At 54.6% G+C, this 53,773-nt stretch overlaps 2 protein-coding genes across 5 annotated transcripts; both read right to left on the reverse strand.

The window, feature by feature from the left end:
- Positions 1-8,018: 8,018 nt before the first annotated feature.
- On the reverse strand, positions 8,019-12,550 carry XXYLT1 (xyloside xylosyltransferase 1). The gene is made up of 4 exons (XM_035133864.3): positions 12,065-12,550; positions 11,671-11,818; positions 10,883-11,015; positions 8,019-9,887 (listed from the first exon to the last, which is right to left on the reverse strand). The coding sequence occupies exons 1-4, from the start codon at positions 12,533-12,535 to the stop codon at positions 9,491-9,493; spliced, it is 1,149 nt and encodes a 382-aa protein (XP_034989755.3). The 5' UTR covers positions 12,536-12,550; the 3' UTR covers positions 8,019-9,490.
- A 3,815-nt stretch (positions 12,551-16,365) lies between these two features.
- On the reverse strand, positions 16,366-47,316 carry ACAP2 (ArfGAP with coiled-coil, ankyrin repeat and PH domains 2). 4 transcript variants are annotated; one of them, XM_035133265.3, is made up of 24 exons: positions 47,196-47,316; positions 39,959-40,016; positions 39,171-39,290; positions 38,678-38,731; positions 36,349-36,407; positions 35,536-35,719; positions 34,800-34,844; positions 34,485-34,580; positions 33,992-34,066; positions 32,366-32,478; positions 30,527-30,547; positions 28,105-28,156; positions 27,292-27,392; positions 26,255-26,360; positions 25,684-25,889; positions 25,505-25,574; positions 24,589-24,683; positions 23,531-23,745; positions 21,802-21,882; positions 21,047-21,243; positions 20,840-20,949; positions 19,619-19,729; positions 19,200-19,261; positions 16,366-16,567 (listed from the first exon to the last, which is right to left on the reverse strand). In XM_035133265.3, exons 1-24 carry the CDS (start codon positions 47,246-47,248, stop codon positions 16,464-16,466), a joined length of 2,388 nt encoding a protein of 795 aa, XP_034989156.2. In that variant the 5' UTR covers positions 47,249-47,316; the 3' UTR covers positions 16,366-16,463. The 4 variants fall into 4 exon arrangements, with proteins under 4 accessions (XP_034989156.2, XP_034989157.2, XP_034989158.2 ...); XM_035133266.3 differs by lacking the exon at positions 30,527-30,547; XM_035133267.3 differs by lacking the exon at positions 21,802-21,882.
- Positions 47,317-53,773: the final 6,457 nt, after the last annotated feature.

A 53,773-nucleotide genomic window follows, 5' to 3' on the forward strand; every position in this document is an offset into this window, starting at 1 on the left:
TCACTTTCCTCTTCCTTAGAAAAGGACACTATTTCTTCTCTCTCTCTCTCTCTCTCTCTCTCTCTCTCTCTCTCTCTCTCTCTCTCTCTCTCTCTCTCTCTCTCGTTTTAAGCATGTTGTTGCTTAGCTTTTGAATGTTTGTGACATGAAAAAGAAGCATTGACTATAGACTGAAAGAGACGTCAAATGTGGAAAGATGTCGGCCAAACAGATTTTGGAATTGCTTGCTGTGGGTTTTTGCTCTCTGCCAGAGGACATTTCTTTCCCTCGGGATTGACATTCTCACAGGTGTGGGAACCTGTGGCATTCCAGGTGCTGCTGAACTACAGTTCCCAGCCTCCCTCCTGGTCATCCTTCCTAGGGGCTGAGGGGAGATTTAATGGTGCAACATTTGAGAGCCAAAGGGCCCCCGCTCTGCAAGGGAGTGTTGTCTCCAACCTCCGCCATAGCAGCTCCATAGAAATGAATGGACATGGCTAACCAGGGTTATTAATGTCAGTGGGTCTACTCACAAGTAGATCTTAGTTGGCTACAACCTTGAAATTGCAGCATAGCCAACAAAGACTCTTGTGGCACCTCAAAGACGGACAAAAGTCAGCGGTTGCTTGAGACCTTTTAATTGTTTTTAAATGGTTTTTATTTTATTTTGAATGGCATGGCTTTATCATGGAGGTGCCTGCCACTCTTTGAGAGGAAGCACAGAAGAGACATTCATAGAATCGTAGAGTTGGAAGAGACCACAAAGGCCATCCAGTCCAACCCCCTGCCAAGCAGGAAACACCATCAAAGCATTCTTGACATATGCCTGTCAAGCCTCTGCTCAAAGACCTCCAAAGAAGGAGACTCCACCACACTCCTTGGTAGCAAATTCCACTGCCGAACAGCTCTTACTGTCAGGAAGTTCTTCCTAATGTTTAGGTGGAATCTTCTTTCTTGGAGTTTGAATCCATTGCTCCGTGTCCGCTTCCCTGGAGCAGCAGAAAACAATCTTTCTCACTCCTCTATATGACATCCTTTTATATATTTGAACAGACGGGATATATTCAGAGCAGACGGGAACAGAGGGAGGTGTGGTCGACTGGTCTCTGCAACAAACAATTTGCCAGGTGGAGACGGAAGTGTAAACAGGGAAAGCAGGTAGAAAGTAATAATTAAGTAATTAATAATGACTATTCAGAAAATGTTGTTTGTTGATAAAACAGAGGTCCCAGCATTGCTAGGCCTAATGAACACATTTTTTTAGAGAGAGGGAGAGTTTTAATTCTATCACTGTTTATTTTTTTAAATAATTGTTTTCTCTTCTTTGTCTGTAAGCCACCTTGAGTTCCACCAGGAAAAAAGGCAGGATATAAAGATATATAAATATAAATAATATAAATATAAAAATGCATTAGGCCAATTCAGTCCCTAAGTGAGAGCGCTGAGCTTCTTGATGAATTATAATTCATAGCTTTCCCATTGTCTTCATTCCTTCATTTATGACCAGACACTTTAAGGCCAGCTATTCATTCATTTGTATTATAGCACTCAAAAGCATTTAATATAAACCGCTTAATATTTCAAAACTCATTAATATGTTAAAACAAAAATACAACCTTAACTCGATGAAACAGCAGTACAGTATAAGAAGACACGAAAGCAAATCAGTCAGGAATTCAGAGTTGCAGAGTCTCAACAGAGGCTGGAAATCTCTCACAGGCAGAAGAAATCTATGAGAAGAAGAAGAGTTTGGATTTGATATCACACCTTAAGTTTATTACTACCCTAAGGAGTCTCAAAGCAGCTAACATTCTCCTTTCCCTTCCTCCCCCAAAACAAACACTCTGTGAGGTGGGTGGGGTTGAGAGACTTCAGAGAAGTGTGACTAGCCCAAGGTCACCCAGCAGCTGCATGTGGAGGAGCCGAGACGCGAACCCGGTTCCCCAGATTACGAGTCTACCGTCTACCACTCTTAACCACTACACCACACTGGTGTAATTTGTTATCCGACAGCTGGGGGTTGAGGGGACTTATTTCTTCCAAGGCAAACCAGAAAAAAGTAGTAACGCTATTGGTGGGGATGGTGAAATGAACCATTGCTTCTTCCAGTTGTTCATTTGTGGAGGGGGGTGGGGGGGGAGTGAAGTGAGCCCTGCGGCATCCTTCGTGATTTAGGTAACGCAATAGTTCTTGCCTCATTCCATGATCCAGGGATTGTCTGTTTTAATAAAACTTTATTAAAGGGGTCAGCTAGAAGCTGAACAAATTGATTTTGGAACTTATATAAAACTCAGGAGGGCAGCCGTCCCTCCATGCCCGTCCCTCCCCCGCCATGCTTTGCCTGTTATCTTGTTATTTTCCAACCTTTCCTTAAGCAACTTTGACCTCCTTTGTTCCTCTCAAATGGGCAGAAGAAGAGGGCAGTTGGTAGAGTTAGTTTGCAGAAAGTGAGGAGAGGAAAGGGGGCTCCTTTCTCCGCCTGCGAGGTTCTGGTGTGCTCTGAATTGACTTAGCAGCCATGTGCATTTCATAGATTGTTCACCTCCTTTACCAGCTTCCTGAGGGTGCTGGACCCTCCTTCAGATGGCCATCCATCAGGGATTCTTCAGCTGATTCCTGCATTGCAGGGGGTTGGACTAGATGGCCCTTGGGGGTCCTAACTCTACAATTCTGTGATCCCATGACGACAGCTCCACCCCACCCCACCCTACCCCCTGCAAATGAGCACCTTTTCTGAAGGACCACATTGCCTGGGGAAAGAATTTCGGCCAGGGCTGGCAGCCGAAAGCAAACTCATTGTCAAGCAGAGAACTCCACCACAAAGAACCTTTCCTAAAAATAAACCTGCCCCTTGGGTGAGATTTGGAGGCTGCAATTTAGATGGGAACATAGCAATCTAGCTGTGCACACCCCTTGCCCTTCAGGCTGAGCAGTGAGCCATTGAGATCTCAGGGAAGGACTATTGTCCTTCTGGAAAGAGCAAAGTGTCATGGCTTTCTCCAAGGCAGCTGCCCTTGGCATTGGGCTCTAGCAGGCGGGTGGGGGTGGGGAGTCTCCTCCCAGGCCCCTTTGCCCCCCCCCACCTGTCTCCACTCATACATCTCATCCACCCATATCAGGACTGCCTTAATCGGGGCTCCTTTGCAGGCATAGGCAGGATATAAATGGAATAAATTATAATAATCGGCATTTTTGCCTGATGTTTTGTCTATGGTGATTTTGGGTGCTTTTTGTTGTTTTCAATCTGTTTATTTTGTATTGCAATGTTTTTGTCCTGCAGGTCATCTCAAGACTATCTGCAGATTTCCTTTGAAAAATAGAATGGTGTGAAAATGTGTGCTTAAGAGCAGCAGAGGAACAGGGACAGGGATTGTGGCATTGCAGGGGGTTGGACTGGATGGCCCTTGGGGGTCCCCTTCCAACAATTCCAGGATTGCATGACTGGCAGCCTTTCTTCAGGGCTTCAGACTCAGGAGACTCTCCTGGCTGTTCCTGGGAATGTGTCAGGGATTGAACCTGGGACCTTCTGCATGCCAAGCAGGTGCTCTGCCCCTGAGCTCTTTTGCTCACCCTCCCAGGCATGCCATGGGCAGCTGGAATCACCAGGGAGCCCTCCGGGACCAGGAGGAGCCGAGCCTTTAGTGTCACTGGCCCAGTCCTGTGGAACTCCCTGCTACAGGAGAGTCAGCAGGTGCCTTCTGTGTCCACTTGCTGAAAAAATCTCTCTTCTGCCAGGCCTATGCAGGAGAGAAGAATGCATCCTTCCACGGTGGCTACTTGATGTCTGCTTTCAATTCTTTGGCTTTTCGTGATTTTATTGTATAGTTTTATGCTTTTATATTGTGTTTATTTCTATGGCACAGCGGCATATAAATAGTTTTGAAAATAAATCAAATAAGTAAGTACCATGGACAGCATCCAGAGCTCAGCGGCTGCCTGCCAAGTGCGGGGGGGGGGGTTTCTCCCTGACCAGGGGGATAAAATAAGGGGGCACGGCAGAGCTCAGTTTCAGAGAGCCCTCGGGCCTCAACACGCAGCAAGGACAGGATCCCGATCTGCCGCAAGCCCGCGCGCCCCTTCGCTGCTGAGTTTCCCAATAGAGTCTATTGCTGCCCTTTGCCACCTGAAGCGCCTTTGGTGCGAATGCGGCGGGCGGGGTGGCCATTTCAAAGATCAACCTGCGAAACACGCTCTTCCTCCGAGTGGCATCTGGAAAGAGGGCGCAGCAGCCCACGATGCCCCCCGGAAGAAAGCGAGTCTTGAGCTTGCGGCTCCTCGGAGGGGCTGCTGCTCCCTCTCGTTCCTCTCGTGGGGTCGCGCCGCGGGGAGGGGACTTGCAAAGGCGGCCACGAGGAAGCGGAGCAGGAGGCTCCGCGCGAACAGGCTTTGCAACCTGCCAGGCCAGAGCAGAGCAGCTGCCTTTGCGGCACATCCAATTCTAGAGGGGGGGGGGGGCTCGGATGCCGCCAGTCAGAGCAGGAGGCGAGCAGCAGCTGCTCAAGCAAAGCTATTTTGAGCGCAGCGGGAAATGTCAAGTGCCAGGCTCCCCGGGTGGCACCCTGGGGAGCGACGTCAGCGGGGACTGGCGGGGGGGGGCTCTGCCCTTTTGGGGAGGGTTGCGAGGGGAGCGAAAGCAAAACGCCTCCCACCCCCCACCCACCCACCCCTTGGCTGCTGTGGGCAGCAGAGGCGGCCGGAGCTTCCTTTTCAGCCGGCAGATTTCTCCTGGGCAGGATGAGGCTCACAGAGAGGGATGCAAGGGCCGAGGCAGGCAGAGAAATAGGGGCCTCCTGGCACCAACCCCCAGCCTGGCTCAGAGGGCTCTTGGGGTCCCGGTGTGTGTCGGAGCCGTGAAAGCAGCAGGCATCCTGCACGCCGCCAGGGGCAGCTGGGGAAAACTGTCCATCTCGTGCCCAGCTCCCTGGTGTCCAGTTCTGGTCTCCTCGCCTCAAAAAGGAGGTGGCAGGGTTGGAAAACGTTCCGAGAAGGGCAGTCCGAGGGATCAAGGGGTTGGAGCGACTCCCTTCGCGGCCGTAGCGCTCGGGGCTTTTTCGCTGAGAGAGAAAAGCGAGTGAGAAGAGGCAGGCAGGGGAGAGGGGAAGAGCATTTCTCCTGCCCTGGAGAAAGCGGGTGGAGAAAAGATTTGCTCTCGCTCTCTTGCAGCACCTTGAAACCGAGACCCGTTGCTGCGACAAACGGGGGAACGAAGGGGCTTCTCCGTCCTATGCCTTGAACCTGGAGCGGGGGGCTGCCACTCCGCTCAGTTGCCTGACTGGAGATTCAGGGGTGACAAGAGATTCACAGGGCGAGGCGGGCTGAGAAGCCTCCCCACACCACCCAGCCTTGCCCCCTGCGCTCGCTCTCTCTCTCGCTCGCTCTCTCTCCTCCTCCTCCTCCTCCTCCTCCCTGCCCCATACATTGATTATGGGACCGACGTGGGTTCTGCAGAGGCTGAGCCACGGGGGCAGCGCCAGAATTTGCACCTTGCCAAGGGGGGCCGGAACCCCACAGGGACCTGCGGATCTGCACTGGGGGGGGGGAGGCAATTGCGCCCTCCACTTCCCCATAATGTGGGGCAGAGCCAGACCAGTTCTCTCTCTCCCCATCTCGCAAGGCTTTCGTGGGACTCAGCTCCATCCCCCGCGACTTCCTGCCGACCTGGAACCTGCAGGAAGAGGAAAGGAGGCAGGCGGCTCTGACTGGCGGCTCTGCGGGACCTGGCCTCTCTCCAGAAGCGCCCGGGCTAAAAATATCGCGCAACTGCAAGCCGGGGGAGGGGTGGGTGACTGACAGACAGACAGACGCGCCTTCCTGGGCGAGCTGTCACTGCAGGACGGTGCCTTGGCTCCAGCAGCGCAAGAGGCGCAAGGGGCTGTGCGTGACTCAGTCCCAGCCAAGCACCCAGGGGAAAGACCCCTCTGGATCCTTGGCACAGCCTCCCGCGGGTACCTGCCAGTCAATTTCCACAACAGAAGCATCTGGCTGGGAATTGGGACCTGGCGGGGCAGGGAATTGGGACCTGAAGCACGGGACCGCTCCGTGCCTCAGTCTAGCCGCTTGTTCAGTCCTCCCAGTTCAGGGCTGGTCGTCTCCGGGGTCCTCTGCTGCTCCGTGGTAGAGAAACGGGTCAAGGGCTTCCCATCTTCTCTGCTATAGTCCAGAAGCTGCCCTGTTCCCGGGGCCACGGCTGTCCTGGTAAAGTGAGGTGGGCTGGATTCGAACTCCCAATCTCCCCGACCATGAGGCTAGGCTGGCAGCTGGGAGCCAGGAGGGCACCAGGGAGGGGAGGACTCAGTCCCAGGGGGTGTGGAGCTGAAACGCCCCCCCCCCAGACACACACACACCAGAAGGGGAGCGGAAGTGGTTCCTTCTCCTCTTGCCACCGGTGCAGAATAGCGTCCGGATCCTGCACCCCAAAAATATTTTATGTAGGAACCCCTTTGCTGCTGGGGTAACCAACACGGCACCCTGCAGAGGTTGCTGGGCACCAGCGCCAGCCAGCAGGACCAATGGTCAGGCACGAGGGGCGAGACCTGGAGGGCCATAACGAAGCATCTTCTCACGGAGCAAGGAAGGGGCTCCTGGAAGACCCGCGTCCTCACGCAGCACGTCTGGCGAGCCGCTCTCTCGCCCGCTTCCCAGCCTCATCAGCTTGCTTGCCATGGATGCTTTAGTGGAGAATCCTGAATGGCAGGGGATTCCCTCCCCTTCGACGATTCTGTGACCTTGTTTCGCCGTCATTTGGTCCCAAAAGCAGGCAGAGCGGAGATGGGCGGCCCCGAGGAAGGCTCTCCACAGCTCCCCGCCACGAGCGTTTTGTGTTTGGCCCCCAACTCGGTCACTCCTGTTCGACACCCAGAGGCCGCTTTTGCACCAGCCCAACGCCAGCTGATGGGGGATCCTGTTCCAAGGCTGCAGCCGGCCAGGACGGAGCAGGCCCGCCCGCCCGCTGCTTCGAGTATTGCGTATCGAGGTGCCAATTGCTTTCCACGACGCTGCCGAGACAGCAGCCTTACAGGGGCGCCTAAAAAAGGAGAATTTGCCTCCTTGGTTGAGAACGGGAGCAGCGCCCTCTGGAGGATGTTCTGAGTAGGGCAATGCAAAGGACCCAGGATGGAGAGACTCCCCTAGACCCAGGACAGGCATAGGCAAACTTGGCCCTCCAGATGTTTTGGGACTACAGTTCCCATCACCCCTGACCACTGATCCTGTTAGCTAGGGATCATGAGAGTTGTAGTCCCAAAACATCTGGAGGGCCGAGTTTGCCTATGCCTGACCCAGAGGAAAGGGTCCGGCTTCAGCTTGGGGGCTTTTTAGGATTAGAGAAAAGGAGAGGAAGAGGCAATGGGAAAGGATGTGAAATGATGCCTGGCATAGAGAAAGCAGAGGGAGAAAAGTTTCCTCCTCTCTTATGACACCAAAATCCATCGACATCCAAATGAAGTGGAAGTTGTTTTCGATTGCTTTTAATGCTGTTAACCTGCTCAGGGACATTTGGGTGAAGGGCAGGCAATAGCTAAATAAGTAAATAACAGCTGAATCCTGGAAGATTTGGGACAGATAAAAGGAAGCCCACCTTTGCAGAGTTGAACTGTGGAACTCACATCCCCAGGAAGCCATGATCCATGGCCACCAACCTAGATGGCTTTAAAAGAGGATCAGAAAAAAATATTGGAGGAGGAGGTGAAGCAGAGAAGGGCTGTCGGTGGCTCCTAGCCAGGATGGCTCTGCTTCCAAATACACAGACGGGGGCACCAATGCTTCTCCCTGCCAGTTGCTGGAAACCACAGAAAAACTTTTCTTCACCTACTTTCTCTATGCCAGGCAACCTGTGTCATGCTTCTATCATGTCTCCTTTACTCACCTTTTCTCTAAAGAGTCCCAAATTTTTCAACCTTTCCTCCTGGGGACAGGGGATGGTCACTCCACCCCTTGGTCATTTCTGTTGCCTTTCTCTGAACTTTTCCCTGCTCTACGATATCCTTTTTGAGGTGTGGCGACCAGAACTGGACACAGGATTCCAAATGCAGACACACCACTGATTTGTAAATAGCACTATGTCCGTAGCTTTATTTTCAATTCCTTCCCTGATGATCCCTAGCGTGGCATTTGCCTTTTTCATGGCTGTCGCACATGGGTCCAAAATCTCTTTTGCTCTCTGTGCTACAACCCAGAGGACCCACTCCTGGTCTTCACCACCAGTTCAGGCCCCACAAGTGTGGATGTGAAATCAACATTTTCTGTGGGAACCCAAAACACCATACACTCGTTTCCCACAGAAAATTGCACTTGCCACGTTGCAGCCCCTTCACTACGCTTGGAGAGATCCTTTTGGAGCTCTTCACAATCTCTTTTTGTTGAACCCCCCTGAACAATTTAGTGTCGCCAGCAAACTTGCCCCCCTCCCTGCTCACCCCTGGCTCTGTGTGTTCCTAAACTTGGGTCTCCAGCTGTTTTCAGACTACCATTCCCATCACCCCTGACCACTGGTCCTGCTAGCTGTGGATGATGGGAGTTGTAGTCCAAAAACAGCTGGAAACCCGAGTTTGGGAAACACTGGTCTAGATCCTTAAGCTTAAGAAGCACAGGCCCCAATTCTGTTCCTTGGGGGACTTCGCTTTCTACTTCTCTCCATTTGGACAGCTTTCCATTCCTCATCAAAAAGAGGCCTGGAAGCCACATGAGGCGGCAGCCAGGTCTGACTTCCAGCAAGCCATTTCGTTTCCCTGCTGCAGACCCCTCTCCCCCCCAGCCCGCTTTCCCCAGAGGTGAGAGACATGCTGGGCCTGTTGGAATGCATTTTATTCTGCCCCTGCAGAAGGGACAAGAGACTCCTGGCACCCTAACCCTAACCCTAACCCTCTCCTTCGCCCTCCAGGTCTCTCCCCCTGCCCCACTGCCTGGCGGCAGAAGAGCCACACCATCCCCCCAGGACAAGGCCTCTCAGCCCCACAGTTTCCCCTTGGCCCAAAGGGCAGCAGGGCCTTTCCCCCACAGCCCCAAAGGATGTTGGTGAGGACGGCCAGGGCAGAGGGCTGAGCACTCTAGTGGAACTGGGGGCCAATGGATCTCTGCAGAATGCAGGCTTGGTCCGCAAGAAGCTGTCCTTGCTGCAGGGGCCACGCTCCTGCTGCCTTGCTGGGCACGTGTGCTGCAGCCAAGATCTGAACTCTGCAGTCAAGGGGGAAATGTTCACAGTCTCCAGGGAGCTGCCAGGGAAATGCCCAGCAGGAGGTCTCAGCCCCAAGAGGCCTTGGGCTGGCCTCCGTCTCCCTGCAGCGTCTGTGTCCCAAAACAACAATAGCTGCCTGCTGGCAGAACACACCTGGCTCAGCATCCTTCCTGCAAGGCCCAAAAGGATTCCTCCCAGGTAGACCCCAGCTGTGTGCAAGGGAAAGGGAGCAGCCTCCACTTGGTGGGAGTCAGCATCAGGCGAAGAGACATGGCGAGAGCCCTGCAGTGACCACAGCACAGCTGCTGCCCCCCCAAACTCCCCCTGGCCAGCCAGGGGCTACTCCTGGGGGATGGGCGTGTTGCAGTTGCCGTGGTAGATCCTGACGTGGCCGTCGCAGTGGAAGTAGCGGTCAAAGACATCGCGGTAGCCGTGCTCACGCCACCAGGAGCAGAGCTGCCGGTTCCAGGTGCAGTCGAGGACGTGGAAGAGCTCCGGGTGAGCCATGCCCACCAGCGTGAAGAAGTCCTGGTCGCCCAGGTGGCCCCGGAAGTGGAACTGGTCCGCCAGGTGCTGGGCGGCGCCCGGCTCCAGCAGGCGGTTGTAGAGCTCCGAGTGGCGCATGGCCTCCAGGTTCAGCAGGAGGACCCCACTGTTGAAGCCAGGGAGGCCGTCCGGTGGGGGCTCCCCCACCTTGGTCCCCGGGTGCTCCTGGCGGTACTGCCAGAAGAGGTGCCTGCAAGGGGGGGGGGACACAAGAGGAAAGGCAAGTCAGAGCAGCAAAACAGCCCAGCATATTGTTCTGCTTCTACAGTCATACCTCGGTTTAAGTACGCCTCGGACCTGTCTGGAATGGATTAATCCACTTTCCATTACTTTCAATGGGAAGGTTTGCTTCAGGTTAAGTACGCTTCAGGTTAAGTACAGACTTCTGGAACCAATTGTGTTTGTAAACCGAGGTACCCACTGTATTAGAAAACCCGCAAGCAGGATCTGAACCCAAGAACAGCTCTCCCCTCCTGCCTCCGACTCTGAAGGGCAGAGCACAGGCCTTGTGGCCAGCAGTCACGGAGAGCCATGAATGTGTCTAATTCTCTTTTCAAGGCATCCATGCTGGTGGCATTGGGGGGGGGCACTTTGCAATGTCTTCCAGCAGGGACAGCCAAGGTGGCCAGAGTCCTCCTGTCTCTTCCAAACAAAGCCAGGAAGGGAAGTCGGCAGTGCAAGGGAAGGGGGCCACGAACACGGCCAGCCCCACCCCAGGCCCCCTGCTGGCAAGAGCTGCTTACAAACAGCTGGCAAGAGCAAAGGAAGGAAACATCTGGAGAGCAGCCACACTCCCCAGCCAGCAGAGGAGATAGAGGGCTGAGCGGGCCCCCTTCCTCCCCAGGCTCCATGTGACAGCAGCAGTGCCCCCCCCCCAAAGCCTGCCCCTCTTGCTACATGTGTCCCACGTCCTACCAGGTGTTTGTAAGCAACCAATGAAATTGACAACCACCCCCCCAAAAAAATGTGTGATGGGGACTCCTGTTGAGTTTCACACTCTGGGCCCCCAATCTCTACCCCCAAGAGCTCACTTTCCCCACAGACTTTCCGGCCAACTTCCCTTCTCAAATCTTTTGTCCTGAGTGTGTGGGGAGGGGATTCTGGGAAGCCACCCCTGAGCAGTTTCTGCTAGGGCCCCAAGTAACCCCCACCCCACCCTCCGGAGCACCCACTGCTGGTACCAACCGATAGACAGGCTGCATCTCGTGGGCAATGCCAATCACAGCCCCTTCCGGGAAGTTGTCAAACTCTTCAAAGAGTTCCCGGATGTTGGTCCTGTACTCCACATCAAGGTCCACCTGGATGATCCGCGAAATCTCTGTGGGGGAGGGGCAAAGAGGGGAGTCAGGAACCAGAGGATCCCCTGGAGCAACTTGACTGCTCGCTTGGACCTCCTCAGGCACCAGCTTCCAGCCCGCAAAGGAGGCTTCATTCAGCAGAGGAAGAGGAAGGGGCCGGGAACCAAGGCAGTCAGGTATGGGGCAGGGGGTGGGTCATGGGGCTCAATGACTGTATATTGCACCTTCTCCCCTCTCCCTGCTGCAGTGAGATGGAAGGAGGGCAGTCTTTGTGGTGCATTCCGGGGCAGGGGGGAGCCAGCATGGAACACCTCCCTTGTTAGGGGGGAGAGAGAGAGAGAGGAGAGAGGGAGAGAGAGAGAGAGAGAGAGAGAGAGAGAGAGAGAGAGAGAGAGAGAGAGAGAAGCCTGCTGCTGCCAGCCCCTCCCCATCCTCTGGCGGTGGCTGTGGGCACAGCCCCTTCTGGCAAGGCAAGTGGCAAGGCAAGGCCCTGGGGCAGCTCCTCTACTCAGTCTGACTTTGGCAATCTCACCTGGCGCTGCCACCCTGGCCCAGTTCACCCCCTTGACCCCAAGCGCCAGGCATGCTGAAGCAGGAGAACCAAGGATGGCAGCCAGGTGCAGGGAGGGGGCAGGTGGAGGGGGTGGGGAGGGTGCTGCCCACCTCCCTGCTGACCTTTGGGCAGGACGCGGTGCATGGCCAGCGAGAGGAAGAAGAGCGAGTCGCCATAGTAGGTGCCGGCGCCAGCGCTGAAGAGCTTCTGCATGGCCTCCACGAGGGGAAGCAGCTTCTCCGCCACCACGTCCACGTCGTGGAAGACCACCTGCGGGAAGAGGGAGAGGGAAACACCCGTCAGGGGGAGGGATGCGCGTCGGGGAAAGGGCTGCCCGCACAAAAGCCCCGGCCAGGACCGAAGGGGCTTTGCGCACGGGAAAGCGGCGCCGGTCTGTGCCCCCGCCTCGCCCTCCGTGGCCGGGCGGGGAGCGCGGTGGCCGGAGGGGCGCCTGGCCTGGAGGAAGCTGCCCTCGACCGACCGACCCTCCCCTCGAGGAATGGGGAGGGGGCGCACCTTGTGCTGGAACTGCGCGCTGCGCAGCGCGTCGCGGAGGACGGCCTTTCCGACGGGACGGCTGGGCGCGTCGCTGAGCAGGTGCAGCACGAGCGCCTGGCGCGGGCCCAGCTTGGCGAAGCGCGCCAGCGAGCGCAGCGCCGCCTCGGCCTTGGATCGCAGCGACGCGTTGCGCTCCGCCTTGGTCAGCAGCAGCAGCACGTGCAGCTCCGCGTCGCCCGCCGCCCCGGCCGCCGCCGCCAGCCCCGCCGAGGCCAGCAGCTCCTCGCCCGCCTTGGCCTTGCTCTCCCCGGCGGAGGAGGCGGCGGCCGGGGCAGCGGCGGAGGCGGCGGGCGGAGGCGCGCGGGGCTCCGGCGAGGCGGGCGAGCGCGCGTAGTACAGGGCGCACAGCACGGCCAGCGCCGCCGCCGCCGCCAGCGCGCACGGAGGGGGTCGCAGCAGAGACGCCGGAGACCCGACCAGACGCGCCATGGTCGGCGGCGGCGGCAGCGGAAGAGGAGGAGGAGAGGGACGAGAAGAGGCGGATCCGGCAGCGCAGGAGGAGGGTCTCCTGGCGGGGCGCCTCCCTCCCTGGCGCAGCGCCAGCATCCCGATCCCGCGGAGATGAGCAAGGAAACATCCAGGGCGGACCAAAGACAGGACTTCTTCTCCAAAGGGCCCCAACGCAGATTTAACACACCCCACCCCCCGCAACCGAGATGCCTTGAAAAGAGGAACGGGAAAATTAATGGAGAGAGCTGCTCTTGCGCTCGGATCCTGCTTGCAGGTTTCCCACGGGCAGCTGTGCCACCACTGCGAGAACAGGATGCTGGATCCAACACACTCCTCCTGCTCGTTTCCCCTGGCGGGAATGTGTGCCTGCGCTGCGCTCTTCCCTCCTGGAGAGCTCTGGCCTGGGGGCTTCTTTGGCGGGGCTCCTGCCAAGCGAAGAAGGCCCCCCGTGTAGCCCGAGCCAGCCTCGGATGGAAGGAGACAGGGATGGAGGAGAATCATAGAATCGTAGAGTTGGAAGAGACCACAAGGGCCATCCAGTCCAACCCTCTGCCGAGCAGGAAACACCATCAAAGCATTACTGACAGATGGCTGTCAAGCCTCTGCTTAAAGACCTCCAAAGAAGGAGACTCCACCACACTCCTTGGCAGCAAATTCCACTGCCGAACAGCTCTTACTGTCAGGAAGTTCTTCCTAATGTTTAGGTGGAATCTGCTTCTCTGGAGCAGCAGAAAACAACCTTTCACCCTCCTCTATATGACATCCTTTTATATATTTGAACATGGTTATCATATCACCCCTTAACCTTCTCTTCTCCAGGCTAAACATACCCAGCTCCCTAAGCCGTTCCTCATAAGGCATCATTTCCAGGCCTTTGACCATTTTAGTTGCCCTCTTCTGGACATGTTCCTTCTTGAACTGTGGTGCCCACAACTGGACACAGTACTCCAGGTGAGGTCTGACCAGAGCAGAGTACAGTGGTACTATTACTTCCCTTGATCTAGATGCTATACTCCTATTGATGCAGCCCAGAATTGCATTGGCTTTTTGAGCTGCTGCATCACACTGCTGACTCATGTCAAGTTTGTGGTCTACCAAGACTCCTAGATCCTTTTCACATGTACTGCTCTCAAGCCAGGTGTCACCCATCCTGTATTTGTGCCTTTCATATCCCCCCCCCCAAGTGTAGTACTTTACATTTCTCCTTGTTAAAATTCATCTTGTTTGCTTTGGCCCAGTTATCTAATCTGTTAAGGTCATTTTGAAGTGTGATCCTGTCCTCTGGGGTATTAGCCACCCCTCCCAATTTGGTGTCGTCTGCAAACTTGCTCAGGATGCCCTCAAGCCCATCATCCAAGTCATTGATAAAGATGTTGAATAAGACTGGGCCCAAGACAGAACCCTGTGGCATCCCACTAGTCACTACTCTCCAGGATGAGGAGGAGCCATCATGGGCGTACCCAGGATCAAAACTAGGGGGGGCAAGGGGAGGGGCCAAGGCATGGAAGGGGAGGGGCCACAAAGTGGGCGGGAACGGCGAACTCGCGCTCTGCCGGGCTGTGCCCCTCCCTAGAAGCAGGGCTGGTGGGTGGAGGCGGAGCCCAGCCCAGCGGAGCGCGAGTTCAGCGTTCCCGCCCACCGCGCCGCGCTCCCTGGTTCCCCGCCGCGCTTGGCCTTGCCAGAGGGCGCGACGGGGAGCTGGAGGGAGGGTGCGGCGCGGCGCGGCAGGAATGGTGAACTCGCGCTCCGCCGGGCTGTGCTCCGCCTCTGCCCACCAGCCCTGCTTCTAGAGTAGGGCAGCTGCCCTAACTTGCCCCGTGGTGGGTACGCCCTTGGGAGCCATTGATGAGCACCCTTTGGGTTCGGTCAGTCAGCCAGCTACAAATCCACTGAATGGTAGCATTGTCTAGCCCACATTTTACCAGCTTCTTTACAAGAATATCATGGGGCACCTTGTCAAAGGCCTTGCTGAAATCAAGATAGGCCACATCCACAGCGTTCCCTTCATCTACCAGGCTTGTAATTCTGTCAAAAAATGAGATCAGATTAGTCTGACATGACTTATTTTTCAGAAACCCATGCTGACTTTTAGTGATCACAGCATTCCTTTCTAGGTGCTCACAGACTGTTTGCTTAATGATCTGCTCTAGAATCTTTCCTGGTATTGATGTCAGGCTGACTGGGCGGTAATTGTTTGGGTCCTCTCTTTCCCCCTTTTTGAAAATAGGGACATTTGCCCTCCTCCAGTCTGCTGGAACTTTGCCTGTTCTCCAGGAATTTTCAAAGATTATTGCCAGAGGTTCTGAAATCACCTCTGCCAGTTCTTTTAATACTCTTATTACCCAATTGGCACAAGAGCATTCTCCCCTCCTGCAGTCTTTTAAAGTCACCCAGGTTGGTGGCCCTCACTGCCTCCTGCGAGGGAGTTCCAGAGTTTAACTCTGTGCTGTGTGAAGGACTGTCTGTTATCTGTCCTGAATCTTCCAATATTCAGGTTCATTGGATGTCCATGAGTTCTAGTTTTATAAGGAAAACCGCTTTCCACTTTCTCTTAAAAAAAAGTTCCAGACAGTACAACATTTCTCCATGGGGTGTTGTTCCAACCCCTTGATAATTTTGGTTACCCTTTGCTGAACCTTTTCCAACTCTACAATATCCTTTTTTAGGTGAGGCAACCAGAACAGTACTTGACACCTCAAATGAGGTCACACCATAGATTTGTATAATAATAGCATTGTGAGATGGGGAGTTTTTAGTTCCTTTCCTAATGATCCCTAGCATGGAATCTGCCTGTTCCACGGCCACTGCACACGGGGTCAGGATCTTCATGGGGCTGTCCATTGTGGCCCTGAGGTCTTGTTCCTGGTCAGTCACTGCCAGTTCAGACACCAAGAGCATGTATGTGAATTTTCTTGTGTCCTGACATGCATCGCTTTACACTTGTTTTCATTGAATTGCACTTGCCTTCTTGCAGCCCCTTCGCTACATTTGAAGAAGTCCTTTTGGAGCTCTTCACAATCTCTTTCAACCACCCTGATCAATTTAGCATCACCAGCAAACTCGGCCCCCTCCCTGCTCACCCCCCGACTCGAGATCCTTTAGGAACCATTTAGAAAGCCCAGGTCCCAATCCCGATCCTTGGGGGACTCCGCTTTCTCCATTTGGAGAACTCCCCATATTCCTTCTCTTCTTGCAAAACCAGTTCCCGACCCATAACAGGACCTTTCCTCTTTGTAAGCTCAGCTTTGTCAAAAGCTGGGTTAAAAATAAAATAAAATATTTACTAATATTTTCCACCAGTTTTCCTGGGACAGTCATTTTTAAAAATGGGTGTTAGAACATGCTGGGGGCCAGAGTGAGCCCAGTGACTTGGCCAGTCTCCACCATTCCAATGTTGAGGCACCACGGTCAGTAGCTGCAAGCCTTGGATGGTCCCACAAGCTGCTCTTGGCTGGGAACTGCTGCCCCCAGAGGTACCTTAGGTACCAAGGGCAGTTTGAGGACACAGATGATTGGGGGGGGGGAGGAAGGAAGTTACTATTAGGGAAGATACAAGAGAAAACTGCTTTGAAGTTTCATTTCAGCCAAGTGATACATAAATATTGTGAGGCACATAAATAAGACAAGCTCTTCCCTACCCAAGGAGGGAAGGCAGCTCAAAGAGGGGTGGGGAGGGGAGATCCAGGGAGGAAGAGATTCCTGCAGCCTGCCCCCCCCCAGCATATGGACACCCCCCCTTCTCTTCCTCCCCAGCCACTCTGGTTGCATTTTCCAGGTGATACAACTGCTAACAAACTGCAAACAGCATCTATTACTCAAAGCAGCGTTTATGTATAAAAAGGAGGGGTGAGCTCAAGGAGGAGGGGGGGTGGGGGCTAGTCTTGGTCTCCCCCCAGCCCCAGAGCCTTCAGGGCTTCTGCACATCTGACGGCTGAAAGCGATTTAGCTTCTCCGGGTTATTGGACGCCATTTGTGAGAAGTCTCGAAAGATGTCCTGGTAGGTTTCGTCTCCTGAAAGAGGAAGAGGGGGGAAGGACATTGGAGAATTGCACAGCCACCTGATGCCCCTCCCAAGAAAAGCTGAGCATCTAAGGCTTCAGCTGGGTAGCATTCCCACTGCGAGCATCTCGCACTATTCCAACACCCCAAAAAACTAACGTCCTGCTGCTTGCCTAAAACTTCCACTGCAAACTTCACTTGTAAAGTGGCTCCTCCAAGTGGGCCCAGGCACTGAGGCCTCCTGTCCCCTCCAAAGCCTCACCGCTTGAAGGTGGTCTCATTTTGGACTCTGGTCCTCCCAGACCATACTACTCCAGCCCAGAAGGGCTTCCACAATCCTTCAGAAATCCTGCCCCTGCCCGGCCGGGACTCCCCATGTGCTCAAGGTGGGCAAAGCAATGCCCGTCCCACAAGGGGGAAAGGGGGTTCCAGAAAAGCTGCCCTGCATCTGCTCACAAACCCTGGAAAAGCAACTGAGAAAAAGTTAGACTCTACCTGAGGAGAGAACCTCAAAGGCAGCCAGAGAGAGGAAGCTCAACGTTAGAGAAACAAAAGATGCCGGAAGGAAGGAAGGAAGGAAGGAAGGAAGGAAGGAAGGAAGGAAGGAAGGAAGGAAGGAAGGAAGGAAGGAAGGAAGGAAAAAGAAGCTTCACACAAACCCAGGCAAGAAGAACACCCCAAAGTTGACCCCAAGCGCTGAGCAAGGGAATCAGGAGCGGCCAGGGAAGACCTGGGATTCTTGTGCGTGGGGTGGGGCCGTCTCCCCTGGCCTTCTGGCTTTGCCAGGGAGTGCCCAGCCCTTTCCACTTCTTGGCGTGCCTTGAAATTGCCTTGACTGCAACTGGGGCCAGAGCAGGCTGGCAATACATTCAAGTCAGCCCCAGGAGAGTTGGGGGGGGGGAACAGGCACAAGCCAGAGGGGCCCAGGAGGGCCTGCAGCGGCTTCTCTGGGGACTGGGCAGCCAGAACACCCCCTTTGCCAGTTTCCCCCAAGAAAAAGAGGAGCTGCTGCTGCTGGGCATTTGTATTACGTGGACTGAAGTGCGCCTGGGAAAAGACCCCCCCAGGGGCCCAGGCCTCATTGGCAGGGCTTCCGTTGCCCCACCAAAGGCACCCCTGGGTGCTGCTTGGTAACATTCCAGGTGCAGCTTCTCTCCGAGACAGACAAGCTCAGCTGCCAAGCAGAAGCTGTTGGGGGGCACATTCTCTTTGGGTTCAAGTTCTGGCCACTCGAGAAACAGAAACTCCGTATGAAAATAGAGGAAACATAAAGTGCCCTTGAATTTCACACTGTGCTGCATTCGAGTCTCAGTAGCCAGACACATTCAAAGGACCAGTGGGCATTAATAGTGCAAAATGACTCGCTGCTCTCCAGCCCTGACTCCCAAACCCAACTGAAAAGGCACCAACCAGGGAGAGCAGCGGGTGCGAATGGCGCCCACACAGGAGGCTAAGGGGGGGTGACATTTGGCAGTCGTAGGCGAGCGTGTGCCGAATGTCCGCCATGGGTGTGCGTGCCGCTCCGTGCACCTGGGAGGGCCCCCTCTGTGCCCTGCTCCCCTCAGGGCCACTGCTCCCAGGGACTCTGTGGATCTGCCAGCGAGGCATGGCCAGGAGGGGAGAGGAAGACTTGGGGGGGGGGAGGGAAGGAGCCCCCAGGGAGGGGAGCAGGAGGACAGCTGCCAGAGCCAAGACTCAGCCAGGCCAGCGGGCTTGGACTGCCAGGCTGGCCTCCAGCCCAACTCTGCTCTCTTGCAGTGACAATGGGGCTCTGGTGGGGAACTCCCTTTCTGCCCCCCCCGGGCAACATGTCATAATCCACCTTTGCAAGAGTGAAGGGAAGTCCAGCTTCTCTGCTCCTGCCAAGCCCTTGAAGGGCAGCCCCCCTCCCTTGCTTTGGGTGGTCAGCTCCTGGCCCACATGGCGACCAAAATGCTCAGGGCCGAAGGTCCCAGGCAGCACCTGGGAAAAGGTCCCAAGCTGGAGGGATGAGGAGAGAGAGAGGGGCAGGGGGCTCCCCCCACCCCAGCCAGCAAAAGCAGCGCAAGGGAGGCAGAGGCAGGCAGACTTGGAGGCAGAATCAGGCAGGGACGGAATTTGACTTTTCTTGGCCCAGGTTCCTGGAATGCTCTGAGGTGATTCCTCCTGGCAACAGGCCTGATCCTGCCCAGGCTGCTGACCTCTCTCCACCCTCCCCCAATTCTCTGAAGAGCACATACAGTAGCCAATGGCGCCCCCCGGTGGAATATACTCGCTGTTCGGGGCTTTTCACAGCCCATCCCCTCAGCTCTCTGGTGCGATTCTGAAGCAGGGGAAGGCTAGCTTTGCAGTGTGCCCAAACTGTGCCCCCCACCCTGCATTTCTACGGACAGGGCTGTGCCAAAAGGGGCTTTGTGGGCCTTGGTGCCCCGTGGGAGAGGGAAGCGGAGGAGAAGGGGCTGCTGGAGCAGGAGGCAGCTTCCTCCTCAGGGCCGTTCCCTGCTCTGCTCTGGGCGCAGTAGAATGCCAGAGGGCAGGGGGCCCCCCTCCCACCAGACCAGCAAGGGCCCCGCAGGCTCCGCTCAGGCCTCATCCAGCTGCAGGCTAATGAACTCCTGGATGCACTTTCGGTACTGCATCTCAGTGGGGTTACTGGAAGGTTGACCTGGCTGGCCGTAGAGTCCCTCGGATTCCCGCATCTCCTCGTTCATCCTGGCTAAGCGCAGCCTGTGAGAAGGAGAGGGAAGAGGACACAGATTTTTTTGGGGGGGGGATCTGAAGCGGGTGGCCTTGCAGCACCCACCACCACCCACCCGGGAGGCAGCCCCTCTGAGCTCTTCCAGCCCCAGCAAGGATGGGAAAGGGGGTGCCCTCCAGGTGTCCCTGGGTTGACCAATTCCCAGCTGAGCGGACAGCATCCCGCCTTGGGCCACCATTTGGGAAGAGATCATATCTGGATTGCCAGCTGCTTTTCTCTGGAGGCCTTGGGCAAAGAGACACCCCCCCCCAGCCACTGTGCCCCACTCTGGTCTGACAGGGCAGCTCGGCCCCTGGGGTGCCAGCTGGGGTGCCAGCCTTACTCACAGCGTCACTATATCCGCATTGGCAGCTTCAATGGCCACACTCAGGGGGTCCTTCCCTTCCTCGTCCGTGGCGTGTTGGTTGGCGCCCCGTTTCAGGAACAAACACACCTGCCTGCGAAAAAGAAGAAGAGGAGGAGTTTGGATTTGATATCCCGCTTTATCACTCCCCGAAGGAGTCTCAAAGCGGCTAACATTCTCCTTTCCCTTCCACCCCCACAACAAACACCCTGTGAGGTGAGTGAGGTTGAGAGACTTCAGAGAAGTGTGACTAGACCAAGGTCACCCAGCAGCTGCATGTGGAGGAGCAGGGAAGCGAACCCGGTTCCCCAGATTACAAGTCCACTGCTCTTAAGCACTACACCACACTGTCTCTCTACTGCATAGGAAATAAGCAAATGTATCTACAGGAAATAAAATATTTTGCATTTAAATGCTATTTACAAAGTCATTTTTGAGTTAGCCTTAAACAACAGTTAATCCTCTCCGAAAAAGGAATCACACTCCGTTGCAAGGATTCTGCCAAGGGGGCACTGTGCTTGGCCTGGAAAGGTGGGGGTGGGGGGAGGCAGCAACAGAAGCCTCTTGAAGGGGGCGGGGGGGGGTCCTTGCAAGCAGCAGCTTTTTCTCCCGTAGGATCCAAGACAAAGCGATATTCCGTAGCTCCCCTCCCTCCCCCTGTTCAAAGCACACTGGATGAGCTCTGGAGGGAGAGCAGAATGGAAAGCAAAGCAGGAGGCAAAGAGGAACAAGGAGCCCCCCCCAGCCCCCCAGGGGGGAACACAAGCCCATCCCGGCATTTCCTCAGCTCTTTTCCACGACCGTCTCCCCCACTTGCCCCTCCCTCACTGCCTGCCATCTCTTCTCCCACAAAGCAGGACACCCCTTGCTCTCCTCCAGACCTGGCCACCCCCCTTCATTCTGCTAACTCATTAAATGTCATTGTTCATTAAATTTCTATGCTGCCCTTCATCCAAGGACCACAGGGTGGTTTACAATATAAAGACACAACATAGTAACTAACAAACAAACAAAACAATGCCTCCCCCTCAGTTTAAAATGCAGAGATGCAACGAAGGAGCCCGGTGAGCCTCCCTGGGGAGAGCATCGCACAAAGGAACGGGGAGCCACCACAGAAAAGTCCCCTTCAAAATAAGCAACATGCAGAGGCTTCTCAAGGCCCTTCCCCCCCACACACAAGAAGGGCAACGAGAAGTGCACCTACCCAGTGTGCCCCAAGACGGTGGCGTGGTGGAGGGGGCCCCTGCCCTTGGCGTCCTGGAGGTTCACATTGGCCCCGTTCTGGAGCAGGAATTCACAAGTGACCAAGGAGCCCTGCGGAGAAGACCACAGCTGAGCCTCAGAAGGCCTCAGACGCCTCCCCCCAACCAGCAGGCACTATGGGGCCCGGAAGAAAGAAAGCAAGGCTCACCCCCAGGACGGCCTGGATCAGCGGCGTGGACCTGCCCTCCGCTGTGTTGACCCAGTTGACGTCTGCCCCGTGCGCCAGCGCCTCGGCCATGCCAGGAAGGCTCTTCTGGAAGGAGGCCAAGTACAGCTGCAGCCCCGGAACAACATCTGGCCGGGGGTCTCGGGAAGTGGAAGCAGCAGCCTCAGGCCTTTCAGCCTCTGGAAAAGGGGGGGGGGAGGAGGAGGCATGATTCCCCAAACACCCTTCACAGAGAGAGAGGATCCGGTGGACAAAGCACCTCACCCAAGACTCCCCAGGAAGCTTAGCAGACGAGGAAGAAGAGAAGTCCTCTCGTGAGTTGAGTTTCAGGAAGCAGAGAGTAGGAATCCAAAGAGAGAAAGCGGAGTTGCCCAAGGATCAGGACTGGGACCTGGGCTTATTCTAAATGGTTCATAAAGGATCTAGAGTTGGGGATGAGCAGGGAGGGGGACAAGTTTGCTGTGACGCTAAAATATTCAGATTGTGAAGAGCTCCAAAAGGACCTCTCCAGCAAATCCTGTCCGTTCCATGTGCTCCTTTGATTCTGGCATTGCAGGGGTTTGGACTGGAGGACCCTTGTGGTGGCATCTCTACGCTTTTATGATTCTACACTCCTGGAGTCTGGACTGGAAGTGGCAGACAGGGAACAAGACCTTTGGGACACAGAGGGGAGGGGAGAGGCAACGCTTGAGTCATGGCCAGGCTGCACAGACTGGCGTTCCGCCCGCAAAACCCACCTGGCTCATATAAGGTGCTGGCCGAGACGGCAGAGGCCAGCTGCTCCCTGCTGTGCTGGAAGCCGCTGTCGTTGCTGCGCACTGTGGGGAGAAGCAGCGCGGCCGTGAGGAACCCACAGAGCAGCCCGGCACAAACACCCCCGCGGGGCCTCGCCTCCCCAACCCCCGGTGGAAAAACAAGCACAGTCCTGGAAGCCCCACGGCTCTCGGCTCCGTCTCCCCTTCAGAAAAGGGCAGCCAAAACAAGGAAGAGGATGGCGGGACTCCCCGGTGAAGAACGGTTGCAGCCCTTTCCAGTTCAGAAAAAGGGCGAGTAAGGGGAGAAATGATATGGAAGTTTGTAGAACTATGCATTGCATGAGAGAATGGAGGAAAAAATTCCTTCCTCTCTCGTAACTGAGATTGTGGGCAATAAATGAGAAGGAGAATCTTGGAAGATTCAGGATAGAGAAAAATAAGCCCTTTCCCACCCAGAAAACAGTGGAACTGTGGAACTCCCTCCCGCAGGAGGCAGTCATCCATGTGGATGGCTTTAAAAGAGGAGGAGGAAAATTCATGGAGGAGGAGGAGGAGGGGGAGGAGGGCTAGCAAAGGCTCCTAGCCAGGGTGGCTCAACTCTGCTTCCACAGCTGGAGGCAGCGATGCTTCTGGGAGAGCTGCTTTTGCAGTCAGATCCTGCTTACTGGTTTCCCACAGGCGTGAGAAGAGGATGCTGGACTAGAGGAGCCACTGGCCTGATCCTGCAGGCTCATCTTTGTTCTCAGGTTCCCTTCCAAGGTGTACACAACAAGCAGGTGAAGGACAGGCAAAGGGAAGCGCTAAGCAGGACACTGGGCAGGTGAGAAAGAGGCACAAGGACAGCTCAGAGGGAGAGAAGGAGGGAGAGAGAGAGAGAGAGGGAGGGAGGGAAGGAGAAAGAGAGGGAGGTACTTACTACTCCGCAGCTTTGAGGCAGTATCAAAGTAGGAGAAGAGTGAATCTAGCTCATCGGGGCAGAACAGGGATTCCCGCCTCACCTCGTCGCTACTGACACCAACCCCTGGGGGCATGCAAGTTAGCAAAGCAGAGCCCAGCAGGCAGGAGGAAGGAAAGAAGGAAGGACGGAAGGAAGGAAGGAAAGGAGGAGGAGGAGGAGCAGAGGGAGGAGAAGCAGCCAGTTAGTACAGGGTGGGCAGCAGAGGTGCAACAGTCCTCCCAGAACGACACCCAGGGAGCTTCTGCAGGAAACAGGACCTCTCTGTGCTTCATCCAGCCTTGCGCAAACCAAGGGGGATTCCCGACTGCCCCTTTTCCATCTCTCCCCACATTTGCCCCACTGGCCCTTTCTGCAGCAGTGCCAGAGCCCGCCTGAAATCCCTTGCCCACCACACTTTGCCACAATGTACCCACCTCAGTCTTCACAAGGCTCTCCCCCCCACTCCCCCCCTTTAGCCAGGAGCCCCAGTGCTCCCCTTCCACCCGAGTGTGGCCCATCGCCCGGCAAGGCCTCCCACTGCCTCCCTCATCAAGCTGCCTGGGCAGTGCTTGCCTTCCCTCCGGGGCCACAACAGCCCTCCTGCCTCGGGAGGCAGCTCAAGAGCAAACCCTCTCTTTCCTCGCGAAGGCAGAATGTCCCCATGATCCAGACTCCGTTTCTTATTTCCTTAAAGGACGAAAGTCAGAAAGGGAGGAGAGTTCTGGCTCCTCCACACTGAGCCTCTCGTGGCACATTGGCAGAAGGGGCCCCTACCTCTCAGAGCTGCCGCTGCCACTGCCGCCATTTGCTCCTTGGCTGTTGTGGGGGCCTCCTCTTCCCCTGCTCTGCCCTCCAGGCTGCCGCTGTGCCTTTGAGGCCCCTGGCTCCGAGGGCGAGGTTTCCCTCCGGAGGCAGCAGAGGTAGCAGGACATCTCTCCACAAACCTCTTCTCCACGTACTTGGCCCGGATGTACTCCTCCCTCTCCTGCCTGCGCACAGGGAAGAGGCCAGGTGAGCACACAGGGCCGGGTGTCTCCGGGGTGTGTGTGTCTGTGTTCTGCGGCGCCTCCTGGCCTGGCTTGCAGGGGCGCAGGGAGGAGGCTGCAGGACGCTGCTCCTTGCAAATCCCCAAAGAAATCAATCTGCACCTCTCAGAATAACAACGGAGGTCGGAATGCAGTTCCTCCCTCCGATTTTGCACTGCTCCGAATTTTGCACTGCACTGATGATCGTCTGAATTTATATGCCACCCGATACCCAGAGGGATTTAGGAATGTGTGTGTTGTTGTTTTTGAAAAACAATTTAAAAAAAAAATCCACATCTAAATTTGCATTGTGGTTGCTGTTTTTCAGGAGCTGCAGATTAATGCAGAATATTTAAAGCAGGAGGTGGAGAACCAAGAAGGGATTTCATATTGGGGAGGGGGCAGAGGGAAGCCAAAAACTGCTGAGTCAGTTGGGGGGGGGGAAGAAGCCCTCCCCTGCTCCACAGGCATCCAGTTCTGCCCTCTCTCTTCCCTGGCAGCTTCCTGATGGCCTCACCCCCTGGACCTCTCCTTTCTTGCCCACCCCCAGGAATGAGGCCCTTGAGAGGCAAATGGGCTCCCCACCCCCACCCTGCTGTCCTCCCCCCAAAGGAGCTCTGAGAGCCAAGGTACAGAGCTGACTGCAAGGCTGAGCTCTGGTGCAAGAAAGACAAGGCTCTGGGACAGCTCAGAGGGCAGAGCGTGGGACTGACTCTTCACCTGAGGGTTGTGGGTTCCAGTCCCACGTTGGGCAAGGGGTTGGACTAGATGCCCCTCATGGTCCCTTCCAACTCTACCACTGCCTACCTCTGGCTTCCAGGTGGAGGCTTCTTGACGCCCACCTTCTCCACGTTTGCTTCATACACCCTGTTGATGACCTCATTTCCCAATTCACACATCAGCTGCAAGTGAAATTAAGGGAGAGTTGAAAGGAAGGGCAGCCCCCGCCCAGGGTCACCTTTGCCCTTAAACGGCACCTCTTTGGTCAAAGGCAGAAACCGTCCCTTTTGTCCCGTCCCCCTCCCGCCCCCGGACCACTGCCCTGCCAAATGCAGCAAAGATTCAAGGGGGGGGGGGCTAGCACCCGTCAGCCGCCTTGGACACAGCCTGCCTCCTTCCCATTGGCTGGATGGAGAAGACCAGACCCAGGAGGGAGGTGGGCTCCCTGAAACCAGAAGCCCCATTGTGCCCTCAAGGCCATTGGCCACAACAGGCACAGGCGATTCTGTACCAGAAAGCAAGTGGCAGCCTGGTCTGCCTTACAGTTGTTATAAAGTCTTCTGTGCCACCCCCAAAATGGCAGTTGCTTAATGCAAACACCAAGGATTCCAACAATCAAGCAGTGAATTTTTACGAGAATAAATTGTTCAACCAATTCCTAAGCATTTAAAGGAAAAAGACCCATTGCATTTCAGGTCAACAGCACAAATTCAACTCTGAAGTATGCAAATGTTACCCTGCCTGGTATAATTTTTTACAGGTGAATATTATGTTCCCTGCCACTTGTAGGACCCTGCGCAGGATGGTCCCCCCCCCCTGTGCCCAGAGACATCCCCTGAACCCTTGAGGGAGGGCCTTCTCTTCCCTTCCCAGGCCCATGTGGCCCCAGGGGATGCCCCCAGGTCCCAAAGTGCAGCAGCAGCAGCAGCAGGAGAAGGAGGAGGAAGAAGAGGAAGAGGGCTTCCTTGGAGCTCTCTTCTGCCCCATCCTGCTGTGCAAATACCTTGAGCAGCTCTGGCTCCCAGGAGTCCAGCGTCAAGGAGCGGACTTTAGAGAAATGGACCCCCAGGCTCCTAAGCAGAGGAGAAAAAGGAGAATGAGCATGAAACCAGGCAGGGGGGGCAGTGTGCCGCCTTTCCCCCTGCCTCCCTCCCTCCCTGGTGTGGGGCTTGAGCTGCCCACCTGTGAATGCCAGAGCACTCGATGCACAGCGTGATGCCCAGGTTGATGCTGGCCCACCGGGGGTCTGCCAGGCCGCAGTCGCAGCAGACAGCGTTGCCAGGAATGCTCTGCACCCTCTGGAGAGAGCTCTCTCCTTTCAGCAGCTTCTCTTTGGGTTCCGCGCCCGTTTCCGGGCTCCCCCTGGAAGGGGACGGCTTCCTCTCCACCTGGAGAAGAGCAGAAAGAGGGACTCGTGTCACAGCCAAGACGTCAAGGGCTGCCTCCTCCTCCTCCTGCAGCCCAGACTGCAGAAGGCAGAAAGGCAAAGCCCTCCACTATCTGCCCCACACAGGCAGCAACCACTGAAGGCCTTCCTTCCCCCTAGCTCCTCTTCACCAACTGCAACTGCAAGGAGGGACCTTCTTCTGGGCCCCGAAGGGAATCTCCTAAAAGGAGCTTGAAGCCCTCGTATGCCTCATGGCAGGGAGAACAGAGGCTGTGACACCTGGGGAGCCATTTGCCGGCAGCGATGCTCTTCTCAGGGCTGCCCTGCCCCTTGCGCTGGGGGAGAAAGGGCTCCTCTCCTACTTGCCTCTGTGCTGTCCCCTTTCTCCCTGTAAGCTGTGGCAATGCTGGCCTGGACCGCCTTAATCCACGCTTGCCGCAGCTTCTCCGAGTCTGCCTGAAGGATGCAGCTCCTGCAAGTGACAAGAGAAGAGAGAAAAGGGAGGAAGGAAGGGAGAGAAAAGGAAACACAACACAACACAACACACAGCCAGGTGGGTGCTGAGCACACCCAGGGCCAGCTTGCCTCGCACCAACCGTGCCTGCAAGCCCCCAACCGCCTACCAAGCACCCTGGATGAGCAGCCAGGACCCGCGTGCATGGCTCTATGTCCGTGAGGGCCCCAAGAAGCTGCTCCAGAGGCCCCAAGCAAGGACTGGCGAAGGAGCTGTCCTTCCCCTCCAGGCAGCTTCCAGATGGCCAGGCAATTCCCCCCACACCCACACCCAGCACTCCTGCCCATCTCTATCTCCACCTCCTGAGGTTCTGCCAAGGCCCCCTGGCACAGCCAGCACAGAGCTGAGCCTCAGGAACATGGAGAGGCAGCTCAGGGGACCTCAGTCCAGCCTGGGGACTGACCGACTGCAAGCAAGGCTGATGCTCTGCCCCTGAGCTGTCACCTTCCCCCTTGCTCCCAGCTTGGGGGCAGCAGGAAGCTGGACCAGGCGAGCCGAGACAGGCCTCCAAATCCCCCCAAGAAAGCAAAACCACCTGCCAAAAGACAAGAGGAGGAGGAGGAAGACGACGACAGGCAGCTTCTGCCCCTTTGCCCATGTTTGGGTGTGTGTCAAATAGTTAAACCAAATTTGGGCCCAATTTCTATTTTAAACACACGTTGGGAAAAAAAACCTTGATATGGCATCTTACTTTAATATGAGTTAACAGCTAACTTTTAGAATACATTTTCTTTCACCAGTTTGGTGATGAGCCTAGATGACGATCGCTCTCCCCTTTGCTTCTCCCCCCTCCCCGATCCACCCCACCCTCCGGCTATTCTCTGCCCCTCTGGTTTCATCCTCCAAAGGGGCCCCCCGTCTCTCTCAGAGCCTCCCAAGGCCTCCTTACTTGGTTGGGGAGACGACCTCAAAGCAGAAGCGCCTCTCAATGTCTTCGCAGTGCTTGACTGTGCAGAGCCGAAGGTCTTCCACCACCACCGTGGGGTTATCCTAGGGAGAAAGGAAGAGGACATGGGCCTCCAGCCAAGCCTGGGGGAAGCTCACTCGGGAACACCTCTGGCCATAAATGAGAGAAGGGCCCTGGCAGCTCCATGGGGCAGAACGCAGAAGGGCCCACTCTCAATCCCCAGTGGGGCTGCAAGAAACCCTGGAGACCCACTGCTGCCAGTCAGTATGGGCAAGGCTCAGCCAGATACACAGAGTCCGGCCACTGGCCTAAGGCAGCATCCTCGGCTCCTGTGATGGGAGGAGGAGGATGGCCACACCCAGAGGGCACCCCACGGAGGAAGGAAGGCTGTCTGAGGGTCTCTCCTCGGATGCACCCAAAGAAATCAGTCCCCAAGGCATGGGGGTCAGGAACACCTCCTTTGGGGCCTCTCCTGCCTTCTGAGCCCAAGGGATCTCCAGCCACATCTCACACCCAAGCAGCCTGGGGAGAAGCATCTCTCCTGGGCCATCAAAGCCCCAGGCATTTCTGTCCCCCACTTTCTTCCCCATGGCTTCATGCTAGCAGCCCCACTGCCTGCCCCTTGCCCTGGGGAGGAGAGGAAAAGGCAGCTGAAAGCCAGGCAGCCCCCCCAATGGCTGTGTGCCCCCTGAGCGAGTTCCATACTCCATCCACGTGGTCCACCTGTCCCAACCTCCTGCTCCCCCAGCCCTTAGAGCCCCCCTCCATCCAAAGGCATGCTTTCCCAGAACTCACCTTGAATTTCTTCTGGTAGACCAGTTGATTGTTCTGGATGGAGAACCAGCGCCTGCACAAGCGAAGGGAGCAAAATCAACAGCCCTCTCCTGGCAGCAGGAATTGGGGAGCCGGGAAGAGAGAGGACCTGAGCACACAGCAGCTGCAACCCTCCACGATAGCAGCAGCACCCCAGTCCACAAATGCAGAGAGAGCAGGGCCTGGCTCTGGGGGAGGGAGATCACTGGGGGAGGGGGGGGCCTTCAGCAAATCACCACCAGCCTTAGCAGAGCCTTCTGCCTACGGTGGCTGGTGGGACAAACGCCACAGGAGCTGTCAGATTGTTTTGCACATTTCAAGTGCCTCACCCGCCGTTCATGGGCACAGGGAAGGAGAGAGAGAGAGAGTGCCCGGCTCAGGCCAGGGCTCTGGGCATGGCCACCATGGGGCAGGGGCAGAGCCAGGGGAAAGAGAAGCTGCACAAAGGGCTGCTTCCAACTCCTCTCTCTCCCATGGACACAGGCTGGGATCTCCTGGGGGATTTGGATGTCTGACTCCCACTTGTTTCAAGTTGTAGGAGGAGGAGGAGGCCTGTCTCTGTCACCTTGAGCTCCATGGAGAAAAGGGAAGGGTAGAAATGCAATAAATAAAAGAAAAAACAGAGAAAAGACCAAGCTGATCCCATAAACCTGCCCCCTGCCCTGCAAGATAAGCCCCCACCTGGCTTCAGAAGCACCACAGCAGCAAGGGGGTCTTGCTCTGCTCTACAGATGCCAGGCTAACCCTGCAGCATCACTTCCTTGCACTGCCTGGCAAAGAAGAGGGGTGAGAGTTGCAGGTTTTGAGTTGGGGAGTTCTGCTCAATGCTGCCCCTCCGCTCCGGCTCTCGCCTAACCAAGATCCAGCCCTGACCCCCCCACCCCCCCGAGCAGCACAAGCAAAGGCCGCGTGGCCCCCGGAGGCTCAGTGCAAGATGTTCCACCTAATCTGAACATACTTCGTTATTCCAAAGCAAGTGCAACACTCCCGACATTAGGCCTACACAAGGTTAATCATCAGCCCAGATTTAAGGCGGCTGCGTTTCAAAACACACCAACACGTTTGCTGTTGGGAGGAGAAAGTAGTAAGATCAAGCATCTAGTCCAGGCAGACAGAAATGAAGAAGGCAGGTGAAGGTGGGGGGGGGGGCGGACAATGTGCAATGGGGCAAAAGGCAGAACAGCTGCCAGGAAACCCAAGGGAGGGAGGGCAGGGGGGCAGGCCTGCAGACTTCCTTCTTTGTGGGGCCAGTCAGGAGAGGGACCCTCCAGCCAAGGGGTGGGGTGGGGCCCTAGCTTTGTTTGTAGCAGAACTCCCTGCCCCCCTTGTTTTGCTGGGAAGTCGCCAGACCCTGGTCAGTCTTGGAGAGAGAGAGAGAGAATCTGTTGAGGAATGAGAATCGCATTGTGCTGCTGCACTGCAAAGATGGCCGTGACCGCTCTTCATCCAGTGCCGGGACCCACATCTGGATAGCTAGACCACAGCTGTCCATGCATGGGGAGCCTCATGGCGCAGAACGTGGAGGCCCCTCCAATGGGTGTCTCCCTCCCCCCCTCCGCTGTGGCCAAGAGAGCTGGGTCAGCAGCTGCAAGGACTGGGGCCGGAGGAGAAAGCAGATGCCGCAGGAGCTGCAACTGGGAGACCCTGAGGCATTCCCCCTGCAGCCTCTCCGCCCCCAGACCCCCATGACGTTGCCCTTGGCCAGAAGCTCCCTCAGCCTCAGAGGGAAACTTTTCTCCTGGAAAGAGAAAGCAGGAACTGAGCCCCTCCTGGCGACCCAGGGATTCCTGAGCTCCAGGCATTTGCACCCCACTCTAACCCCAGGGCTGCGCCTTTTGGATCTGAGCAGTGAGAAGGAAGTGGGAAAGTCATGCTTGGCAGGGGGTTGGACCGGATGGCCCTTGTGGGCTCTTCCAACTCTATGATTCTATGATTCATCCTGCACTGTTGGGGGGGGGCAGCCAAGATGGAGTCTTGTCCCCTTCCCATGGAAAAGGGCGCAACACCCGCTGGCTCCAGAGAAGCCCCTCCTCAGAGGCATAGCCTGCAGCACACTGACCCACTGCAGCTACCACATGCCAGCCCCCTCTTGTGTCGCGGACAAGGGCAGCCCTCGTACACAAGGTGGGGGGGCATTTTCCCTGGGATCCTAACCCACCCAACCTGCTTCAGCCATGGAGCAGCAGGAGGGGGAAGGGCCGCTACTCCCAAGGGGGACGGAGACAGGTGGTTTGCCATCCATTGCAAGTTGTTGGAGCGAAAAGGGTTAAGGGTTAGATTGAGAGCTTGCATGCTGGGCCAAAGAGGAAGAGGAAGGAGGGGAGGGAGGGAGGGAGGGAGGGAGGGAGGGAGGGAGGGAGGGAGGGAGGGAGGGAGGGAGAGGATGCCGGAATCTGGCTGGTACCTGATGCCATCGGGCTTTTTCCTGTCAGGTGGAGAAAATGGGGAGGGTTAGAACGTAAGAGGGGGAAAGGAGGTGAAGAAATGAACATGTTAAAAAGAAACAAAGCTCCCCCAAGCAAAGAAGCAGAGGGCGGCGCAGAGGAGGAAGAAAAGGCTGACCCAGGTAGGGAGGGCTAAGCCACAGGGTCGCGCTCTCTCTCTGTGTCTCTCTCTCTTGTTGCCATCTTATGGCAGCCAAGGAACCCCAGGGTGGAGCCCTCCCAGACACACACAGGAAAGAAAATGCGGGAATTCTCCGTAACTAAAGGAACCTCTAGACACCCCCTCCTCTCCAACAGGAATCCCAGGGGCAGCTTACATAAAAGGAAGAAACACAATGAAAACAGAGCTAAACACAAAACAGAACAATAATAGAAGAAAGACTTAGAAAGGAAGGAAGACTTGGGATTTTGTCTCAGCTGCTCTTTGGCTGGCACCGGGAGGACAAGGCGGTGGTCGTCTCTGGAGAGAGTCTTCCATCCTCAAGGCAGCCCTCCCCCCAGTAGACCCTCCTGCCCCCCCCCCAGGAGCAAGGCCACCACATCCACCTCAAAGGCCTCAGACATCCATGCTTCCCAAAGGTGCAGATATTCCTGGAACCCTGCGGCGAAGGGCAGGTTGGAAATCTTGCAAAGGTAGCAATGGACACGGCAAGAGCCACTCCTTCACCACGGAGAGCCCTCCACTTGCCAGGCCAGAGCCCCTGCTTGACCCTTTGAAGTGACACACTGAGCGCAGAACAAGGCCCAAGTCTGGTCTCTTTCCCAACAAGGCCCGACCTGGACTTCTAAGCTCACTGCCAGCCTGGCAAAGATTGACCCATGCCCCAATAGGGAAAAGAGTTCAATTCATTCCTTTACTAAAAATTCCCCAAGTGCTACCAGCCCACCAGGCAAGGAGCTGGGCAGACACGCCCCCTGCTGCTTGCATGGCTCCCCGTCCCATGAAAAGGGAGGAAACATGACCCAAGGGCAGGACATGCCGGGAGACGCTGCCGTTGGCACCTGGCAGCAAGCAAGGCCTCCATGAGGGTCCTGCAGTGCCCACCCAAAAGGCAAGAGCACTCTGGCAATATGGACTGGGACAAGCAGGCAGGCAGGCAGGGAAAGAGCACGGTCCCATTTGGAAATACCAAGCTGCAGAAGATCTCATGGGGAAAAAGAACAGCCCCCGCCGCCTCTCTTCTCCTTATTTCTGAGCTGAGGGTCAAAGGGCAATGCAAGGCAGCCAGCAGGGTGGGTGAGGGCGGCATGGTCTCAAGGGGCAGCTTCCAAACCGACAAGCACACACACAGCCTCCATCTGATTTTGGCAGGTAATGCCATGCTCCTGCTGAAAGGTGGCAGGCAAGCCAGTGCAGCAGACCCCCCCCCCGGGAGCTGTGGAATCACCCTGACCCTCCTAGGGAGTTTGCACCCCACAGGCACACCATTCCAGGCCCACCTTTCCCCACTGATGATGAAGGTTAACAGGGGATTTGGGAGACAAATTCATGAACAGCCAAGACCAAAAAAGCCCAGCTCACAAAAGTGAGTTTCCTTCCCACCTAACGCCTCCCCCCTGCAGAGAGACGCTCACTGACAGCAAAACTAGGGGTGCAAATGTGTGACTCCCTCCATGTGCTGTTAAAGGGACTAGTCCTGTGGGGAGGGGAGGCGACAGAAGGTGATGCGTCTGGCTCAGAGGCCAGAGAGCCCCACGTGGGAAGGGGAAGAGAGCACCCTGGATTGGGGGGGGGAGCACACAGCAAAGCCCAGCGGGAGCAGCAGGAAGAGGCAGAGGCAGAGGAGGTGGCCGGGTACCTGTTCCAGGTCTTGAAGGCGTTGCTGGCTCGCTTGAAGAGGTAGCCTTCCATGACGACGCCATTGGCAGCATCCACATTGTACTCTAGCATAGGGTCATCGCTGGAGAAGTCCTGGCAGAAGAAAAGAGGCACCTTGTTTCACAAGGGCAGCACAGCAGCAAGACGGGGCACCTCTCCCAGGCCAGTCCCCCCCAGCCCAAAATATGACAGTCTGCCATGAAGTGGAAAGTGAGCGGCAGCAGATGGGGCACCAGTCTCCCTTTGGGAGGCGGCAGCTGCAGCGAAGACTCTTCATTCACAAAGAAATGGACTCTTCCTTTCTAGCTTGCCCTTCTCGGGCTCCCCTTGCAAGCGGACATGGAGGGCAGCTGTGGGGGAGTTCGTGGGGCAGCTGAGCCCCCCAACTCAGAGATCCAAGCCCAACAGGTTGGTCTTCAGACCCCAACAGCTTCCCCTGCTGAAAGGCTTCATTTGGAGACCAAAACGGCGGCCCTCTCTCTCCCCTCTGGGGGTTTCCAAAAACTTGCAACCAGCTGGGGGAGGACAACACGCAAGGCGCACTTGGCTCCGTACGTTCCCAAGAACACCCAGCGGAGGGGCTGCCTGAGGGATCCTGCACAGCCCTGCCTTGGGCAGGCAAGGAGAATTGGGGGTCTCAAGAAGCTGCTTCTGAACCCAACTCTGGAGCAGCTGGCCAGCAATCCAGGGCCCAGCAAGAGAGCTCGGAGCTTTCTCGGCTGAAACCTCCCCTGGGCCAGGCTGGTGGGAAGAGGCAGGCGGCCACCTGAGTCACATGACAAGAGCTCCTCCCTTTGGGGTCCTCCAGAAGCAGCTCTCAGCAGCAAACAGTCCCAGGGATCTGCAACTCCGTCATGAGGGAAAGAGGAATAATCCTGCCCGCCCTGAGAAAGCCAAGAGGCAGGGGACACCTCCAACTTCCTCCCAAAACGCAGCAACCACGAGGACGGAAAGTCCTTTGGTTCTCTCTCTCTTTTAAAACACTGTTTTTATTTATTTTCATGGTACAGAGGATAAATTTTGACTACTTTGGTTCTCTTTTGCCTCGCTCTTCCCAAGACCAGCTTCAGAATGGGCTGCTTACTTACATTTCCAAGGGCTGAGACTCAAAATCAATAATAATAGTGGTGTTTTCAAACCTCTTTGTGACTGGTTTTGGGGAGGGGTTGTTGTACTGTTTGTAAAACTATTTTTGGCTGTGTTTGTAAATCGCCTTGGCAAACACATAAAAGGCAATTCCTAAATTTAAAAATAAACAGCACGCAGTCCAGCTCAACACATGGGACAACCTTCTCAGAGCCTAATTGTTTCTACGGATATGGCTTCAGTTGGAGGCTGGAGAAACTCTGGTCACGCCGAGAGGCAGGCAGCCCCCTTGACCTCCTCGGAGGGCCAGAAGGACATCCACAGAGGACCTGGGTAGCCATGGCTTCTCCCTCCCTATGGTGCCCCCTGGGCAGCTGGCCCTGGGGTGCTGGGGGATGGGAGAGTGCTCTGGAAGCCCCGCTGGCAGCGGGAGCACACTGGGAAACTTTCCCAATGCAGCCAGAAGAAGCAGACCAAGCGGGTGGCCTGGCTGCCTCCTGCGTTCCCTGTACTGTAGTACCTTTTGCTGAATAGTGGAGTGTTTGTGCTCCATCTCCTTCTTCTCCCTCGTAGCATCTACAGCCAGCCTCTCAAGCTGTGAGAAAGGAAGAGAGTTGGCAAGGCAGGCTCCTTTACCCTCCAGGGCCAGAGAGGTGGGTGCCTTGCTGGGTGTGCCAGGATGCCCCCCTGCCCAGGTGAGCTCCCCTCCCCTGGCAGCCTACCTGCCAGATTCCTGACCTGAGGCTGGGCAGGGCCTGCCTGCTTCCTGCCGCTGCTCCAAGGAGTTGGCTTCCCAGAATAGCCAAGGTGCCAGGGACCTGCGGCGGGGCTTGTGCAGCGCAAGGGCCGGCTGGAGAAAAGGATGACTCATGCCGCCTGAGCCGCTCCAGAGCCAGCTGCCCGGCCAGCCCTTCTCACGGCAGGAGCAGCAGCGGAGGAGGAGGAGGAGGAGAGAGCACGAAGGCCAGCTCCGTCTCCGGGAGAGAGCCCCAGCCACCCACTGCAGTTGTTACCTGAGCTCCAAGGTCTTTCATGTAGGGTCCAAGTTCACTAAAAAGGTCATAGCCTTGATGGAAAAAGGCCAGGTGGGCATACATGAAGGACAGCATCTGGCCGGGAGGAAGAGACAATGTCTCAGGGGGCTTCCAGCATCCCTCACGCTCCGCCCTCGATGCCAAGCTCTCATCACCCTCCCTCTGCCCTCCTACCCCTGCCAAAACTGGCCCCGCAGGAGCGAGGCCCGGCACCAGACCCAGGTCCCTCGGGGACACATTTGCCCATCGGTTTCAACCCTGCAGTATTTCCTGGTGGGGACATGAGGAGCTTACCGATTTTAGGATCTCTGACCTTCTCTTTGACTGAAGAACGTTAATCTAGGGGGCAAAATGAATCGTGTCAATATGGCGGCAACAGAGCGTAGGAAGGAAGAGCTAGATAGAAGCTTCTGGAGGAGCAGCGCAAGGCAGGCAGCAGGAGTCACAAAACAAGCAGAAGGAGGGGAAACTCAAGAGCAGCTCAAGCCAACGTTGCACCTGGGACACTTCTTGTTTGCAAGGCACCCACTGGGCCTGCAGCCCCAGAGCACCCGGCGTTCCAGCAAAGGCGGGTGGCTCACTGGCCTCCCAAGAGGACTGGCCTGACTCCTCTCCAAGCCAGGGAGGATTCCCCGCTTGCGTTGCTCAGAGTCCCCTCTCTGCCGCTTGGAGAGACCCTTCCCTTTCCCATGGTTCCGTCTCCAAAGCCCTTTGTTCAGCCACCAGACATGCTCCAGCTTCCTCCAAGGTGAGGCTGCTAGAAGGGCAACTAACTTTGGGAAGGACAGGCAAAACTACTTTTTAAACAAACACATTTCTCTTTCTGGACACCAGGAACAAAGAAATCCATAAAACTGAATAAGGCTTCTGCCTGCCTCCGGGTCTCCTGCTAAGCCAAGCAAGACCTCTGCTCTGCCTGACGTAGCCCCACCTCTGCCAGAGGAGCCCCATCGCCAGAGTCCCCTAGAAGCAGCAACACATTTCCTTGGCCCCCAAAGTCCCTTTCCCAAAGCCCCCGAGGGCGGCCCACCTGCAGGACATAGTCGAGCGCGATGTGGCGGAAGCACTTCCTGGTGGCCGTCAGGATGTTGGTGGCCTCTTCCACCTCATGCTGCTTGGTCCGTGGGACCTGGGCGTTCTTGGCCAGGGCATTCTCCTTCTCTTCGCTGACTTTCTCAAACTGCTTCTTGGCATCCTTGAACTTTCTGATATCTCTAGAGTGCAAAGGAAAGACAGGGCTCCCCTCCATCAGCTGCCCTTCACAGCACAGCAGCACCCAGAAGGCTTCGCAGGGGAACTGGGGCTGAACGCAGAGACGGCTTTGTGGATGGGGAGGGGACAACAGACAGAGAGAGCGGGCAAGTGAGGGGGCTCAGCAGAATGAGGCCTGGCAATTCCATCGTGGCTCAGGAGCGGCAGAGGAACAAACAGGAAGCCCAACCCAGGCTGGCCTTTGGCTTCCAATGCAGGAAACCTTTGCTTCTTCTCCAGTAGGCATCCCCAAACTCGGCCCTCCAGATGTTTTGGGACTACAATTCCCATCTTCCCTGACCACTGGTCCTGTTAGCTAGGGATCATGGGAGTTGTAGGCCCAAAACATCTGCAGGGCCGAATTTGGGGGTGCCTGTTGTCCAGCGTCAAAAGATTTGGGAAGACTCCACGGCAAGGCAAGATCTTTCACCACCTGCATGTCCAAGTGACGAGGAAACCTTGCAGAGCGATGCAACCTCTATTCAAGAGTCCAGCTGGCCCACAGCCCCTCCTGGAAGCCTGACACACAAACACCCCAAAGACACCAAGATTCTTTAAGGACAAGTCTTGGCAAAACGGAATCCTTACTTACTCTTTGACAAACGTCTGAAGCTGTGCTTTAATTGATCTTTGTGTTTGGTCAAACAGGATCTGAAATGGAGGAAACGCGTGGAGAGTTAGGCTCATAGACACTCCAGGCACCAGCCCTTCTAGCCTCAAAGGGTCCCCAGGCAACAGATCCCAGAGAATGAGCTTTTGGGATTTGCCACCTTTCCCTTTTCTTTTTTAAACACATAGGATATTACAGATTCTATGGCAAACTCACCACGGAGCCAGAGAAGAGGCAAACAACAGAGGCTGCCTGCCCCCTGCCATGTTAGCTTCCAGGTTAGGCTACTGTCATGGGCTGCCTATGGCGCAGCCCTTGAAGACAGCTCCAGCAGCGAGTGGTCCAGAATACAGCTGCCCGGTTGGTGACTAGGACCAGCCAAAGGGAATCTCGCCCAGCAGCTCCTCAACAACTTCCCTGGCTGCAGGACTGTTTTCCAGCACACAGTATCAATGTTCACCTTCACGGCTGGCTCCATGAGCCTTGGAGGGCTTTAGGCAGTCAGCTTTAGCTCTGGACTGTGACCCCCCCCTCCCCACTGGCTCATTTTCTTTAGCACCATTTGATGCTCTCTCTTTAGCATTTGCTACTGTAGGATTATAATACCATAAGCCACCTTGGCGGCCCCTTTCAGTGACCCAAAGACAGGACAGGAAAAGTTGTATGACTCAACAGACCAGCCAGAGAGAGGCCTGCCCCCACCAAGGACCAACAGTTCTGCTACAGCAGCCCAGTGAACCCCCAACCCAGCCCCCCCCCGCCAGTGCTGCCTTCCCCCCCCCATGCCCAACACTCTGCAAGCTGCTCAAGTGGAGGAGCCCCACATTGAGGCTTCCCGAGGCCTCTCCTCGCTCCAAGAAGGTACCCCTCAGACCACAGCTTGCATGCAGGACACCCCAGGCAGGAACCCCCCCCCCCACTGCATGCCCTCTCAGCCTTGGAGAAGCGCTGCCGGGACTCTCTGGACGCCTCTTGCTCCAAGGCACCTTCCTACGGCCAGCCAGTCTCCCCACTGAAGTTCTTCCTCCCTTTCCCCGCTAGCGCTGCCTTGTGCCTTCCACAAGGGGGCACTGAAAGTTGGAAACTTGGGGTTTCTAAGCTCTAGAGCAGTGGTTCCCAACAGGTGGTCCGGGGACCCCCAGGGGTCCGCGAGCTATGCCAGAGGGGTCCACAAGATGCTATTAGAATAAAAAATATATTAAATATATTTCGTATGATAACAGATTTTTTGTTTTGGCCGCTTCCTGCATGAGCAGAGTCTAGCGCAAAACTAGAATTAGATAGAGGCAGTAGTTCTGCTGTATGCCGTTAGGTGGCGCTTTACAAACACTACTGTTTTGCAAAGAGGCAGCGCGCGCATTCTACTAACGCTCACCTCCCCAAGATGCTTTGCGCGCGTCGGCTTCATTTGTGCGCTACTGCGCAGGTACCCTGTCTTCTCCATTCCCCTCCCTCCTCCCTGGCGCGCGCTGCCTCTTTGCAAAACAGTAGTGTTTGTAAACAAAGCGTTGTTTTTCGCGGAAGCTACAGTTCGCGTAGTTAAAAATGGACCGTTGGTTAAAAAGTGGTTCGTTAAAACGACAAAGGCCTACAGATGAAGAGGAAGAACTGTAAAAAACGTATAAATATAAAAAGACTCTTAATTTGGCTCTCACTTTTTAATTTTAGGATTAGGAATTAATGGGGGTCCTTGTCACAATAGCGGCTCGATGAGGGGTCCTCGAGAAAATTTTGTTGGGAACCCCTGCTCTAGAGTCCTGGTCTGGGACTGTACAAACAAGCTGCAAAAATGCAGAGCCCCTCACTTCCGCCCATCTCTCTTCTCCCCCCCCCCAAGCCAGGAAGATGCATTCCTTCTTTCGCTGCAGCTGAGAAAACAGCCACACCATTCGGCAGGCTGCCACGAGGCTGCAGGACTCATCTGTGACAAAGCCTCTGTGTTAAGGAGGCTAGAAATTAAGATGTGCAAGGCCCTGCACAGCCCCCCATGCCTGACAGAGGGAGGGAGGGAGGCAGAGTTTCCAGATGGCCAGCCAAGGCAACCGGGAGAGAGTGCCAAGAGCGGCGATGTTCCAGGAAGCTGGAACAAGCAAGTCATACACACTCCATTGGGACTTCAAAACACACATTTTTTTTAAATAGAGAGAGAGAGAGAGAGATATTAAATCTATTAAGGAGGCATTTCATTTCTAAGTGTCTTGGAGTGCCCTCGAAACACAGGGAAGAAAAACTTACACATCTTTATCAAGCAGCTTTCTAAATCCACAGAGGAGAAAAGCCCACCACAAGCGGAGCTACTTCTGAAACTTACAGTGTGGTAATTGATCATCTCTTGGAGGCTGTCGGAGAACTTCGTCAAGCTGGTCTGCAAAGGGGGGGGGAGCAACAAGGCCAGCCAGATTATTCCTGCCCAGGGAACAGCAGGGAAGCCCCCTCTACCAAAAGGATCAGCAGAGGGTGCGGCTGCACTGGGGGCCGGGGGGGGGGTGTTCTGCTCTTGCAAACATTCCTCTTCTCCAACTTCTCTCAAGGGGTCAGCATGAACTAAAGGCTGAAGAGCCAAATACGCTTAGCTTAAGGAGATGAAAGCGACAGATATTTAATTGGGAGCCCATTTAAGTTCCTACACTCTCTTAAGAACAGCTCCTCCCTGGATGGGCTGTGGATTCCACCCCCGCTTAAGAAAAGCACACTCAAGTGCCCAGGCAGGCAGCCCCCCACCCCACCCCGTTCCCCAGGCGAGGGGAAGCTCTAGACCCCAGAATTTGAAACTCTTCTGAGCACACTTGGCAGCAGGCACTTACCTCCACGAGGGCATCCTTGCTGGAATACTGAGCCAGGTCCTGAATGCCATGGATGAACTGCTTGTTTGCCAGGCAGAAGGCCTTCCCCGTGTCGATCATCGCAATGCAAAGCTTCACTAACTGAAAGAGAAGCAGCAGAGTCTTCCTATCTCATGGCCCTGGTCATCTCTCAACATACCAACTCGGCAGCAAAGAGGAGCCAATGCCCTTTTCCTCTGACATCTGGCTGACCACTTTGGCAGACAAAAATGCTGGATGGGAGGGACCCTGCTTCCCTGTTGCTGGATCCGGGCCAAAGGGACTCCATCTAGTCCAGTCTCCTGTTCTCACAGGGGTCATTCAGATGCCCACCCCATGGGAAGCACACCAGCAGGACCGGAGCACAACGGCAGCCACTCTGCCCACCCGCGATTTCCAGAAAATGGTTGCGTTCTGCATGGCAATGCCCACTTCAATAGCTGACTGGCAGTTAAGAGAGCTCAGGCCCAGCATAAATGACTGCAGGGGGGAAAGAGCAATGCAGTTCTGGCCAAACAGCCCTGAATACCTCCAGCCCTGGAAAGCTCAAGGACCAGCTGAGCCCTTCATCACCTGAAGGAGCGCTGCTGGTTGCCCCCAGGTTCAACTAGGAGTTGGGCCTAAAGGGTGGCATTCAATATCCCCCTTCCACTAGTGCAAGGATTGATGCTTACGCAGCAGAACTTTGCTTCTCCCTCCCCAAACCTTCTCCTAAGGGACCCTCTTAGGAGCCAGATGGGGGTGGAACTGCCCAGGTGATGTTGGCTCACCTTTTCCAGCTTCTGCTCTAGCTCCGTCACATCTCCTTCCACATCTTCCAAAGCAGCCCTGCGAGGAGAAACAGACTGAGATGTCACACCATCCAGACTCCCTGGGAAAGTCGTCCGTTGCTAACAGAAGACCCACCGCGCGCAAAGCAGCCAGTTCAACTTCAGAAAGGCTTACAGTGGATCTCTCTGGAGGGATTTGAGGGATGGGGGTGCTCCATCCTGGCACAACCAAGAGGCACAGGGTGGAGGGGGAGGGGGACTGTGTAGCAGACGGGGACACCCTGCACTCGGACCCTGATCTTCCTGGAAGTCCCTGCCGTTTCAGTGGCACTGGCTCCCCCATTGAGGTCTGGCCAGATTCCCACTGTTTGCACGCCAACTCTGAGAAGGAGAAGGCTTCGGTGTCAACAACTGCAGCCAAGCACTCAGGGCTGCTTGCAAAATGAGTCGCCTCTCAAGAGGATGCCGTCCACAGAGCGGAGTCAACAGCAACTGGCAATGCCAGCTGGGACCTCAACTCGCCACCGGCTTCCACAGAAACACTCTCCCCAGTCACAGCACGCGCTGCCAAACCCGTTTGTGGAAAAGGGCTATCCTGCCATTTAGGAGGGAGGATGACAACCTTTAAAAAAATATTTGCCTTTTCTATGCCCCTTTCACCCAGAGCCATTTCCCCACAGTCTGATCTCCGTGAAGCTACAGGATCGGGGTGAGGAATGCAGCCAGTGGGCAGAGCCAAGCAGGAAAGTCTCTTCACACACACACACACACACACACACACACACACACACACACACACCCTGCAACTGGGATGCACAGTTCAGCTGCAGGGGACCACACAGCCGGGAAACAGCTGACAGGCTCTGCAGCTGCGGGCCAGAGGGGACGAAAGCCATGAAGCAAAGGGTCATGCCTTCCTTCTCGTCCTTTCCATTGGGGAAGAGGCAAAGTGTTCATTTGGGTCTAAGCTGCAAAGCAGGCCCTCTCAAATCCAGCAAAGGTTGTTCCTGGAGAGCTATGCAAACGGACTCTGATTCTTACTAGGCATCAGCAGCCTGCCAGAAGGTTATTCACTTAGTTCCTTTGAGAAAGCACCATGCCAAGAGACTGCCCCGGAAACGGGCCAGCTGTGCTGCACCCCCCACCCCCCACCTGGCTGAGTGGTGCTTGCCTGGCATTAACAAGAGTGACGAGGCCCCGGCCGGCCTGACCCACAGCTGTTTGCGCTCTCCCTCAAGGACCAGTGGAGTCCAGAAGAGCTGGAACCCCTTGAACAGCCACCTGCAGCAGATGGACCCACAAGCAGCACCAGGAACCAACGGAGGACATCCCAGACACGGGAAAGGAGGGTTCGGAGGGCCACGCCAGGCATGCCTTGGCCACATTTCTTTACTTACAGAAAGGGGGGGGCATTCTCAGTAGGAAAGCAGGGCTTGGATAAGTTTAAAAAGCCTCTTTAGCCAGCACCTGCCTGAATGGCTTTTTGCAGACGGAAAATCAGAGGAACTGGCTGCTGAGGAGAGGTGAGCCAGCTTGAGGGAAGCAGGCGTTTCTGAAAGAAAGGCAGCCACTGGCTCTGCCATTCCACCCCCTCCCTTGGCTGCTTTTCCTGCAACAAATGGAGCAGGCCGGCAAAGAGGTTCAACTTTTTCTGCCACCAGGATTCCCAAAGAAGCAGGACGTTTTAGAAGTTTTATTTAGGACCCTGATATCCTGCTTTGTCCTCCCAATAGGCTCACAAAGCACCTTCGAAAAGATGTGCCCAATTAAAAACCAGCGAAAGGGCCCACTAAGAGCTGAATGATGCTCTAGCCAGTTGCCCAGCCCTGGCAAGCAAGAGGGAGAGGCTGGGAAGGGTGCCCCCCCCCACGGTGAGGGCAGCTACTGATGCCCCTGCGTGCAAGAGGGCAGGCAAGATGTCCAGCCCCTGGGCTGCTCTGCTGCCTCCCCCACCTGGTTCTCCATCCCCTGCTGGCTCTGAACAGAGGCCCCCACCCTTTTCAGGCCCAGCATCCAGGGGGCAAACCTTGGGCGAAGGGCAAACAGTGGCAGCAGGTCAAGGGGGGGCAGGAGCTTCAGCACCAACAAACCAGAGAAGCCCAGTCCAAGACTGAAGGAGCAGCCAGGACGAGATGCCACACAAACCCATGTCATTGTAACCACTCAGTCCAATCGAAGGAATGCTGCAGCAACGGAGGCATCCGGAGGGAGACTGGTCTGTGACGCTCCACAGAAAACAGCCGGGGAGAACAAGCCCTGCCTAGAATGCTCCCGTTCACCCCCTCCGTCAGGAAACAAACTGAAAGTTGCCCCATGCTTGCTCCTCTAACTGTATTTCGTTGGATTGTGTACACAATAAATAGGAGCCTGAGTGAACTGAACAGAGAGCCTCTGCCCTGGAAAAGGGTCCCCAAGGAACGTCATTACTGCTCCATCTCTGAACGGAGCAGAGAATGGTCAGGTCAGTCCCCATCTCTCCTCCTCTCCAAAAGGACTTTCTTCTTCTAAGTGGAGATCTCCAGCTGCCAGGAAGTCCACTTCCTCTCAAAAAGAAAGGAGAGCCAAGGGTCAAGCGCCCAGGGGTCAGGACCTGTCTCCCCACAGCGCTTGCTTTGCACGCAGGTCCAGCTTCCCTCCTTGACGGCACCTCAAGTGGGGCTGGGAAACCTTAGAGAGCTGCTGCCAGCCAGTGTCAACAGCACTGAGCTAAGCGGTCTAACTCAGGAGAAGGCAGCTTGCCATGCTCCTAGCATGTGTTTAAACCCCAACCTCTGCTTGGGAGGATGTTTCTTAGTCTTCACGGCTGCCCTGTGAGCTTTCAATGTTTGCCAAATGAAAACTGCCTCTGAAGCACTAAGGCAGCTCACGAGAGATGTGGGGTTGGGGGAGGGCACTGCCCAATGGGGCATAGAAAGACACCTTGCATGTGAGTGGATCGAGAGTTGGCATTCTGCAAAAAGGTCTATCCTATTTGCAGGGCTGCAGCAACCAACTGCGAAGCCACCTTTGTTTCCAGCCGTGCAGAGGAGTGGCTGGATGATGTGCTGGCAGTCAAGCAGCCTCCTTCTTCTCTCGGGGCCCAAAGAGCACAAGGACACACTGGTGGCAGCACCCAAAGCATTATGGGGCAGAAGAAACTGCTCCAGCTTGGGTGAGGGGGGTTCTTAGGGTTCATGTACCCTCCCTAGAAGAGGATCCATCTTTGGGAGTATGTTAGTTCTTGGCAGAAAACCCTTCTGCTTCCGCCTACCACGCCTCCCAGAAAAGTCTCCCCCGAGGGCTAGGAGCCCCACTTGAAGACAGTGGTGGGCCCCAACTGGGAAGGGTTTAAAAGAGGGTGAGACAAATGCAGCGAGGAGGAGATGGCTCTGCTCTTGGAGACAGCAATGCTTCCAAATACCAGCTGCAGGGATTCACAGAATGGATTTCGCTGCAAGTTAAAACAGCTTGATGCTTTTGAAAATGCCAAATAAGATGGTCTTTTCAGTCTGTTGTGCTAGCACAGGGGCAGGGAACTTTTGTCCCTCCAAATGTTGTCAAACTACAACTCCCCTCACCACCATCGGCCATTCTGGAGAGTCACTATTCGGAGGGTCACAGGCTTCCCCCCCCCCAGTAGAGCACAAAAGGCAGTTGACACATTACAAAGCACCCCCACCCTCTGCCATACAGCCGTGGCAGATTAAATACTGCTTCCCAGTGCTTTGAAGAAGGATCTTCCTCCTCCTTGCAATCCAAACAAAAGTTTGCTGACGTCGCTCTGTAGCAACACTGGTTAGGGTTTGATGCTTGGAGCCCCTCCCTGAAACAACTTCTGCATTTGACATCCGTCATTTGCACAACTGGGTCAACTCAAGGCCTGTTCTCTTGTCTAGTTTCACTGGTCTTTGTCACAAGGAAACTGAGGCGGCTATGCCCCGCGAAGCCTGGAAGGAGACTGCTAAACTTCCAGCAGTCTGAATCCAGTTTTGTGGCGCCTGAGATTTATCCAGCCTCATCAAGAGACAAAGAGGGCTGTATCCACATAGGAGAGACTATGGTTTATGAAGATGAGAAGAAGGCTGAGTAAGCCTTGGACTCACACAAGACCCCTCCTCTTCCAGCGCCACCAGAAGGAGCTCGAACTTCCAATTTCTGATTAAACACAGCTTGTTACGTCATCCGAATCTGATAAATGGTAGTTTATCTTAACTATGGTTTCCTTCAAACAAGCCAACTTCAAGCACAGGTTACAAAGCATTCTTGTTTCAAAAAACTGTAGTCTGTCCGGTTCAGATGCCATGCGAAAGTGGTTCATTGAAACCTGAAGCCCGATTGGGAGAAGGTACAGGAATGAATGTGCTTCCTTCACAATAAACCACAGTTGAGCATGGCATAGCAACGCAGCATCTCTACTTTGCCGGCCTTCTTCTGCAAATCTCCAGGCACTTGGCAAAACTAACCTTCTCAGCCCATTTTTCTTCCTCCATTTCAGCTACACCTCCAAGGAGTCTTAAAACTTGGAGACCGTTTCCCCTGTCAGTTTTACCCCTTTGAACCATTTCTCTGGTAACTTTACACAAAGAATCACACCTGCAGAGCAGCAGCCCTGAGAAACCTGCCCGGTGAACGGCTTTGTATCTTTGCTTCTCTGTATTCGGGTAAAATGACAGCAAGACAGAAATCTCTATTCATTTGGCAAACAGGAGCAGCAAAAGGAACCATTTTAAAGGACAGCTGAACTTGATCAGCTTCAGATTCCAAGAATTACATACACTGAAGTGGGTAGAAGTCTGGCAGGAAACCACCCGCCGGTTTGCAGAGTAAGCCATCCTCTTGCCTGGGTGTTTCCTTCTAGCTTTCCTTTCAAGCTCCAGGCTGCGACCCATCGGAGACAACCTCCATGACCAGAGGAGCCTCTGTGGTCCAGCCTGGCAAGGGAGGGACCAAACATTTCATAATCACACAGCAGTACAGGAAGGGTGGGCACACCCTGCAAGCTAAGGGTAGAAACCTCTCCATAACAGCCAACACATCGGTTCTGTGAATGCACCCTGCTACTTACGGTGGGATGCAGTCTAACTAAAGCATCGCCTGCATCAATATATCCAAGCAGCTGACATAAAAGCCCTGTGCTGGGGGCCATGGTCCCTTGCTCGCATTTGGGGGCGGCTTCTGCTGCACAGGTCTCCCTCCAGTCACTGTGGCTACTTCCTATTCCGCTTGCCTTGTCATGATAGCCACTGACTGAAAAGCGACATGTTGAAAAATGGATTCAATGGCATAGCATTTCATATGTGAGCCCTGGAGAGGCCAGCATTACAAATCCCATTGTGTAGATGGGAAACACTGAAGGTGAGGAAAGAGTGGCAGGGATGCCTGAGGCAACTAGAGAAAACAAAAACCATCATCAAGATGCCAAAATAAATGATGGAATCGCCATAGGCAAGCAGGCAGTAGGAGATGGCAGAAGGGACAACATTCTTGTTGCCTTCCAGCATTTTTATACAGGGCTAACAGTTGTTCTTTTGCCTATATTTCAAAGCTTCTGAATAGGCTAACCACAAACTGAGGACACATCAGGTGTTTTTACCAGATGCTCAAAAATGGACGAAAACAAGAGCAGATAGAATCGCAGAATCACAGAGTTGGAGGAGACCACGAGGGCCATCCAGTCCAACCCCCTGCCAAGCAGGAAACACAATCAAAGCATTCCTGACACATGGCTGTCAAGCCTCTGCTTAAAGACCTCCAAAGAAGGAGACTCCACCACACTCCTTGGCAGCAAATGCCACTGTCGAACAGCTCTTACTGTCAGAAAGTTCTTCCTAATGTTCAGGTGGAATCTTCTTTCTTGTAGCTTGAATCCATTGCTCCATGTCCGCTTCTCTGGAGCAGCAGAAAACAACCTTTCTCCCTCCTCTATATGACATCCTTTTATATATTTGAACATGGCTATCATATCACCCCTTAACCATCTCTTCTCCAGGCTAAACATACCTAGCTCCCCAAGCCGTTCCTCATAAGGCATCGTTTCCAGGCCTTTGACCATTTTGGTTGCCCTCCTCTGGACATGTTCCAGCTTGTCAGTATCCTTCTTGAACTGTGGTGCCCAGAACTGGACACAGTATTCCAGGTGAGGTCTGAGTTGGCTGGTTGGTGTGTGAGACCTGCACATCGCTTACTCTAGGTTGGTTGAGATGGGTAACACAGATTTGTGTTTGTTCTGGTCTGTTTCTTGTGTGCATTCCAGAGCAGCTGAGCTCAAGCTGAATGCTGCTTGTGGAAATCAAAACACACAAACCAACCAACCAACTACCCACAGAAACACCCACAGTAACTTAGCAAATACAGTCTAACACATATGAAGAGTCACATGTCCATCAGCACATTTGAGAATTAGAAGTCCATGATTCCTAAAAGTTTTATATTGACAAAAGGATCCACCACTTCTTTGGATCCTTCTCATTTGCACCCTGATGTGGAACGCCCTCCAGTGCTTGGGAGACAAAGTCTTAGCCACAGGACCACAAAAAGCACCCAGGCCTTTCTTGGTACTCAGCCTGTCCATGCCTGGATCCAGGTGAGCATTGATTCCCCCCGAAGATCCAGTGTCAGCTAACAAGGTCCTCTTAAGCCCAAAAGACCTGCTGGCAAGGGAGGCCCCCATTTGCTTCAAGGCCTCCCCCCCAAAAAAATGAGTCCTTAGCCATCTCCACCCCACTCCCTGAAGGCCTCGGGCTGCCTCAGAGGAGAAGTCGGAGGAGGAGGATGCCCCCTCTGCCTGCTGAAGCAAATGGGGAAGAAGAGCAGGCACCCCCAAACTCGGCCCTCCAGATGTTTTGGGACTACAATCCCCATCATCCCTAGCTAACAGGGCCAGTGGCCAGGGATGATGGGAGCTGTAGTCCCAAAACATCTGGAGGGCCGAGTTTGGGGGTGCGTGCTGAAGAGGAAGGGCGGAGATGCTCAGCCGGGATCAGAGAAGGGGGAGAGGGGACCCGAGAGCGAGAGGCTGTCCCCGGGGCCGAGAAAGGCGCTTCTGCGGGGAGGAGCCCCTGGACAGGCGGCGGGCTCTCCTTCCTGGGAGGCTGCCCGACAGGGACGCTTCAGCCGCCACTCCTGCCCTGCTGCCCCCGGGGGCTGGACTAGATGGCCCTGGGGGTTCCCTCTCGCCGGAGAAGGCGACGCGGGCAGCCGGGCGGAGGTTTCCCTTCCGGGCCTCCCCTCCCTCCGGGGCCCCGCCTGGAGTCCGGACCTGAAGCGGGGCGAGTCCTTGAGGCACTCCTCGAAGTCCACGGCGACCCTCATGGCTCGCCTCCCCTCGGCCTCCGGCCTCCGCACCGTCCTGCTCTCCCTCAGAGGCTCCACTCGGTTCTGCCCGGAGGGGGGGGGGCGAGGCGAGCGGGGGGCGGCGCGCAGGACGGGCGGAGAAGGTCCAGCCCAGCCCAGCGCCCCACCCCCCCGACCAATCGGCACGGGCGGCGCTACGCACGAGCCAATGGCTGCCGGCGGCAGGAGTCTTTTCCGAAGGCCGCCTCCGAAGGGGCAGCCCCCAGAGCCAATGGGAAGGGAGAGTGCGGGCTGCTCGCGCCAATCCCGGCCTGCCAAAGCTCTTTCCTCGGTTTCCTTCACCCGCCCCGTTCTCGATAAGGGGCAGCCCAGAGAGCCAATAGCGCTCGTCCATAACGCGCGCCGCCGTTGCATCCCGCGCGACCCAATCGGGAGCAGGCAGAGCCGCATTGAGGGGGCGGGCCCCGTTGCATAGCAGCAGAGCGGAACGTCTCTCCGGGAGCGAGTGACGTAGGCAGTACATGGAGCCCCGCCCCCTCCAGAACGGGCTTCTTGAGACGCTCCGACCTGGGGGGGGGGGGACGGGGCTGCGGAGAAAAGGGCCGGATTGAGCTTGGATGAGGCCCTCAGCTCCTGAAGGTAGTGGGGCCCTTTATGTGTCCAGCTGTCCTCTGTCAGCAACAAATTGTCCCATGGACTCCAAGAAGATCAAACCTATCCATTCTTAAGGAAATCAGCCCTGAGTGCTCCCTGGAAGGACAGATCCTGAAGCTGAGTCTCCAATACTTTGGCCCACCTCATGAGAAGAGAAGACTCCCTGGAAAAGACCCTGATGTTGGGAAAGATGGAGGGCACAAGGAGAAGGGGACGTCAGAAGACAAGATGGTTGGACAGTGTTCTTGAAGCTACGAACATGAATTTGACCAAACTGCGGGAGGCAGTGGAAGACAGAAGTGCCTGGCGTGCTATGGTCCATGGGGTCACGACTAAACGACTAAACAACAACAGATGTTATATGGTCAATGATAGGTATCTCAAGCCATTTGCATATGCAAAATGTAGGCACCTTATATATAGAAAGGAGCAAACCAGGGATATTTTAGGGAGCAGGCAGGGCCCATGACTTACATCATAGGAGCCTACACAACACACAGAACACTGTTGCTGTAGGTAGGTTTTATTGTATTTGTTTTTTATCTTATATTTTGCAAATTTACATCCAGTTTCTTTCCCTTTAATTTTTTTGGGGGCTCCGCCCTTGTGCTGGGGGGGCTGAGCAACACAAGAAATGCAAGAGAAAACCACCAAACACATCTGGTCTAAAGACGAGCCCTCCCCCCCCCATTAATCCAGATTACAATGGGATGTGGGGTTTGGCTTCCCAAAGGTCAAAATGACCTTAACAGATTAGACAACTGGGCCAAAGCAAACAATATGAATTTTAACAGGGAGACATGTAAAGTACTACACTTGGGCAAAAAAAAATGAAAAGCACAAATACAGGATGGGTGACACCTGGCTTGAGAGCAATACATGTGAAAAGGACCTAGGAGTCTTGGTAGACCACAGACTTGACATGAGTCAGCAGTGTGATGCAGCAGCTAAAAAAGCCAATGCAATTCTGGGCTGCACCAATACCGTGTTTCCCCCTTTTTAAGACACCGTCTTTCCTCAAAAAAACACAGGGTGGCTTACTTTCGGTGGGATGTCTTATTTTTTAATTACTGGTACGGTTTTTACGGTTCAGGACGCTGGCTCAGGGCGCTGCTGTGCTCTCTTGAGTGCTCAGCACTGCAGCAGCCACCGGTTCCGGGCGGCGGGGCAGCAGGCGTCCTTGGCCAGGCCAGGCGGAGGCCACTGGCTCAGGCGCTCCCCCCGCCGCTGCAGGGTGCTCCAAGCTCCTTGGCTGGGCCAGGCAAGGAAGAAGCAATGAGCCCAGCGGTGGTGGCAAGCGGTGGTGGCAAGCGGAGCACGGGGATGCAGCCAGCAAGGCGGGAGCGCGATCAGCTGTTAAGCAGAGCTCTTGGCCGCATGGAGTGACTCTGTGAGTGGAGGTGCCTGTGGGGGTTGGTTTCCATGGCGCGGAAGTATGGCTTATTTTGGGGGTATGTCTTATATTTCTCAAATGCTTAAAAACCCTGCCATGGCTTACTTTATGACTATGTATTAAAAAGGGGGAAACAGGGTAGGTGTATAGCAGGGGTTCCCAACAAAATTTTCTCGAGGACCCCTCATCGAGCCGCTATTGTGACAAGGACCCCCATTAATTCCTAATCCTAAATCTAATTCCTAATTCCTAATCTAATTTTTCCACTAAGCTTAACACTGATCTTGGAAAGGTTAGGTTCAAGGGACGCCGATGATTTAGGTTCAAGGGACACTGACAAGATCGGTTCGAGAGTCACTGACTTACTTGCTTGAACATCAAATGCATTATCTTCCTCTTCATCTGTAGGCCTTTGTCGTTTTAACGAACCACTTTTTAACCAACGGTCCATTTTTTATTACGCGAACTGTAGCTTCCGCAAAAAACAATGCTTTGTTTACAAACACTACTGTTTTGCAAAGAGGCAGCGCGCGCCAGGGAGGAGGGAGGGGAATGGAGAAGACAGGGTACCTGCGCAGTAGCGCACAAATGAAGCCGACGCGCGCAAAGCATCTTGGGGAGGTGAGCGTTAGTAGAATGCGCCCGCTGCCTCTTTGCAAAACAGTAGTGTTTGTAAAGCGCCACCTAACGGCATAAGACGAACTACTGCCTCTATCTAATTCTAGTTTTGCACTAGACTCTGCTCATGCAGGAAGTGGCCAAAACAAAAAATCTGTTATCATACGAAATATATTTAATATATTTTTTATTCTAATAGCATCTTGCGGACCCCTCTGGCATAGCTTGCGGACCCCTGGGGGTCCGCGGACCACCTATTGGGAACCACTGGTGTATACCATCTAGAATAGATCAAGGGAAGTAATAGTACCACTGTATTCCACTCTGGTCAGATCTCACCTGGAATGCTGTGTCCAGTTCTGGGAACCTCAGTTCAAGAAGGATACTGACAAGCATGTTCTGCTTCCAAGGCAAAGTTCACAAACCAAAACACCTACTTCCAGGTTTGCAGCATTCTTAATCCAAGTTGCTCATAAATTAAGCTGTTCTTAAACAAAGGTTCTAGTTACAGGTAGGTAGCCGTGTTGGTCTGAGTCGAAGTTGGTCTGTTGGGGCCAGTAATGATGTTGTCCGGGTGTATGTGGCAGCAAAGTTGGCATCTGGGTTTATTGCAGGCTCTGGTACCAGTGTCCATGTTAAGTCTGGTGGTTGTATTATTGTGGGTGAGGAGTTGTTTAAGATTGGGTGGCTGTCTGAAGGCAATGAAAGGTCTTCCTCCCAGAGCTTGAGAAAGGGAGCTGTCATTGTCCAGGAGAGGCTGTAGATCTCTGATGATGCGTTGTACTGTTTTAACTTGGGAGCTGTATGTGATGACTAGTGGTGTTCTGTTATTACTGGCCCCAACAACATCCAACATACCATCTCAGGACTATTTAATTGCTCATCTTCTAACATTGTGTATGCTATCAAATGCCAACGGTGCCCTTCAGCTCTCTATATTGGACAAACAGGCCAAACCCTACGCCAAAGGATAAATGGACATAAATCTGACATCAGGAACCAGAAGACTGAAAAACCAGTAGGAGAACACTTCAATCTCCCAGGACATTCTATACAAGATCTCAAAGCAGCTGTTTTATTACAGAGAAATTTCAGGAACAGACTGGAAAGGGAAGTTGCTGAATTGGAAATCATTACCAAGCTTAAAACCATGGAAGCACCTGGGATGAATAGAGATATCGGATTCTTATCTCATTATGCATGATCAAGCTTTCTTTAGCACCTCAGCCCAGGACTAATTGCAGCCATCAGCAGCCATTAACACCCATCTACAGGTTTACCACTCCCATCAGCCCATCTCCCATTCCCACCCACCCCCACCACCCTCTGTATATATATAGGGTCTGACACTTCTGTTTCTAGTGTATCTGAAGAAGTGTGCATGCACACGAAAGCTCATACCAAAATATAAACTTAGTTGGTTTTTAAGGTGCTACTGAAGGAATTTTTTTATTTTGCTTAAACAAAGGTACCACTGTATAGTTAAATTGCAACTTAAACACATTTTATTTGTGCACATTCAGCTTTACACACTTTGCAATTAAAAAGGAAGGAAGGAAGGAAGGAAGGAAGGGAGGAAGGAAGGAAGGGAGGAAGGAAGGAAGGAAGGGGGCAGGAGTCCGGAGAACAAAGCCTTTGTGTTCAATGGTGGGACTTCCAATGTGTTTTGACTACTGTATATTCCTGCGTATAAGACTACTTTTTAACCCAGTAAAATCTTCTCAAAAGTTGGGGTCGTCTTATACGCCCAGTCGTCTTATACGCTGGAATATACGGTATATGCAATTTTGCCTTTAGGCATGATCCCTGGAAAGTAACCCCCATGTAGGTTGAGAGCTTACCATACATGATTCTACTTCAGAAAAGACAGTTGGCTCCTCCATTATTTACCTTGCAATACTATGAGCTCTCATCTTAAAAAATAAAATTAAACATGGTTTTTAAATCATGCTCTAGGCACTCTGTTGGGAAACCTCTTTCCACCTTTTTGGAGAGTTTGGTTCAAATTCCACCAGGATCCAACTTCTCCCCCCGCCCACAAAGGAGAACTCAACAACAGGAAATATCCCGTTTGGCTGCAGCCTCAGCAGCTGAACAAATGCAAAAACACATATAGTTAAATTAAGAACTTTATTCTAAATACCAAACCACCCAAAACATACTCTGACATTGCAGAGAGCTCCTGCAGTTGCATCCTGAAGACGGCAGTGACAGTGAGCAAATGGAGACAGCTGGCAACTCTTTGCCCCTTCGTAGCCATGTCCCTCCAGCAGAGTAAAGGAAGGAGGAAGCAGCCCCTCCGGAGGTTGCCCTGAGAGTTCTCTTTTCGACTTTGTGGCTTCAACACAGGAAAGGCAGTCAGCAATTGATGTGTACCTGGCTTGACTGAGGAAGTTCCCTAGGAGGTGTGTTGTGTGGCTGCTCTCCTGGTGCTTGTCAGCTTGCTTTCCCCCTCAGGGTTAGCACACACCTCTCCCAAGAAAAGCCTGCAAGGCCAGGGGAGGGAGAAGCAGGCATGTTGATGGAGCTTGCTTTTGCTATGCCACAAAACTAGCCAAAAAGGAAAGCCAGCCAGCTGCAGACATGCTGTGCAGGGTAGATCAGAGCCCCCACCAGGTGTTTCCCAATACCTGTTGTTAAAGCTGGAGGGGGAGGGTTGTGACACCCCAGAAGTCCTACCAAGTCCCCACCACGGCCTTGAGCTAAAATCAAGAGGATGAGCCTGACCGTTCCCTTACACCAGGGGTCCCCAGACTATGGCCTGGGGGCCGGATATCGCCCGCCAGGCTCATTTATCCGGCCCCCAGCAACCCCCGCCGCCTGCTGCCCGCTCCTATCGGCATGGCGCAGCTGCCCACTTCCTGGTCTCCGGAGCATCGGAAATAGCTTGTGCGCATGTGCAAGCGTCATTCCGGCGCACTTCCGGGTCAGAGGAGGCCCATGCACACAAGTTATTTCAGGTGTTCCAGCAACCCGGAAGTGCGCCGGAAATGACGTTGGCACATGTGCACAAGCTATTTCCGACGCTCTGTCGACCTGAAGTGTGCCAGAAATCGCATGTGCACACGCGTATGAGCGCGCGCTCCGGCCCACTGCGCGAATGGCGCTCGAGGCACCTGCCCAGGGCCAGGTAAGTCTGGGGACTTCTGCCCTACACCGTTAGCACAAACACAACATAGCCCTAAAACCCCAACCCTCCCTCTTTTGAGAAATCAACTATAGTTGTACCTTGGAAGTCGAATGGAATCCGTTCCGGAAGTCTGTTCAACTTCCAAAACGTTCAGAAACCAAAGTTCGGAAACCGAAGCTCCTGCAGCCAATCGGAAGCCGCGGTAGCCCCGTCGGATGTTCAGGTTCCAAAGAACGTTCGCAAACCGCAACACTCACTTCTGGGTTTGCGGTTTTCGAGATCCAAGGTACGACTGTATTAAATGCATGCTTCAATGAAATACCTCTGCATTTTCAAAGAATGGGTAACGAACTGACCATCAAAATCGTTTGCAAAACAGTGGAGTGTGCGATCAGCAGGGAATCACTGCAATGCTTAGGCAGGGGAAGCAGCTCAGCCTTTTGCATGGGTGATTGAGCACCCTCCCGCTGGGCAGACAATGGAAGGAGCTTCATAAAATGTAATAATTCTGGTTTCAATTGCCTAGAAGTGTTACACTGTATGTTTTGAACTTGGCTGAAGGGAGTGGGGGAGATACAAAATCTTCAGAAGTTCATATAAAATAAATGCCTTAACCTTAATTATACTTGGATCGTAGTCTGGGCAGATTATAAGACTGCATGCTAAGGAAAGAGAGGAGACTGTTCACAAGAGATTCAGCCGCTGGGGGTGGGTGCTGAAAAGCAGCTTCTCTCCCTCCCCCACCCAA

This window comes from Zootoca vivipara, chromosome 5 (assembly GCF_965207765.1).
Source record: "Zootoca vivipara chromosome 5, rZooViv2.hap1.1, whole genome shotgun sequence".
Taxonomy (NCBI): Eukaryota; Metazoa; Chordata; class Lepidosauria; order Squamata; family Lacertidae; genus Zootoca; species Zootoca vivipara.

Excerpts from the sequence above, each read along its gene's own strand:
- XXYLT1 (XM_035133864.3), bottom strand. The coding sequence starts at position 12,535 with ATGGCGCGTCTGGTCGGGTCTCCGGCGTCTCTGCTGCGACCCCCTCCG. Across the intron at positions 11,819-12,064 it reads GCGCGCAGTTCCAGCACAAG|GTGGTCTTCCACGACGTGGA; the intron begins GTGCGCCCCCTC and ends CTCTTCCCGCAG. Across the intron at positions 11,016-11,670 it reads GCACCGCGTCCTGCCCAAAG|AGATTTCGCGGATCATCCAG; the intron begins GTCAGCAGGGAG and ends CCTCCCCCACAG.
- ACAP2 (XM_035133265.3), bottom strand. The coding sequence starts at position 47,248 with ATGAGGGTCGCCGTGGACTTCGAGGAGTGCCTCAAGGACTCGCCCCGC. Across the intron at positions 27,393-28,104 it reads TCTACCAGAAGAAATTCAAG|GATAACCCCACGGTGGTGGT; the intron begins GTGAGTTCTGGG and ends CTTTCTCCCTAG. Across the intron at positions 25,575-25,683 it reads GAGTGCTCTGGCATTCACAG|GAGCCTGGGGGTCCATTTCT; the intron begins GTGGGCAGCTCA and ends TCCTCTGCTTAG.